At 38.0% G+C, this 72,089-nt stretch overlaps 3 protein-coding genes across 3 annotated transcripts in view; 1 reads left to right on the top strand and 2 right to left on the bottom strand.

Annotated features, from left to right (window-relative positions):
* LOC148426598 (uncharacterized) overlaps positions 1 to 4,283 on the bottom strand; it is a 44,534-nt gene extending 40,251 nt beyond the window's left edge. Inside the window, exon 1 of the mRNA XM_088409346.1 lies at positions 3,787 to 4,283. Within this exon, the coding sequence (XP_088265472.1) occupies positions 3,787 to 3,909 (123 nt within the window). The 5' untranslated portion in view covers positions 3,910 to 4,283. The remainder of the gene's footprint in view (positions 1 to 3,786) is intronic.
* A 35,714-nt stretch (positions 4,284 to 39,997) lies between these two features.
* LOC148426597 (metalloreductase STEAP4-like) lies at positions 39,998 to 53,960 on the top strand. The gene is made up of 9 exons (XM_088411133.1): positions 39,998 to 40,225; positions 40,315 to 40,422; positions 40,706 to 40,776; positions 42,402 to 42,486; positions 46,600 to 46,878; positions 49,201 to 49,295; positions 49,380 to 49,533; positions 49,621 to 49,791; positions 53,669 to 53,960. The coding sequence occupies exons 1-9, from the start codon at positions 39,998 to 40,000 to the stop codon at positions 53,927 to 53,929; spliced, it is 1,452 nt and encodes a 483-aa protein (XP_088267259.1). The 3' UTR covers positions 53,930 to 53,960.
* Positions 53,961 to 57,776: 3,816 nt separating this feature from the next.
* Positions 57,777 to 71,001, bottom strand: LOC148426596 (metalloreductase STEAP4-like). Its single transcript, XM_088411730.1, has 10 exons — positions 70,620 to 71,001; positions 69,170 to 69,277; positions 68,136 to 68,206; positions 67,977 to 68,064; positions 64,518 to 64,796; positions 64,336 to 64,430; positions 64,113 to 64,223; positions 62,826 to 62,868; positions 62,574 to 62,738; positions 57,777 to 59,229 (listed from the first exon to the last, which is right to left on the bottom strand). The coding sequence occupies exons 1-10, from the start codon at positions 70,824 to 70,826 to the stop codon at positions 58,978 to 58,980; spliced, it is 1,419 nt and encodes a 472-aa protein (XP_088267856.1). The 5' UTR covers positions 70,827 to 71,001; the 3' UTR covers positions 57,777 to 58,977.
* Between the last annotated feature and the right edge of the window lie 1,088 nt (positions 71,002 to 72,089).

The raw sequence follows: 72,089 nt of genomic DNA, 5'->3' as shown, positions 1-72,089 counted from the left end.
CAGACTAAATAGGTGCTTGATGCCTCATTACTCCGTGATAATCATCCATCCTGTTTGCGCTTCCTGTTAAATTAAGTAAAGCATCCTCATGCCAGGAAATTATTACAGGGCGTTCTTCAATTACAAATCAGAGGTGGCACAATCCACATTACATACATAAATAATCTCATCCGCTCCTGTTTACGTTAAAATTAATCCGAAACGGCCTCAATGCGGCAGTATCATTAAAGCCCAAACTGACTAAACAAACTTTTAAGGGTATTTTAATGCCTGCAATTTGCTGGAAGTGAAACTTAACAGAGAACATCAAATGCTTGTGTCAAAAAGTCAACTAATGGATCTCAACTTTTTGTGTTTACAGCCAAAACTTTTACGGTCGACAGTTAACATTTAGTCAGCAATCTTTCTTGCAGAGAGCCGGAGGCGAGCGTGTTGTGATAATGACAGTCTTTTATGCATTCAATCAATGCACATTTTACACAAGAGCAAAACAAAAATGATTTTTAATTGCAGCACATAGTCACATTACAGCTTTGACCTTTACCTAAAAAAAGTTAAAACAGGAAAAAAAATGACACACCCCAGGGCACTATTTAGTGATTGCAATTTTCTGTAAAATGTCATATCTTGGGACATTGTCTATTTCTGTTCTCTTATGTAATTTTCTTATTTGTATATCAGATGTGATTTTTGCCATTCCTTTCGTGGATTTCAATTCCATAATGGAAGATCATTTGTTTACTTTTTTTTCTGGGCTGAAACTAATGAGTGAGAATTGATTAATCCGTGGATTATTATTTCCATCTCTTTGACAAAAATAACATTATTTTTTTTCAATGACTTAATTGTTGGTTTGCACCATAATATGTCAGGAAAAAATGTTGATCATTATTTTCCAAAATTAAAGGAGACGTTCATTATGTCGTGTTCCTATGTAACACAATGCTGATAAATCTGCTTTCAAAGAGGAATAAATACATCTGAGAATATTTCCAGATGAGAAGCTAAAATCCTGAACATTTGGAATGTTTGGTCTTGAAACAAACCAATCAATCGTCAAAAATCATTATAGGCTAATTTGATTATCATTTAGCTATTGATCATTCATTGTACATCTGCTCCAAATGATTAATCAAGCATTTAAATAGTTGATTAATTTGATAATCGATTAGTTGCTGATTCATCGATTAATATTTATAGTTCTGTCTTTAACTCTACAACAACAACAAAAACTACCTGGAAAGAGTTTATGAATGTTTTTCTTTTAAAGATTCAAAAAATGTTGTTGAATGTCCTCTAAAAGACAATTTTAGGTCTCAAAAGAACTATCAAAAATATTAGCCATCAATTAGTCCATTAATCATTGCATTCCCAAAATATACTTCCCTAAAAGCACCAGGGCTATATTTTATATATATATATATATATATATATATATATATATATATATATATATATATATATATATATATATATATATATATATATATTAGAAACTAAATGCTAGTTTGTGTTTGTTGAGTTTAAATGTAATCGCTAATGCGCTACCGCTAATGGAGATTACTATATGGCTAGCATAGGTACATTTTGTTGGTGTCTAAAAATTAATACACATAGGAGATAAAAAATAAATAGCAGTTACATCCATTCTTTTCAACTCACGTTCAGCCTTAGTAGATTATTAAAAAAATCAACTCGTGTTCAAAGTTAGTAGATTCTAAAAAAGTAATGCAGGTAGGGGGTTGCTTGATTATTCAATGGATTTTTGCAGTATTTTGTCAAATTCTTTGCGCTTCACACCGAAGGCATTTCGCATCAGAGGGAAAGCGTTGAAAGAAGACACTAGGGAAGCTGAAATTTCACCCAGGTAGTACTAAGATGTCAAACATGGTGTGATCACTAAATTATCGCACGACCAGGAGTGAGCCATTCCTTGTCTAAAATACTGGTAATGGAGAAGAAAATGAACCCAAAATGGTCGAAATACTGCACAAGGGTAAAAAGAATTTGATAGTAACAGTCCTAATCATTAGTAGTTAAATGACTAGTCTGTGTCAAGCACTTTGAGTACCCTGAGCGCAATACTGTATTATAAGTGAAAGACCATTTACCACTTGTTATGTTTTATGGTGTGACGTAATGATGAAAATTTGATTGGCTGTCGTGTGATTGTTTGCATGTGCCGAACAGAAAGGCACAGAGAAAGAGATAAGGGAGCACAGCAGCAGACGGATGAGACATCAAAAGAGCGACTGGAGAGGTGAAGGCAGACAGATGAAATGCAGAGTTAATACGTGTCACGCTTCAATATTTGAGGCGTGACATTTCGACACATGTAAGTTTGTCAAGAAAGATGTTGCATAAGTTGGCGGATTAACAGTGCGTCAAGTCCTTTTTTTCCAAGCGTAATAAACGTCACAGGAAATAATCGCTGGCTGCTTTTAAGGCCAAATTAGTCGAAATGACAGCTAAGTGTATTTATTGTAACAAATCCAGTTTAAAAAAAAATACCACCCAAATATGGACATTATAAAATCCATCTTACAGTCTTCTGTAGCCATAAAAAACAGGATTGGAAAATAGTTTTCTTTTATTATCAATATTTTATTTATCCTGTTAAGGCCCAGCCTATTCATTTGTTTCTTTTGACTCATGTGAACTACTCTACTAAATCCTAGCGTGCTCACTAGAGGACATTCTTGTCTTTTCATTGATGTCTCACGTTTGAGTGAGATGGAAATCAAAATGTATGGACTGGGTCTCGGGTACAATATTTTTTGTATTCAAGTTAAAGAAAATGGTGGCCATATAAAGTGATGCCCTTTGCACTCTCAATTGATCATGCTTCATAGATGATAGTCATAGTTTGACACAGTAACAGATTAAATCAATCATCATTTTCTGTTCCGAAATGACAGCAGGAGGTCAATCAATGTCTCGAACGGATTCTTTTTGAGTTACTTTCTGTTTTACCCACGTCACAGCTTCGGCATTTGTTTGCGCATGTTTGAATTTTTTTTGAATAGTCAAGAGTCTGTGAAGAAGTTTCCAGTTCAGTACAACTTTTTGCAGCATCTCTGCCAGGCTCCTTAAGTTTTTTTGTTTGTTGCGCACCTAGTGAGAGCGGGCCAAACGTGACGGAATGGTAATGACTCCAGTGAGAAAACGCTCACAAGAATGTATACCAGCTGCTGTTTTCTGCCTTACGCAGCAAACTTTTCATAAATTCCACCAATTTGTCTTGTCTTCTCATGAAGACCTTGCGGAAAAATCTATGACTATAGGGGAACGGCGCACACACACTCACAGTGTGTTTGACGCTAAATACCATTGTGGTGGCTGAAAAGAACCAGTGGCACTAGGAAAAGGTCACAGAGTTATTCAAGTAGGCTGCACCCACACACTCAGTGCTACACACATCCTATTAGTAACACACCTAAGGTAATTAGTGCTATTTACAATGGGGCTGCTCATCTCTTCGCCAGAGCATTCTAATGCAATTCCATTTGTTTAATTCCCATTGCCTTGGGGGGGAAAATTAGCATGCGGGGACAATGACTTTGTGCTTGAATACCCAATTGTGGCATTCGCATTCCTATTCGCCCGCACAATAATAATAAAAAACAATAATAAAAGCAGTACAGCTCAGTCGTCAACTATGTCATTAAACGGGTTTGCCCGTGGCTGCGAGACTTTTCTACGACTTTAGTGTGAGAAACCATTTCCGAAAAGCTGGAGGCACAAGGCGCATAAACATAAAAAGGAAGGAAGCGAGAGAGCACCTACCGGTGAGTCACAGGCTGCCGTGGTGCACAGCGGCCCCCTGAAGACCCCCTTGACGCGCCGAAAGTGTCCGTTGCTGAGATGCGTGGAGCTGATCACCAGGTAGTAACAGGCGCCGCACGCCATCCCGGGGGGCTCGCGAGGCCGCCTCCCAGCGGCGTCCCCCGAGTGCGTGAAAGTCGGCGCAGGTGAGGACCGGCTCGCCCCCCTTCCCCTCCGCTACTCACTCGCAAGTGTGCACATGGGGACTCTCCGAGAGTGCGGATGACAACTAGCCTATATGCTCACATGTGCGGAAGAATGAAAGGAGGAGCTGGGTCGCTGGCGTGCGCCGCGCTTGGCATGCTGTCCTCGGTCAGGCTGAGATGAATGAATGCAAGCCTTTTTTGGAGGGGGCTCCGCTTTGTATCTCACCCCCACCTCTTGTGCCCCCTCATCCCTTCTTCCTCTCGGCTTGCTGCACTTTTGCAGCTCCTGCTGCACGGAAAGATGTTAGAAGAGGAGGAGGTGTGACAGCCCCCCCACCCCTCCTTCCCCCCTCCCCTCGACTCTTCTCTGCTTCTTGATGGTCTCTATTGATTGTCACCAGATTTAAGATGTCCCCGTGATATGAATTAAATCCAGAGGTGTGCGAGGTGGCGGAGGTGTAAATCCATCCACAGGAGTTATGGTCCAGGCTCCAGCCGATCAAGGCAGGCTGATGTGGATCAAATTCTTCCCGTGGAAGAAATATACACACACACTCTCTCACTCCTCTCTTCGACTATCTCTCTCGCTCACTCTCTCCCCCTAATCCATTCCGTGCCAGCACGTGCGCACGGATGAAATTCCACTCAGTCTGGATGTATTGCTTTCCACTCAAGTGTGTTTGGGCACTCGTGTGTATAGTCGCGGTTCTGTTTAGGATTTGGTTTATTAATCTGACATGAATTCAATAAGGCTGACTTTTAAGTTGAGGGGCTGACAAGTAGCTGTAACAGCGAATTCCGGGAATTGTTCAGTCCAGTGCTCTAAGTGGGCCGGTACACAGCCGTACGGCATACCAGCACTTGTCAAACTGGACTATTTAGGACGTGTTGCATTTCTTTTTTGCTTATTGTGATACTCATGCGACTTCTTCAAAACCCCAAATTATAATCTGACAATAAAACCGAAGTTTTAAATACAATTGAATTACTAAAGTTAATTACACCATCATTGAAAAACACCACAAAACTCTTAGGTGTTGGAGGGAGTGTTGACGTCTTGTATGCCGCACAGGAGGGCAGGTGCAGTACATTCAAAGGCTTGTGGACATTTCAAACCCATCCAGATTTTATTTATTTATTACCTACGAGTATCTACTGTAGATGTATTTATTAAACAATTCTTAATGGGTTACTTCATCCAAAGCCATATTTCCACTAACTGTATCGACTCAAGCCCCGTCTACACCGGCGGTTTGTATCTTGGACTACTCTGCCCTGCGCTACTCTACTCTGCTCTATACCAAAGGACATTGCATCTACATTGCCACCGCCAGACCCCGGGAGCCTCTCCTCACCTCGCCAGTGACATCATGTTACCAGCGGCAGTAGCGAGTGCACGTTGCATGCAATAGCAAAAAACTATGGAGCGTGTGGAAAGATTATTGTACTTGGTGCTTGGATTACTGTAATTCTGCATCAGCCCGAAAACTATTAACTTGAAGTCCATCAAAGGAAGCTTGTGGAAGCGAAAGCTTTTTCATTCTTTTTCCCCATCTTCGCCATTCGTCGCTAATGGTGACTGTTTTCCCCATCTAGTTTTCAGTGCCGCATTATCGAATGTGTCTCTGACCAACCAATGGCCCTTAAAGTATTTACGTCATGTTTGCTACTATTTTTGGAAGCACAACGGGCACCATAGATTTCATGTTGGAAACTGATTTTGTCAAGTAGAGCTGAGTAAAGTAGATAACGGTGGAGAAGGGGCTGCCACTCTACTCTGCAACAAAAAGCATTGCGTCTGCACCACCTATGACCTCCAGAAGATCCTTACCTGCACACACTTACAAAAACAATAGTGTGTAACAATTGTTGTATCTGCTGCTTGGTTTGTGGCGTATTGCATCAACTGGAAGAAGATATTCATTTCAAGTCCATCGAAGGGAGGTTCTGGAAGCAAAAGCATTTCCATTCTTTTTCCTTCCTTCATCGTTCATCGTTATTCAGTGGCAGTCCACTGATGCGGCTTGATTTGTTTATTTTATTAGAAGTGCTATGAGACATACAGGCCAATGCACTGTCGCATAGTAAAAGCCAAACATTGTGAGAAAGCCAGCCGATCCTTCAAAAAGGCGGTCCAAAGGCAGGCAATACATGGAACACCCTTGCACTAATGGATAGACAAACTAGCCTGCCTAGCTGCCAAATCATAGATTGGGAGACGAGGTGGTTGTTTGGTAGATTAAGACCATTATGTAAATGAGGGGTAAGCATGCTCAGCCCTTTAAAGTACACTAACACATTTTATCCATCCATCCATCAGCTACTGCTTTATCCAGAGTCGAGTTGCGGGGGCAACAGCTTCAGTAGGGAATCCCGCACTTCCTTCTTCCCAGCCAATTCGTCCAGCTCCTCCGGCCAGGCTGTATGAAATCTGCCCGAGGCCTTCAGAATCAACAGTGCGGGTGTCTGTGCACTGTAAGTGAACTGGCACATTAATGTAGTTAATAGATAGTTGCGATAGCCAATCAGATCACAAGCGGGCGACAGTAAGGCCAGCTAGAAGGCCTCACGTCAAACGTGACATGTACATGAGCCTGTGATTGGATGGAGTGGATGGGAGGCACTGGTATGAAGCGCATTAACAGTGTAGACAACACCAGAGCCGAATGGCTTTCAAAAAAAAATTAAAAATATCTACTCGCTTTTTTAACCAAATATGGCTGAAGGAGAGGAAAACATCAAACAATCGAGTCATTGAACTTTTCTTGATGAAAGAAAGAAGAATGGATTTTGTGTTGAAATAAGTGTTTTGGGGGACCGCCGTTTTAGTGAGTGCAAGCAATTTATTCATTTTTAATATGCTTTTTGTAATTTTGTTTCGTTATTCGCAATTAATTGATATCACGTATCACCTGTAGTGATAGGTTGTAACTGGTGATGCGGGTTTAGTGATGTATAAATATTCCAGAAATAGCCTGATTAAGGTGATACAATGCACAGTAATGCAAACGTGTAATTTCGTAATTTCTCCAGCTGTGGTGTCGGACGAGGTAGGACATCACAAGGCTTAAGAGTGAAATGCATGGACCACCACAGATTGATTGATATACAGTATATATATAACTGAGCAGCATATTATTTTAGTATTGAATGCATGTTTGGATAAAGTTCATATTCTGAATATCATTAGATTGTGTGGGTGTATCGTAAGTGACGATGGGGCCAGAGTGCATATTTAACTTGCAAGCGGAAGGCCTCTGGCACTTTTTTATACAGACATAATATTTAACAGCTTTATAAACAGAGGAAGCCAGTCTAATAGAACTGCATAAATTGAAAATCAGATTTTTTATTTTTTTTTTTGCTTATTTTTATGCATTTGATTGACAGCAGGCAACAACTTTTTGCTCAAAAGGTTTTGTAGTTAGATAATTGTCCTTTATGTGAATTTCCTCTCAAGATGAATGGTTGAATAATGTTCCGAGTTTTTTGTAACTGCTAATCTTTCAGTGACTTGAGATGCCCACTAAATTTCAGATAATGCAGAGGCAAATTGCTAAACCAGAGACACCAGTATTCTAAGGAAAGCAAAATGACACATTACACTGTAGAAATACATAGTTGCTTGCTATCAAATTGCGCTTGTCTGCCTCTGATTTTCTGAGTTCTATAATCACAAAACATCTGCACGTCGGTCCAGATACCCGCTCATTAGATTAAAAATAATGTCAAGCCAATCCCAACAACCATTTTTAATGCGCTGCGTGACGATTAAACACACCGGAAAATCTTCTTGGAGACTTTTTTTTGCCACATTTGGACCCAACTCCCAATTCAAACATCACAAAATTGTCTAAAATCCATTGAACATTCAATGTTTCTTGTGAGGGAAAATATGTTGTTGTGCATTTTTTAGCTCTGTGATGTTTTCTTGCAAGCAAAGGTTTTCTTGATGTTTGATGGAGTCTACTAACCAGATACTGTAGGTTTGTTTAAATTCAGTGATCTGTGCCCTTTTGCTTTGAAGCAAAATTGGTCTTGGGTTTGGAGTTCTATATGAATGTGCTGATGCTATAATTGAGGAAGTTGAGAAGTCAGATAGCTGATTCTAATCAATGTTTTGTTTGGTTGTTTTCTTTGGTCCATCACAACACCTATTTATGCCCAGCTAACCTTTTCCATACTGTCAGGAAGGAATCATTTATCTTCAAAGCAGTTCATGTATTTCACTGAATAACATCATGCGGGGAGATAATGACATATCTTCACAGTCCAAACAACATTATTTAAAGTGAAGTTATTTCATCTAAATCAATGCAACAGTAAAAATATATATTTTCTAACCTTGTAAATGATGTTTTGCCATTTAGAGCTCAGGTCTTCATATGGTCACCATTATGGAGCCGCGTCAGCTTGACGACGTTTCGTGATGTGGGGGTCCCTTTTTTTCCCGACTTCGCTATTCAGATCTCCCAATTCAAAGGGGATGTTGGAAAAATCCACGTCCCACCTTCCTCAAATGCAGCATAACGCTGCTGCTTCGTCACGGTTGAGAGAAGTGAAGTCACTGGTGGCCATCTTACATTGCCACTCATTAAACGCACCTAATTTGAATATGTTTATTTCTCCAAGACGTTCTCACGTTTTATTCTGTTTCTACGGCGCAAACTGATTGCACTGAGTAGCCTTCGTAGTCCTTGTAGCTCTCCGCCAAGTCTCTATCATGTGCTCAAGGTCAGGGCAAGTCACGTCCAAGTCGCCAGCTTTCCAGAGTCTCATCGCTTTGAAGCTGTCATTAGAGCTTGAGCAAGTTCCCTCGCAGCCACATGCAAGATGAGATTCAAAGCAAGTCTGCAAGCCAGCGAGTGTGTGATGGCTCTCAATTTTGTCTTTGTACTCATCTGGGATTCCTTCACCTTTTCAAGTTCCACACAAGGAAAGATGAAGAATAAAAAAAAAAAAAAAATGCACAAACATGGAGTGAGGGTTATTGAGGGGTGTGTGCAGTACTGTGATGTGAGACCATATGTCACACTAAAAAATGAGCATCATCTGCCCCTCTGGAATCTGATTTTTTTTTTTAATTCTTTTTTTTCTGAACGTTAAACTTTTTTCTTCACTGTGATTGGTCAGTCCAGGTTGCGCTTGCCTTTCACACACCCGCGTGACCCTCATGAGGATTAGCCCTGCAGAAAAAAAAAGACTCATCTGTTTAGTTTCCTTTTTCTTTGGTAAAACATTCAAATTTTTACTTTCTTCATAACTCGGTTATCAGTGAAAGCCATTACGTCAAACCAGTATCTCTTTGAGACAAATGTTAATAATAAATGTTTAATGTACAAAAAAAATTCAAATGTCTTTGAGTTTAAACCTTTGTTGAATTTCTTTCCTTTTTTTTCTTGAGTGTGGGGGTCAATAAGTTATTATTCTTGATTACGACTGGTTTAAAGAGAGAAAAAAGACCGAAAGCTGTAATTCTGTACAAAATAATGGCTCATTCATGTGCTGTTATTATTAAGGACACTGAGTTCAGTGTCTGTTTGATAGTTTTGTTCTGCGGACCATCTATGGTATTTAAAGGGTTTGTATTAGTAATTCAAGGTTGAATTTTATTTTGTTTTTTGTTTTTTTCAGTAAAAGCCTGTGAGCCTTGAAGCAAGCTAATCCGAGCAAACGGTTCCACGACGGTGAGGCAAATTTAAACAATAGCCTCACAATTGACAGCCACACTATATAGAAATGGTGTTATGTAAAAGTCAAAAGCAAAATGTTTCAAAGGCGCCCTAGGATTTAATTTAATTAGTGGAACGATGACATAATATGCCTCATTTAAAGTTAGTGTAAGGACATCTCCTTTATTCGTCTAGAAATTGTTCATATTAAGGCGTCAGAAAATGAGGTTAAAATAAGCCAAGGAATCAAAAGTTGTATTCTTTTTATACACCTATAATGGAAACAACTGACTGTGGGTGTTGTGTACATTGATCTCTTGAGAGCTCTGCCTCCCTGCTGTTGCCATCTGAACTCAAACATCAACGCAATCAACATTCCAGCTCCCCACAATGACACCAGAGGAAGCAGTGGCGTACGCATATTTCCAAAGTAATGCGCACGAGAAAATGAAATAAAGACCGGCGTTATCTTCAAGACATCACTCGCTTTGTTTGATATGCGCTCTCACTGGATGCAACATTTGCCGCATTTTCATAATCCACAAACTGTAGTTCAGAAATAATACAAATAATTTTCCTTTCAGTTGACAGAGCGAGACAATATGTGCTTTAAAGTTATTCATCGTACATGGAGAATAATGCAGATATCAAATTAATTATAGACAAAATCTAAATTTTTACTGCTGAAAAGGCTAAATAACTTAAGTATCCCTTTAAGGCAGTGGTTCTCAAAGGGGGGTATGCGCACCCTAGGGGTACATCAGACTGCTTTAGGGCGTAAGTAAGATTTTGTCAGGATTTTCTGCAGGTATCAGCAAATCTAATTTAATGATTTTTAATGCCATGACAGGAACAATACATTTTCAAACTAGATGAAGCAATTTCTACAGAAATTGTGTGTGAACGCTAAATGAAAAGTTATGGAAGCGTATGGAGTGATGTGAATAGCATGTAATTCAATAGAATGATTTTGAGTTATATAGAATGATATTGAACGATGTGGAGGACCATTGAACCATATGGAATTTTGAAAATGTTTTGATTTATTATGTATTGCTCTCATTTTGAAATTTGGGGAAACAATTGTCGTAGGGATGAGCTGAACAATGTAATGTTTTATCAAGTGTTGAAAGAAGAAAGGAAAAAACACACATTTAAAAAAAAATTGAAATTTTGAAAAAAAAAGAATATCAGATTGAAATAAAAGTTCTTTTTTTTAATAGTACTTAAATGAACTGTTCCAACGTTTTAACAGTTTTAATCAATGGGTATGAATAGGAACTCAGAAGGAACAAAACCAACATGATTAGAATTTTAACTGGAAATTTTGAAACTATTTTGTTCTAGGGATGAGCTGAAGTGTTAAATTGGATTTTGTGGGTATAAAATATAAAATAGTTGGAAAAGTATGAATTTTTGGAAGAAGAAATTATATAACCTGGAATGCATGAATTGTTGGAATGTTTTTATGTTGGAAAGAAGAAGGAATAATTTAGAATTCAAATGATATTGCAAAAAAAAATTGCAAATGATTGGCAACAATTATGTATTTTTTTGCGATAGAGGAAATGAAAATAAAATCAATTCCTGTAAGAACAATTTTAATACCCCACTGACAATGAAAGGAGACTTTTTTTTTTAAAAAAATATTACATTTTGGAAAAATAGTACAAGTTAGTAAAGAGACAAATAATTGTCCAGGAAGCATGACATGACTTTGGAACATTTTGAAGCTGGAATTTTCTAAAGAAAATAAATGGATGGATGGATGGATGGATGGATGGATGGATGGATGGATGGATGGATGATTTGAATTGGTCAAGAAAGGTTGAAGAAATTAAATGGCAAAGTATGGTGGACTAAAACAATACAATAATGATAAAGGTAAAGGTAGAACACAACTATGAGCAAATTAAATGGAACATGAAGCAACTTATTGCGAAATTGTGTTATGGCGACTCCTCTGCAAAGCATTGTGTGCATTTATTTTGTTTAGCTTTATATGAACTTAGGTATTGCAAACGACATTAGCAAAAACTAATTTGGGCATTGAAATGATGAGGACGAAAAACGATTAGGTATCTGATTAGGTATCTTTGAATACACTTGAGCACAAGTTGAAGGTGGGTCTGAGTATTTGCACTGGAGGAAATCTTTGGTTATATTTTAAACATTCTAATTCCCTTGAGTCACGCCTCTCTTCATTGCTCTCTGCCTGGCCCCGCTACACTCATTACCACTGGAAATGATGCAGTACAGTATAGTCAGAAAAAGAAGAGAGGCAGGGTGTGGGGGTCTGACTCGGTGGGGGGGAGACAGCGGAAAAAAAGAAAAGAGGCAGAAACTCATGGTGGTATCTGTTTTCCCCAGTTGCAGCCTCTGGCGCTCTTCCCTTCTTGTCTCTGCTTATAAGCCGCAGAAATATTGCAGTCGGGCTGCATATTGCTTTCGTAGGCACTGTGCTTAAGAGCCGCATTCACTATTAGGATCCACAAGCTGGGAAGAGTGTGTGAGTGATAATACGTGTGTGTCCCTGATCCCCTCCAAAGAGGTCCCTGTCGAAACTTGGCGTTCACGCTTGCAGGCGACCACTTGACATCTTTTGGCTTTAAATCATGCGTTCCAATACATCATTGTTCAATTGTAGTAAAAGTTATCATTTGAATTATATTTATCGCTGACCTTTGGGTGGAAGATTGACTAAAAAGTGGACTGCTCGCTTGAGCCCAAGCTCGTACGAGAAAGCCCTTTTCACACTGAACTTAGCAGCACACAACATGATGTCAGCAAGGCCGTTAACGGGGTGCCTCAGCATCCGGACATTTTGTTACACTCAAGAGTTGACATTGAGTGGTTTTTTTTAACTGAAAATGAAATCTTGCCACGTTTACAAGCAAACACTCATCGCGTGAGCCTATGTGGAGCATATGTGGTGTCTTTTTCAGTCGATAGCAAATGGCAAAATGTGTTTTTAAAGACATTGATTTTGCATAAAAGAAAAAAAAAACAATTGTCTTCTGAATAAGCGTACTATACCTTTAAGAAGATGCAACTTGGTCTTGGTGGAACTAGAGCTCACAAACAAGATTACAACTTCAAATTCCCAGTAAGCCATTTGTAAAGAATGTAAGAATGTTTTTTTTTTGTTTGTTTGTTTTGTTTTGTTTTTTGGGAGGGGGATCTTCCTTTTCCTTCAATTTGTTGAAGTGAAGTCCACATCTCCTTGTCTAAATGAGCAGTTTCTTTTCCTTCCTGGTAAACTGCTATGTCAACACTTCCAAATATGGGCATATTGGCAACTTTCACTTTCACACTAATTGATTATTATTATTTTTTATACATCACTAAGGTCACATTTTACCACTCAGTTTGGAAGAGGAGGATGTCCCAGGCACGAAATTTCAGCATGGTTCAATTGACAAACATCACGTGGAACAGCTTAAATGTCTTCAGCAAGCAAAAGCAATATGAGTAGAAATGTAATATCTTTTGTACTAAAGCTTTCACTATGTTGCAGCTCACCTGGCAAATTTCATTTTTTCACAAAACACACCGTAAACAGTCTACTCTTTGGTTGTTTGTTTGTGTCCAGAATGTTTTTTTTCTTAAACTGGACCATATCTGGCATTGAGTGGTTGGCAATGCGCTAGCTTGTTATAAATGCCTGCCCTACAACTATAGAATACAGTTTCAGTAACATTTGTCTACGTTTGTCTAAATTGTATCTGTCACATACACTACAAGTAAAACAAAGTATGGTTTTTGAATTTACGAAAAAAAAAAAGTCTTTAATTAGGGAATTTAAAAACCCGACAGACAGTCCGTCAGTGCTGACAAAGTGCCCGCCTCTGTTCAACACAGCACCCATGATTTGTAGTGGCTAGCACGTTTTCTGCTGAGAAAGCAAATGATAAACATACTGTCCCTGCACAGTCAATGCAATAGCTGATCTGGATTTTCAGCTGTTGGTCCATTTCCCCCAAGGAAATTTAGGGAAGGGCGGCACATGGGTGGACTAGTTAGCATGTCCGCCTTACATGCGGAGGTTGTGGTTTCCAAATTGCCCCTTAGATGTGTTTGTGAGCATGGATTGTTGTTTGTCTTTGTGTGCCCTGCAATTGGCTCGCAACTGGTTCATCAGACACCAAAAAAGTCTTTCATTAAATCCAGATTATGTTAACCCTTTAAGCACCAAAGTAGTACTATTTTACCAAGCAACATTTACATAGCCTGCCTTTATCTCCAACCATTATCAATCTACAACCCTTTGAAAGAGTAACCATATAAAACCCGACCACAACGTGAACAATTCCGTTATGGTTCATATTTCATGCTACCTGCTTTATGTCAGATTTGAATGGTTCTTTTCTATGTATTATTTTGTTTTTTACAGTTTAAAAGCAGTTCCCAATTTAGAGCTGCTTTTAGTGTAGGTACCAAGTCGAAACATTTCATAACGCAGGGTAGCTCGTGCTGGATATACAGTAGATTTAAGCGTTATTATATGTTATACTTTTGCTGTTGCTGTTGTTTTGCTAGCAAGACCAAAATACAACAAAACCATGCTGTTTTATGTCTTTTTTTTTTTTTTTCCGGGGTTATTAACTTGTCAATGTTCAGTCTGGGCCTCTGGGCTGTTACACAGTATAGAAAAAGAGAGATGACTGTCCTTTGCATGTCTTTTTTGTTCGTGTTTCTTCGGGTCCATAATCAGCAGTTTATTTGCATCTCAAAAAGAAGGGAGATTCTTTTCAGGGCAGACAAATGTCCAAATTCCAGATAAGCAGGGTCACTCATTTGAAAGCGGTGTGAAGCAAGCCATATGTGTCAAAAGGGAGAACACATGCATCCTAAGTTAATTTCATGACTCTCAATTGTCCATATGTGTCCAATCTGAAGGCCTGTGATTGGCGGTTATGCCATTATGGTGGACATGTTCGCCTTCGGGCTGGGTGGACGTCTGAATGGCTGACATCAAAGAATATTAAAATGTTGGTTAAAACAATAGCAAATGGTTCAATGATTCATTTTCCATATTTCCTGTGGGTATCATTTTAATCAGGACCACAACATATTGAATCTTTGATATTATAGATGCTCAGATAACATTAGCTGGGAGGGGAGCCTCTTGTGCACTCGTACAGAATGCGGGCAGAGAAATTAGGATTTACCACTCTCATATGTGTTTCGTCCATGTGTGAACATTGAGATTTATTGCTCTGCATGTGTGTGTGTGTGCATGTGTGTGTGTGTGCATGTGTGTGTGTGTTCACACTATGTTCACTCTGCCAACACGCATTGGTTGCAATATAAAAACATCACATACAGTTGTATGCGTCTGCATACTGTATGGCCACAGCCATGTGCAAAATTGGTTTCATACCGCCAGTTGAAAGAAGTGAAATATTTGGTAATCTAAATGTAAATGGAAGTTAAATTTACCAGTGGGTTCTATGTAATTGCTGGTGCCACAATTTAGCAAAGGTATATTTGTGTAAGGAAAAGAAAATATGAGCCAGAGAGAAATACAGAGAACATACGGCATGACCATACAAGAAGAAGATTTATGTTTCATTTTGGTTGTGTGTCGAGGTAGTGTGAGTGTGGAAAAAGAATATAGGGGATCTATATACAGTATAAAGTGTCAGCTTGTGAAAAACATCAAAAGGTAAAAGAGAGTATCACAGAGTTCCACGGACCGCATGGTGTTCGGTGTGCGCTCGACCTCTTGATGCTGGAGCAGTGACGGCACCATAGGGGGAATGCCAGGGCTAAAACCCCATTGGTTGATCCACCTCCAATGGCCCCTGCGGCGTTACATTTTCATGCCAAATTTTATATTGAGGCGATAAAGAGTCGTAAGGAATATGTGAATTTATGTTGTACGTTCTTTCAGAGTTTTCTTTTTTTTTGGTACTTTCAAGTGAAAAATTAATATTCCAATTTATATTCCAACATCCCTGGCACGTACTTTACTCACTTGCATATAGCAGTTGACTCAAGGTGCGTTCAGTGGCCAATCACATTGTAGTACATCTCTGATATCCACATCAATATTCATTCAATGCAAAAAGCAGTAATTAGAACTCAAGGACATTACAGGGTACATAGAAACATTTTGTTATTTTTTGATGAAAAGTTGCACTGGGATTAAAGACCGTTTTATAATGGTGAAAAAAGTGACTAATTAAGTGCTTTTGAGCTGTCAACCAAAATAACATTTTGCATTAGCCACAACATAAACACTAGTCATCTGAATGACTAGGAATAAATTTATTATACATACCGGTAGCTCCTGGTGAGAAATGATTGGATATTTAGTTTTCAGTAAAATTGTCGTGTCTAGGATTTTCATATTGAAAATTAGGCCAAACTAGTCTAGTGTGACTTTATGTGCTTTCCCAAAGTGTGGAACATTAAGGAATCATTTTAATGCCCTTTGACAGCAATTCATTTAATCTTTCATCTTCACTCCACCTCCGTGATTCATACGCTACCTGAAATGTAATCATCATATATTCCGCTGCAGAGGGAAGTAATAGAGCTTCACGTTGTTGCCAATACAAATGCAAGTTAAGCTCTTTTTTCAGATTTTGGCTACTTTATCATGTTTACTACAAGTCAGGTACCACAAATGTACTAATGATTGGATTTTAGCCCTCTGTAAAATTCGTGTGTGGGTGTGTAGGTTGTTTGTGTGTACCATGCATGTGTTCTACCTCCGTCACACACAAACTTGTTTGCCTTTGTAAAGCCTCATTAAAAATGTGACGCCTGCGATCAAAAGGTACCACCGCAACCGTGTGGCAGAAATCACATGAATATGTTTATCTTGTTTGTGACAACAGGCAGGTGGCTTGATACGGCCACTTTGACTATTTAGCGAAATACCGGCGGAGCTGAGTAAATAATAGATGAGACCTGTTTGCGATGCCTTTGGTCCGTCCCATTGGACGCGAGGCAACATTCTTTGTTCAGCTAATTTGAGTCAAATGAGAGAACGCTCAAGTGTACGCTCAACTTTAGTTATTGCACTTCAAAGCAGTGATGCCTGATATCAAATGTGGTTTTAAAGAGCAGAGCCCCCACCCTACCTCATACACAACAAGCATGCAGCGGGCAGGCAGATGAAAGCACGGGGAGCTATCAAAGTCGTCATAGCTCATTTTGGGGAAGCCCTTATCTGGCCTAGCCGTGCGCCCTTCGGCGCTTAGCGAAGATTCACGCTAAGTGATGCTTGCGGGGTCATGAACACAGTTAAAATTGCGCATCACCGAAGGCCGCGTATGTCACATGGGAGGGCAAAATGGCCTTGAGGCATATGTACACAGTCCGGGGCGTGAGGACCTACCTTTTTGAATATTCTTTGATTTATTTAATGTTCTCCCATTCATTTCGTCTTTAATGAAAGCAAAGTATCTTCATGTTAACTCAAAATGAAACACAAACGTCTCTTTTTTCTTTGGAAAAAAAAGATCAATGTTTTGGTCTTTTTTTTTTTTTTAAGAGATTATGAACCAAACCAGGAAACAAATCAGAACCAATTTTTCTTAGTGCATTTTCTGCCTTTGAAAATTTGGTTACAGTTATATGCAGTTTAAATGCAGTTAATAAAACAATCGTTAGATGCATCTCTAGTAAAATTCATCCATCCATTTTCTGTAGCCGCTTATTTACAAGGGCCGCAGGCTTGCTGGTGCCTATCCCAGCTGATTTCGGGCAGTAGGCGGGGGACAATTGGACTGGTTACCAGCCAATTACAGAACACACAGGGACAAACAAACATTCATGCCCCCAAATATACCTAAGGACAATTTAGTATGTCCGATATACGGCTGCTATGCATGTTTTTTTGAGAGATGGAGGAAGCCGGAGTGCCCGGAGAGAACCCAGACAGGCTCGGGGAGAACATGCAAACTCTACACAGGAAAGCCGGAACCATTGCCCCACCAAGTCACTCTTTTGCGAATTTTGGGTTTAAAAAATCTTATGAGAGACGAAACCCGACAAAACCATGCACAATCGTACCTCGAGGAACGAGTAGTGAATTATCAATCTACTCGAATGCTCCATTCCCATTGTCTACATTTACTTACGGTTACAAACTTTTTTTCAAAGTAGAATGGGAGGCCAAGCCTTAAGCTATCAGGCTCCGCTCCTCTGGAACCATTTTCTTGATATAGTTCAGAAGAGTAACCTTAAAACTTTTTTTCAATGGAGTTTATAGGATGGGATTATAAAACGGCTCTTCGCTTAGTTTAAATTGCCAGGGATCTTCGTTATTGCACCCGGCTTCAATCCATTTTTCACCTTATCATCATACATGTACAGTAGTATGTTTTTACCCAATTTTCCCCATTGAATGGTGCACTGTGCTTCTGGAGGTGTGACTTCACATGTATTTGCTCGTTATCGGGTGGAGACGTTGGTGTTAGGAATGGACAAGTATGGTTGTTGCTGCTGTCATCCTGGGACTGTTAAGTCTGGCACATACCCGCAGAGCAGATAATCATTAGAGACCATTTTCTCACCTCTCTGTGTGCCCGTCATTTTCAGTGAGTTTTTTTGCCTCGACTTAACAATTTTAATATTCTTTTCCCTTGTAGAATTTCAGAAATTCAGAATGACGGCCCCCAGCAAAGTCCTTAATTATATGCAACCCAACAAGTTATTTGCTGAACCAATGGTCTTGGCTCTATTTGCTCAGAAGACACTATGCAGCAAGTTATACCGTTTTTGATATTGTTTTTATGCTAAGTGTTTTCTTGTCCACCCATCAACTTGTCCGCTACCCTTTCTTCTCTCACTATCTACCCAATGTCCCTACATTTTCTCTCTGTGATGGACAGTTGCCTCACAAAGCTTAGCTCCTTCCTTGGAGGGACTTTTTCCTTAGCTCTTTTTTCCAAGCGCTTGCTTGTGGGGTTCAGTTAGATTTCTTTGCTACATAATGTATGAAGAATGTGGTTCTTGACCTGCTCAACATGTAAATTGCCTTAAGATAAATTCAGTAGTGAATTAGCATTAAATAAATAAAATTGACATGACAGGTGGGGTGAATGTAACACTGGAAAACAGGTGAACTTAGCAGAATTGTGACAGGGGTGTGAGTAAGCTGGAGTTTGGGCAAGGGGTTGGGAACAACAGCGGTCCCCAACCACCGGTACTGGACGGTTGATCAACTGGTACCGGGCCGCATGGGCTGCACCTGAAATAATGTTTTGAAAATTATTTAGTTGATCACTTCATACATTTGTGCTTGATCTTTGTTTTTTTTTTTGGTGCTGCTTCTGGCCGCTGTTGATATTACATACATAGTGAGAAGGATGATGTGAGGGGGCACATTGTTTTGTTTTAAGCACATTTTAATCAATTACCAATCAAAATCTCATTTTCGGTCATTTCAAACTGAATTTATTCCAGTTTTTTCATTTTGACAATTTTTCAAAATGGGTCGCAATTAACAGCCAGCACTGTAAATATTAGGAATCAGGTGAGAAACTCAACGCCATTTCACACTGGTAAATAATATATTAGGACGAGAAAAGCAGAAGTCATGTAAACATTTTTGTCATGCAAACATGTGGGAAACATTGCCCCCTGGTGGTAGGATAACAAAGTGCTTGATTTGACATGTAAAGTAGTTGGCTTATTAAATGTTAACATCACAGAGGATTAGTTTAATTAATCTTGGCAGCCAATATCCTGATTGCGATTAAAATCCAATTAATTGTGCAGCCCTAATTTGTAGTGGTATCTATAGACACATTTTATTCAGCAACACCAGAAGATAGAGCATGTAACATCGCGTTTTATTTCTGGCTGTCATGCTGGATAATTTCATCACTATTGACAATGCTCATCATTTAGCAATAAAATGATTCATGTTCCAATTTGTTTGCTCTTAATTTGAAACAACTGTATTATTCCTGTTTCTTTGTTAAAAAGCATTATGTTAGATCACTATATATATATATATATATATATATATATATATATATATATATATATATATATATATATATATATATATATATATATATATATATATATATATATATATATAAAACAAACTACCTCAGCACCGCATGGGAGATATAACAAGAACATCTCTTTGCATCATCACAGTCATCATATGACTGAGATTTGACGTCTTGTTCTTCGTATGCCATGCAGATAAGCAGCAGCTGCTGTTCTTCTCATGCTGGCTTCCACTTGACTGCACAAACAAATTTGTTTTCATGTCAACCAAGAGTCATATTGGCTGATAATTAACCACAGGCCAGTCTCCAATGGTGCCTGCCTTCTTCATGGCGGCAGACTGCGGAGCCGGAAGACCCTCAAAATGACCACTTCCAGCCTACACTTTTATTGAATCAGTCTCGATGGTTTCCTAACAGCTGCTTTCTGGACAATCTGCCGGCCTCTTGCTTTCATTCAACATTAACTTTTCTTCGTACTGTTTGGATAAGTAAGCTGTTTGGATGCACGTGGCGTCTTGGGTCTGGTTTGATTCATGCGCAAGCGTGTGCTGCTGTGTGTTTTAAACGTGCATGGCTGGGACTATCAAACAGGCCTTTAATTTAATCTGGTCGTCATGGTGACCTTAAATGATTTAGGGCTGACCTCAGCTCTGGAACTCAATGTTCTATAGACTCAGATAGGTCCGGAAGTGTGACTGGTGTATGTGTGTGTGTGTATGTATGCGTGTACAGTATATAAATATGTGTCAAAGAGCAAGCATGCTCATATGCCAATACAAACCTGTAATGCATATATATAGACGATAAGTGTGATAGTGTGACATGGTACCACCTTGACTTTGCCTTTCGGAGATGCGCACACACAAACACACACCTGTTCCTGCCTTTCCGTGTCCTTTCCCTTTATAACCTTCGGTTTGAATTTATTAAAGTAACCTTCAATCCCGTAAACAGCACACCAGTCCACTTCTCTCTTTTTCATTCACACGTACGCATGCACACACCAAGACATACTAGTTATTGGATTCATAACTAGGAAATTTCTATCCCTCTTCTCTGCGTGCAGGATGAGAGGTGATGGAATGAAATTCTCCCACAGAAAAGCTTTGCACTTACCTGGGATTTAGAAAAGCTCTTGTAGTTCTCTCTCTCTCTCTCTCCGCTCATGCACACACACACACACACACGCGCACTCACAGACCCCGCAGACAGAAGCCGCTGTACACTGACAGAGAGGAGAATTCAGAATAAGTGAAGTGAGCACAAGGGAGTCAAAAAGGGATTAAAAAAACGGTTCCGTTGGGAGTAGTGTCACAGGGCCAGGAAGAGGAAGGTGAGATTGAGTTTGAGAAGAATTTGATCCATTTGTTGCTCCGAAGTTAAAAAAGTACTTCCCTTGATAAAGTTGACTGTTCGGCACTTTCACCTCAACAAATTTATGTGCCGGGCTAAACCTAAGATGCGTCTGTGGTTACAAGCTCCTTCTCACTAACAATGCATGCAACTTTACTTTTATCCTGTCATTTTTAAAGCTAAATTAACCATTCATCGGATTGACAAATCTCACACGCTCTTCCATTTTCAGGTCTTTTTTTGCGCTCCCAACCACAACAAGAGTTATGCCAACACAATGACAGCCAATCAGTGTCCAAATCTGGGTGTGACTGACCATTATTTTTCGCCCCCCAACAACTCAAGCCCAACAAGCCCGATACATAAAAACGAATCTAATCAGTATACAGAAAGTATGAAGTTTAAGATGAAATTTGAGAGTAACTCACTTGGAAAACATAACGCTTTAACTAAGACTGCAACAATCTGAACACAATGTATCTGTCACATATTTTGACACCCCTGCTTTTAATGAGTCTTGGCATAAACTACGCATCCAGAAATAGACAAAAACAAAGAATTTGACCATAAATGTGTGGCTGGAGACCAGTCCGGGGTGTAGCCCACCTCTCGCTAAAATTCAGCTGGGACAGTTTCCAGCTCATGCACCATAACCAGGGTACGCTGCAGAAAATTATTAAATGCTAGAACAATCGATGTTTTCCTTTTCCATTATTGCATTCTCATTCATTGTCTTTTCATTGTATCCTAATCCTTTTAATTCTATCAATCCTGCTGGGTTTGGAAATGCACATTTGATCCAACCAACTGACAAAACATAAAAGCACATTACTGTATATGGGAGGTGGAGGTGAAGGCCATCATAGCTTTTCTCAACACTTTCTTGTTCCCTCCATGAAAATAATGTGTTCATTTGAAAAAAATGACATCTTAAACTAAGTACGGCATGGCCAGGTTTCAAGCTTTAGACAAATCACAGGCCGTTTCAGTCAGTGGTGCCATTAAGTGAATTTAATGTCGCCTTTTTGTCATTGCCCCGTGATGCTCTGAATACTGCGCGGCCACGCTTGTGTGGCATCAGGAGATTGCTCCCATATGCACTGATTTGCTCTGATGTATTTACCGCTGGTGTAGTCCTCAATTTGTGTCCTTCAACAGCATCTCTCAGCACACTCTCACAACTTGTAGGAGAATTGCAATTTCCAGTTGTGCCCAACCCCAAACAATCAATGTCCGAAAAATTGAGCGAGAGAACACAAAACACACACACGCACACACACACACACACACACACGAGATGAAACATTTTTGCTGTTCCAAGCAAGACAATACATAGGCAAAGGCACAACTGCCTCATGAATGTTGCTTAAAGCCTCTGCAATAACAATGCATTGAAGCTTTTGTAATTAAACTCGTTAGACGACCCACCACTCCTATATAAAATGTAGCAGGATCGTATGGAAAGGACACGGGAGAAATTCAATTTTCACTAATCAATTGGCAGAAGAGAGTGACAATGATTCAATCAGTCCTTCTGAAGTGCCACTTCAAAGTGTCAACTGTCTTTTTTTTTGCTAATGTATAGTGTATAAAAAGAGAATGTGTGAAGGATTAGAAGAAAAGCCTAACACTGTACTTGCTGTGCATCAAACAGAAAGAATGTGAGATTTATTGCAGATCCATTAAAAACTTACAATGGTTTTGACCCCCTGAGCCACCACCGCTCATACCTGAGAGTCCCAAAATCTTGTTTCTCATATTTTCATTATGCACACTGCTTTTCACAAGGCTTTGACATGCTTCACCTTAAAAAAAGAAAAAAAGAAAGAACAGCTATAATAGTGCTTCCTCGGTAAAGACAATGCATTCTTATTCCAATGTAGCAAAATGTAATGATTCACCTATTTTCATAATACGACACGTAACTTCTAAATGAGTGACAGGGTCGGGACAGCTGACAGGGTAGACTAAATAAGACTAATTTTTGCTACACTAATGTAACACATGACGAATGCGGCTTGACATTGCCTTTTGTGAAATAAGACGTCAAAGGTGGTGGGATATGTTAATTTACCAGTGATGCGGTTCAAGGACTTTTTGTACTTCACAACATGATGACAAGAGACTTTTTCGTAATTTCCTCAAAGTGTTGTGGAAATTGTGTGTTGTTCTGGGTAGGTGTTTCTGCGTGTGTGCATGTGTGCATATTTACTGTGAGCTCTAATCTATAATTAATCATTGTCAGTGACCCAGAATTGCAGCGTTTTGTCTTTCAAATGTGAGCCTACTCAACCATCTTTCCCTCGCTTCCCCTTTCTCCCCCCCTTTGGGAATTGTCTATTTTCGGATCCTCATGTTCTATGACAGCTTTCACACAATCCTCCATAGCTCTGACACACACGCACACACACCTAAACACACATACAATCACGACAACACACCTATTAAACGGAATATTTAAGATGTCTCATATTAACAATTACTGGCAGTCCTTAGGACATGACAACCGTGTTTTCACGTATAGAAACATAACACAATAGGACAATAAGTGGATGCTCTATTCATGTTTTTCATCTGATCGCATTTAATATCTTCTAATAAAATCTATTGTAGCATGTTGGCAAACATTAAAACTTCTAAAGCTGGCATTCAAGGCACATCAAGCGATTCCAGTGAATGTGACTGAACTGATATATATATATATATATATATATATATATAGATATCATATCATCATATCATATCATATATATATATATATATATATATATATATATATATATATATATATATATATATATATATATATATATATATATATATATATATATATATCAGTATATATATATATATATATATATATATATATATATATATATATATATATATATATATACATATATATATATATATATATATATATATATATATATATATATATATATATATATATGTATATATATATATATATATATATATATATATATATGTATATATATATGTATATATATATATATATATATATATATATATATATATGTATATATATATATATATATATATATATATATATATATATATATATATATATATATATGTATATATATATATATATATATGTATGTGTGTGTGTGTGTGTGTGTAACAAAAATGCGATTTGATTCAAAAGGACAGAAAAAAACTCATTGCTTTATACCCGTTTGAAGTGAGCCACACCGCATTGAGTAAAAATCAGAATTCTACTGAATCAAACAGATTCACCTCATTGCATTTTAAAATGACTTGCCCTTGAATCATATCGCACCCCATCAGAGATGGGAAAGCCAGGTAGTGAAAACCCTGCCACAGTTTGGCTTTAGCCACAGGTGCTTCTAATTAACTTGCAGTCAAATGTGGTTGGAGCACTTCATCATCTGCTTTTAGGTTGCACATGCAGTCTTGGTATGTGTGTGAGGATCAATCGCTATGTGTGCAGATATGATATGATTTGCAAAGTCTAATTTGTTGACAATCGTAGGGGTCATTCACATTCTAATGCATAGAATTGCACTGCATTGTGAACCTAAGCTCTCTCTCTCTCTCTCTCTCTCTCTCTCTCTCTCTCTCTCTCTCACACACACACCCACACACACACACGCACACTTGTGCAAAAACACACATTAGCTACAGTTAAATATCAATCCATTGAAGAGTCAGTCGTAGACTAATTACACTCTTTGACATTCTTCCAGCTCTTTATTGGAATCTCTAAGGCGACCTGGCAGGATACGTGACCAGGACAATGCCAGAGGGATTTGTGTTCACAGGACAAAGAGCACCCACTCACACACGGCCACACGAAAGTCATCTGCGCTTCACTGCCCACATTAAGCTACTCACCTGCTAACACTTACATCACACATTGGCCATAGATTTTTTTGGCTCCGGCTCAACAGATGATCCAAATGGGGAGTCTATCAAGCACGCTTTGTTCAACCTTAGTCACCACAATCGAATCACTTGAAGTTCCAATAGGAGAAACAATTATGTTCCTAAGGTCCATCATGTTCTGATTTTTGCGGTAATATTCTCAAATGTTCTACTTGCCTGCATCTGTCACTGAGGATCCTTCACTCAGCTAAAGTTGAAGGGCATCAGCTCGGGCATGCAAAGTAATTATGCATTTTCCTCTTCTGCAAGGCCATGCTTGACCCTCCACAGGTCAGAGGTCACTGGTCTTAGTTTGGTCATACAGCAATTAACCTTCATACACTGGAAAAAATATACACACGCACACGCTCATTCAAATATCTTATCTGCACGCACAGAGTAATATAGTGCTATTGATGCACATTTGAACTGGTTCTTTCGCTGTCCTTGTCACAAGGTCAGTTGGATTGAATACAGTACAATACAATACATTACAATAAAGTACAATGCATCTAAATTTATTTAGTATTTACTACAGCTACAGCTGTAACAAAGGACTTCACAAAACCTTTCACAGTGAACAATTAAAAATTATATGGATAATCGTTGTAATGATAATATGGACTATTCTTCTTGCTCATTGAAACAAACATCTATAGACTGTATCAATACTTATGAAATGTGATGTTGCCAAAGAGGAATAAATGTTTTTGACAGGTGAACTTGTTCGAATGTACCTGCAAGTAAGTTCAAATGTATTTGCAAGTATGTTTGAATTGATTTTATTCATTCAAACATGCTTGCAAATACGTCTAAATGAACTTGTAGAATAAATGGTGTAAGTGTAGCATTATTTCCCAGAAAAAAAACCCTATGATTTAGTATGTTGTTTTTAGCATTTAGCTGACAAGTACAAACATATTTCCAAGTGCATTCAAATGTACGAATGTGTTGAATGCGCACTTTCACATACCGTAAATTCAAACATAGTTGCAAATACCGTACGTCCGAATGTACTTGTAGGCTAAAGGCTGAAAGCATAGCATTTTCTCCCATAATGCCTTGGAGTTTTTCTGAGCATACCTCAAAGTGTATGCTAAAAAAATATCTGTCATCAGCAATATGTTTATTAGACATACTCACATGAGTATTCCACAGCAATGTATTCATCATCATTCATTTATTGTGTGATTTTTATAATCTATAGTGCAGATTTTGTGAGTGTACAAGGAGTAGTTTCTACAAAGGATAGTGTGTCAGGTTGCACACACACGCTTGCATACATGCCAATGTTGTGTAGGTGTGCCGATGTTTTAGTGTGTGACAGCAGCTGCTATTTGCACTCACACACATACACATTTGGAAATGAAAGCAATGCAATTCATAATAGAATCCCACCGAATAGCAAACAGCAGAATGTATGTTTTTTTTTTTTTTAAACAGACATGAGAGATTAGCGTAGGAGACAATGAATAATTCTCTTTCCTATTACAAACCTACAGTAGCACATCTTATCAGCGCTGACAGGATGTATCCTTGTGTTCTCTACAGAGGAACACAAGACAAATAAATGTAGAATAGGTCCAAGTTGATGAATTTTATACTTATGGAGAAATAATAGCACTTTCAGGGCATTTAACTTCTCTGGTAAAGATACTGTATATTAGCAAATTGACAAGCCAAAAGCCAATCACAGTCGAGATTTTGACGGGTGGGTAGAGGAACCACAAATTGTACTCAAGTAAGAATACTGTTACTTTGGGCAAGGCAAGTCAGCTTTATTAGAATAGCACATTTCGTACCCCCGTCAATTCAATGTACATCACCTAAAAGCATTTTATAAACACAACAGTTAACATTATTTGAAAGCAGAGTAACAAACATGCAACAATAACACCAAGGCCCAAAATATATGGACACAAATGCTATGGTGAGCTTTTATTTTAAAGTTGTTGCAGGCACTGTGTTGCGGATTATTACTCTTTTGTTGAGGTTGCTTCTAACTGGCAATACAGACAACACACCATTGTTCTGAAATCAGCCGCCAATTTAGGGCGCTAACAAACGACTGAATTAGGCTGAAAGTGACATACAGCAACCGCTGTTAGTGTTCATCTGAAGCTCAGGCTCCTTTATAGCTGTGTCTAGCATTTATTAGCTGCCAGCTCGCAGTGCTCGAGTGCTCCATATAGGCTGGTGCGATAGATGTAAAAGTCTTTGCACACTTTGATCCTGCCGCCTGACACAGTTGCCATTCCCACTGATCACATTTAACAAATCTGTTATTTAGTCTTAATAATTGTTGTTTTTACCGAGTAGTTTTCCTTTTTTTTAAATTTTATACAAATAATATTCAAATTTTCTATAGGGTATCCAAATACCAAAAATATTTTAATCATATAAAGTGTCAGGTTAATTTGTCAGACATTTGTAAGAAATTGTACACAAAAAAGGAGACAAGGCAATCTTCCCAACTCATGCATGAGGGGAGCGAAGAGGAACCGGCCAAGGACAATTCTACTGCGCTCTGCCAATCTCTCCGACTCCCCTTACTTTTATTTGTTACAGAGATCCCTAACTACATGAAGGTCCCGGCCCTCAAGGGGCAGGGAAAAACGCAAGTCTATGGCCGGGACCTTGTGTACTTGTCCTTCTATGTGTGAGCATGTGGGTGAGAAACTAATGCATGTATGAAAAAATACGTAGCGAAACATTCTGATAATGCATAGAAATAACATCGATAAGAGTCACAGGTGTGGGAACGCTCCGACTGGCAGGCTTGAGCGGCCTTCCTTCTGCTTGAAAGAAAACAATGACGAGACAGTTCTTTTCCCACAAACAGTGCACTCATTCTCCCAGCGTACCATCAACATACCTAGCAGTACATCAGCAGTTTATTCATTCATTATTATCATTCAGTATGTGTTTATTCATTCACGCAGCAAAGCATTTCTTCATTGCGAGCATTAATATTTTGTAGCAAATGTATAATCACTATATCTATAACTATTCTAACAATAATTATTCTAACATAAAGGTAAAGTACAACATATTTTAAACATATAAAGGTAATGTACATGAATGAAAATAGGTGTCTAAAATTACTAAAGGACCGTGTTTTGAAATTGAGAAAAGAATAAATATTGCATGAAACGTAATTCTACTTTCATCAGCATGCACACACACAGCCATCGAAGATAACATGGTAAGAAAGAAGTTATTCATCTTTTAAGGCAGACTGCAGAAGTACAACAAAACATTAGCATCTATTGAGCAAACTATTGAAAACTACATCAATACGACACCCCCACTTAGTTTCTCAACACCATTATTTTTGTTAAATAATATTGCAGAGCCATGAACTCGAAAATAATGTCAAAGAACAATTAACATTTCTTTCACATTGTTTTTGCCTGCTGTGTTTATCCTGAACTCTTTTTCCACGATATTTTTAAATTTGCATTGCTCAGGCAGCGTTCGGCGTACACCTGCCGAATACAAATCACCATTCCACTTAATATTGAAAAGTCCAGTCTCTCCCCCGAGGTATTCAAACCTCTGTCTAGGCAATGGTTTGGGAAAGAGATCCGCTTTACTGTTGGATTTGTCTATTCTCCACACATTTTGGATGTAGTGGTTGCGAATGTCTCTGTTTTGGGTCCCGGAGTGGTTAACAGGATTCTTTACGATTGCGATGGCTCCTTGGTTGTCTTCCAGGATCACTGTGGACATAGCGTCCACTCTGAGATCATTCAGCAATGCTTCGTTTGGCGTGACTGACTCTGTCAATGACTCATATTGGCACGATGATCAAAAGTCACTATATCGGCAAACTCATCATATCCAAATCTTCTTGGAGCCTTTCTGATTTTGACGCTTGTTCTGATATGTCATCTGTGACCTCATCATGTCATGTTTCACTCATCTGTTTTTGCGGTTATTTTGTTCTCTGAGCAGAGTGCTTTCACTTCCTGCTTCCAGTCCAAGTTTGAGTCGTTGAAGAAGACATACAGTGTATGAGAATGCTCCTTTTCTCTACATCATACAGGTGATATCCCTTGGCATTTTTTGCGTACCAAACGAAAGGGAAGACTCACTGCTTTTTTTGTCCAATTTCCTTATTTTTCCATCTGGAATATGAGCATAAGCAATAAAGCTAAATACCTTCATGTGGCTCATGTCAGGTTTCTTTCAACGCCTTCTCTCCTAGGGTGTCTCTTCATAGGGTGTCTCTTCCTTAAGAACAGCTGTGGGCAGCCTGTTCTGTAAGTAAGTCGCTGTGACTACAGCCTCTGCCCAGAACAATTTTTGTAATTTTGCGTGACAGCATGTTTCTGGCTGCTATAACTAATGTCATGTTTTTTCTTTCTGCAATACCAAACTTGACTAGCATCTGTTTTCTTTGACACAAAAATACATTGGATAATTAGCATTTCTGATGAGAGTGATGTATTTCAAATAGGTTTTTTTTGGAACTATTTAACCTGATTAACCCCTACACTGATTAAAACTTTTTGCCACTCATACAAGATAAAAGAAATGTTAATAATGTTTTATGTGGTCGTTTTTTTTGACATTTTGTCAGTAGTGGTAGCATTCTCTTGTGGCCTCACAAAAAGAAACTTTCTGGAATACCCTTTTGCTGTTATGTGTGACGTACAGTCATTTCATAGTGGACCTTGAGGCTCAAATATTCTTGAAACTCCTTTGATGTATACACACCACCATTATCTGTCCTCCGTTGTGATGCTCAGACCAAACTTGTTTGAGAATGTTCTCTCAAGCTTCTAGAATTTGCTTTGCACCTCATTCTTCTGTTTCGTGAAATATATCTTGCAGCATTTTGTGTAGTCATCAACGAAAGTCAAAAAATATTTTCATTCACTTACAGATTCGGTCTGCATGGTACCACAGACACCACTTTGAATCAGCTGCATCTTGCGTTTGGAACAAATTACTCCAATCGACTTGAATGGCTTTTCAGCCAACTAACCCGCCACACGTTCTTCACAGAAGGAAATCTCTGTTTCCGCAGAGAAATTCACTCCATAGTCCTTTAGCCCAGTGGTTCTTAACCTTTTTTCAGTGATGCACCCCCCTGTGAAATATCTTTTCGGACAAGTACCCCTCAACCACTGCAAAGCATTTTTGGGTGAAAACAAAGATTTAAAACATGCCATCGGTGTCTGATTTATTAAACTTTAGACCCTTTCAAACTTGATTTGTATTGGTCTACAAAAAATAATCAACCTAAAATGTTCCTCTGAATCATCAAAGAAATCTGTTGTCAAAAAGAAATAGCTTAATTATGAATAAATATATTTCCACAAAAATAATCAATATAAACTGTCAGACCTGTTCTGAAAAAAAACAACAAACATTGTAAATAAATATTTGCTCTGAAAAACATTAAAACCAAAGCATCCTGTTTTAAGGTTACATTAGAGATCTCTTCACAAAAACATATCATTAACTCAATTATTAATAAGTATTTGTCCCTCAAAAAATAATCAACATAAAGTGTCATACCTGTTCTCAAAAAGAAATAATTATTTAAAAAAAAATTGGGGGTAAACTTCCTTTCGACGTCAGCATGTGATCAGAATAAAATCCTTTTGTACTCAACATGGACAAAGTTTTCATTTCCATCACCAATTTGCTTTGCCTGAAGACGGTTTGGAGCATCGTTTGAACCGAAAAATACAAATAAATACATAAAATAAATAATAAATAAATAAATACAAACAAATACTACACTACAATATACCAGTGTAAAAGTTCAAGTTCTTGTTTCAAGTAACACGACAAAAATAAAATCAATTTCAGGTGGGGAAACAGTTGCTATGGTGATGTCTTTGTCACCTTTGTCGTGTTTATGTATTTATCATGTTTGTCATATACGGTCCTGCCTTATAGGTTGAAGTTTGAGTGTATTTAAGCTCTAGGTTCTCTAGGTCCATGTCTTGTTTTCTTAGATTTTCTTGCCATTCATTTGTGTCCACTATAGCAGACATCTGATTTATTTTGACTGAGTGTGAGTCCTAGTGTGACTCGTGTATGTTTGGGACTTACTGTTTACTGTCTTAATGAGACAAAATGGACTCATGAGTGGATAAAAATTAAATAACTGCGTCTCGGGCGGATATTAAGACGTTTACGTCGCTTCTTCTGTGTTTTGTCTACTTCGGGGTCCAAATTCCACACATCAAGTGACATGTCTCTCAAGACGTTTAAAGATCTTTGAAAAGCTGCAATTATGACCATTGCAAAATGTGACCAGAAATGCAGGACAGTCAATGCCTTAGTTCAATGTTGTTACCATGCCGCTGATCTAACAGGCCTGCCGGCACGTCATTATCTTTCACCGATTTGTGGTCCACGTCTAGACGTTGTATCCCACAGGGCCCTTTTAATGAGATCAAATGCCATCCTCTCATTAGCAGATTTACCCCTGCGCCTTGTTAACTTTATGATAAAAGAAAAATGTGTATCAACGTTAACGTTTTCCTGACGTACGTCGATCGGGGCACCTATACTCTCTGTTTTCCCTCCTCCAGCTGAAAGAAACGGTACCTGTGATGAGTCCGAGGTTCTCGTTGCTGTCGCCCTGCACTTCTGCGTCAGCGCTTTCTCCCAGCGTCAGCTTTTTCGCTCCAGCGAAGGTACGGCTGAGGAGATGGAGTGAAAAATCCTGTAGGCCCATTCAGCCTCGTAATGGGCTGACGATTACCCTGCAGTCACGGGGGGAGATGAGCGGACGCTTGCCATTTGCCCAGCACAGCTGTTTGTCAAGGATGCGATTATACGCCATGACATGAATACATATGAGGTTTTAATCTCTAATCTGTCAGGGCGGTAGCCAAAATGTTTTTGTCCGTTTGCATTCATTCGGAGGTAAAAAGAATGTCATGAGCAAAAGGAAGTGAGAGGAGGCGTGCAGACAAGCAAGGCTGTCTTCCTGAGGAACCGCCAAAGTCAAACACAATACTGGTCAGCCTCCAGTATTTTTTGAAACAACTGTTTCCGCAAGAAAAACAGCAAAAAAAATCTAAAAGTCTACCTGTGGCCATCATCATCATTTTTTTTTTTTTTTTTAAACTATACAACCAATGTTCTGGTCTATTTTCACATGAATTTGCTCCAATCAGATTTGAGCCTGTGTGTTGCCATGGAATGAAATTTGTCTTCAAATCACTAGTATGGTCCAATGCAATTAAAACTATATCGCCAACGGGACTGTTAAAATGAATATATAATCTTGTTTTGTCAATAAGGTCTTCACCAGGCCATCTAGTTGACATCCAGTTGACCTTTGATGACACTGGCATTTTTCAGACCAAATCATGAAACAGACAAACTTGACTGGCAAAACACATCTGTTGTCTCTGACACAAAGATACATTGGATAATTGGCATTTCTGATGAGAATTATGTATTTCAACTAGTTATTTCGGAACTATTTAACCCCTACACCAATGATAAAATTTTTAACACTGTTACAAGATAGAAAAAAAATGTTTTTGTGCACATTTTTTGACGTTTTGTCGGTAGTGGTAGCATTCGCTTATGGCCTCAGAAAAAAGCTGTAAAAATAAATGAATAAAATCACAAATTTGGAGTGGAGATGTTGATTTCAAATGACATTTTTTGTGACTTTGTCTCTATCAGCTTTCACACCATGCCACCTCAAGTGTTTTCAACTTTGTCAGTTTTACCATCACAATCTGCATTGGACTCATACTGAGATAATAATATATATATATATATATATATATATATATATATATATATATATATATATATATATATATATATATATATATATATATATATATATATATATATATATATCCGATTCACTTCTAGCAGGTAACATTCACAGCTCCAAACATTGCCAGCTTTTATCCTGTTGATGTGGAGAATGAGGCTGTGTTAACGCAAAGATGCTGTGATACTCAGCATGTGTACCAATAAAGAAATATATGCACACACTTATTTCAAATCCACCCACATTCCGTTGCACTAGATAAGCCTATTCTCTTCAAACACTACTTTGCATCTATAATGACAAAAGACAACTCACCGTCAACATCTATACAAGTATTATTTTCTTTGTTTTTCAATCACTGTTGCTATTCAAAACTATATATATATATATATATATATATATATATATATATATATATATATATATATATATATATATATTGTTCACTACATTTCATTCAAAACACATTATTTCTTCTAAAGTCCAACATTATTACCTCAGTAAATCTAACGTTAGCATTGGCTTTTGCTTCCTTATATGGTGCGCATTCCCTTTGATTTACATGAATACAAAAATGCATTTCCTTCTTAATCTTCATTTTCTTCTCTCCTTTTTCCTCAGCCACAAAATGCATATGTGATTAATAGACATTGTTTAATAATGCAAGAAGTCATTTTTCCCCCTCACACAATTTCCATTTAATAAAGTGACACACAATGAAACGTTGCAATACATGCAGACGTCATACACGTCCCTGTTCATGTTTTATTCACCCAATCAGCCGTTGAGGTGACTCACACAGAAATAAACACCTTTGTCTAAACTTTTCACTTTTTGTATGTTTCATAATGGACATCCCATATGTGTCTGTCTAAAAATCCGCAAATGGCATTTTCATACAATGTTGTCAGAATTCCTTGTTAAACGCTCACGGGTAAAGGTCACAATAGAGAATTTGTGTCTCTTTAGCTGAGCTTAGGTGTCTTCTTCCATTACTGCAGGATGATTCGACATAGAAGAGAAGGAACTTTTCACAGGTGCAAAATCATTTTGACATTTCCAAAATGGGAGCACGAGCATGTGTTAGACGCAATCCCCCACCCACCACAGCACATCCCTTTTAAATGTCGCAAGATGTCTGCAGGTAAGCGCAAAATACTCAGTTGGTTTAAAAAACTCTCTCTGGATTTCTTGTGAAAATCCTCAGAGGATTCGTGTCTTGTGTGTGTGTCTGTGGGTGTGTGAGTGAGAGTGAGAGAGAAAATACAAAAGAGTCTATGCAGCCGTATTCTACACAAAGTTATTGATATTTCTCTGCTGTATATTGTTTATCAATTTTCTCAGTATAGAGGCCTATTAAACCACACTTAATAGCATGGAGCTCAATCTTATTACCATAACAAGCAGGCATGAAAAACCTGTAAAAGGTAGTTCTCTATCTCAATGTGGTACTTCATGATTTTTATTGTTTCATAAATTTGACTACCTGCAAAAGTCTTGAAAACACCACTGATGCAGTGCAGGAGATAAGCTTGTTTTCTAAATATTTGCTTTCTAATTAATACAGAATTCTTGTTTGTTGGGCCGCACAATTAATCGAATTTTAATCGAGATCACAATATTGGCTACCACGATTAATGAAGCTGATCCTCTGTGATATTAACATTTAAAAAGCCGGCTACCGTATGTGTCGAATCCAGCACTTTGTCATCTTCCACCAGGGGGCAAGCACAAGGTTAAAACTTGATTAGCTTGAGAAATTGCAAGCCAGCAAATCCTGCAGCAGCGGCAAGAAGGGTGGCAGCATCAGCAGCAGCTTGGCTTCACGGCACGTTCCCGAGATTTCAGCTTTCAGTTCCACCTTTTGAGCCTTTAGATGGCAATGTTTCCCACATGTTTGCATGACAAAAACCTTTGCTTTTCTCACTGTAATATATTATTTACCAGTGTGAAATTGCATTGAGTTTCCCACCTGATTCCTAATCTATACCGTGCTAGCTGTCAATTGAGACCCATTTTGAAAAATTCGAACGGCAAACATTAGAATAAATTCAGGACAATTTATAATACAATTTTTAATAAAACATTTTTTAATAAAACAATTTATAATAAAACAATTTATAATACACCTACCTACTTCTTTCCTAATATATACCATGCTAGCTGTCAATGGAGACACATTTTGAAAAATTTGAATGGTAAACATTGGAATAAATGTAATTTGAAATGTGTAAAAGTCAGGCACTGAAAGAGCTGCTCAGGAATTCTACAGTGTAATACAAGGGGTGGGATGTGTTATCCATGATGGATGTCGGCTTCTGTCCGCCACCTCCTTGATAGTCCACTTGGCAGCCAGGAACAGAGCTAGCTTTCGTAACCAATCATTTAAGTGTCTTCCTATCTGTCTTTCAGACCGGGTCGGCACTTTTTCTCCCCACAATATTTTTCACCTAAAAACACATAGTCCAAATGTCTAAATGAAAACACACACACACACACAAGTTTAATTCTGTAGCTTGATGACACGGAACGTTTTTTGTCAGCAACAATCAGAACCGTGCAAACACACACACCACCTCACAGCGTTCCATCAAACTCTGCACTCCAGTCTTCCCCAGAGTGCTTGCTCCTACTTAGACTCGTGTTTGCAGAGTTCTCTTCCCATAGGAGAGACAACGTCCTGTGAGATGTATAGAGCAAGACAAATTCAACTTGTGACATACACGACTTTCTCCACGGGGGATTCTTTCCAGAAGGTTGTCACACACTCATGATAGCAATCTGAACCTGTTGGGGAATGTAAATATTTCAACATTCCTCCATCCTCCACTTTCTTCTGCTTAGCCATTTCATATGCACGGGTGAGCCAGAGCGTATCCCAAATGACTTCAGGGGAGAGATGGGTACCCCTGAATGGGTTGTCAGTCAATCACAGGGCACATCGGCACAAACAGAACCTAAGTATTGGCAATTTAGAGTCTACAATTAACCAAATGTGCATGTTTTTAAAAATAAAATAACTATCAAGCCCTAGAATAACATGCAACCATTGGAACCCTCATCCAGTGAACATTCATTTCTTTCATTTTTATTACAATGAGGACAGTTTCAAAAATAAAAAAACAGGTACACAAAACGGTTTCTGACAATAAAATATGAAATTCATTCTCACTATATTATTTGTAACTAATTTATTTTGTGGTTAATATGGTCACTAGTTGTGTTATACTTTAACTAATGCTAAATGAGATCTTGGATGAAAGTTCAACAGTGCTAAGCAGGTCATTGCATTGATCATTTGTGTCATGGCAATGTCACACAATTTCCATCCCCTGCCCCTGCAACGTAACTTGGCATTCAGCTGTTCTGATTTTAGTTTGTCAAATAATAAAAGAAAAAAAAAATCCATTTCAGTGTGTGCCATTTGTGTTTTAATGAATTAGTTTTACTAATGACTTTTGAAACGTCCTACGACGTGGATGGTCATTGAACGGATCTCAAGTCAAATTTACAGTGCTCGCTTTCTTTTGCTTCTCTGCTCAACTATTAATCTTTGAATGCAAGCACTTTTTGTGCCAAATCTTTTTCATAAAACTAAAAATCATTTGACAAAACATACCTCACTGTTCTACACTGGGAAAACGCCACAGGAAAGCCCAAATTGCTATGGTTTGACTTCATTTCCGATGTTGCATGGACCTTCAGCATTTCTGGTCTGATGTGAACAGGAAAATAAACTCTTTAAATGGCTTATCATAAAAATCGCTATGACAGCTGTGCGACTGACCTAAACAATTGGCTTGCTGGTGTCTATCCCAGCTGTCTATGCACAGTAGGCAGGGGACATCCTGAAACTGTTGCCAGCAAATTGTAGGACACAGAGGGACGAACAGCCATTCAAGCACACTTAAGGACAATTTATAATACAATTTACAATACACCTACCATGCATGTTTTTGGAGTATGAGAGGAAGCTGGAGCGCCTTGAGACAACCTACGTAGGCATAGGGAGAACCTGCAAACTCTGCACAGGGAGGCGGGAGTGAGCTGGAATTTAACTTGAGACTCTGAATCATGAGGGGGATTTACTAACTGTTCTCCCACCTCGCCCACATTAGGAGGAATACAACCATGGGACTGTCAAAATCTGTAGGGACACAAGGCTCAAAATCGATGCTGGACATCTGGTCACCCTAAATAAAGAGCCTAATACAGAGGAAGTCTCTCTCTCCAGCTAGCTAATAGCTACTACTTGTTAACTAGCTAGGTGATATGGCTAGAGAGCGCTAACTACTAGCTGGCACATTACATAGCCAGTAGGTAGGAAGAGCGAGTTTGCTAGCTGCGTTTTCCTCTAGCCGTATATCATCGTCGGCTACTTTAGCGCCGTTGTCACAATTATCTGGTCGCTACACTGTCGGGCACAATTTTCAGAATTGCCTATGACCCTCGAGACAAGAAGAGAATTGCTTGTAAGCTTTGTGTTTCAACTTCAGTCGAATTTTCTCAGTGGATTGAAACTCTTTTCATTTATAGGAAGGGTGGCCTGAAAAAGTAAAATAACACAAGCGATGAGATTTTTAGGAGAGTAAGCGATGAATAGGAAGATGGCCTTAAGGAAGAGTTGTAAATGAGTCAAGTGGCTCTCCTATCAGTCCTAGTAGAAAAGAGCGACAAGTGAACGAATCGCTGAAGGAATAACAGTAAATGATTTCCCATTTTGCTACGATCCCCCCTCAGGTAGACACGAATGCTTTGGTTATGGACTTCAGTGTAAAAACTCTTGAGGTAATGCGTGCTGCATGCGTGCCATAAATACAGCATGGTATGCATATGCACTGAATGAAAGGAGCAAATTGTCAGGAAAGGTGATGGAATGCAATGCTACATGGCGCCGATCTTTTCCCCACTTTAGGGCACACATACATGGAAAAACACACAGTCACACGAGCAGTTGCATATGTGCCACGCTTCATTTCTGCACCGTTGCATCTGTGTCGTGTCACAACTTTGCAAATGCGCTCGCCGTGGGGACACAAGTACTAAATTTGCACAGATTCTTTTTCCCATCCGCTTGGCTGGAAGAGTGGCTTTTGAAATGATAATGAATCTGCAGGCCCAGATCTCCAGCATGTCACAGTGTCGAAAGTGGAAGCCAGAGGGAATATAAGAAAGCGGTCCTGGAAAGCAGAAGAATTCCTTTTTTGCCAAATGGGAAAATTGATTTCAGTCTGAGCTATATTCGCACAAAGCACAAGTGACACTATAAAAAAAGAGAAGCAAAATAGACTCACGGCCACAACATTATGCATACCTTCACCTTTCATCTAATGAAGTCAAGATTTGTATCAAACAAGATTTTTTTTCTGTTGTTTTTTTTTTTTTTATGAATAGGTTTTAAAGCCATTCAGCTACATGACAAAGTTGGTGAGAAAAAATACAGTCACTATGAAACACTATGAAGTTTTATGATTACCAAACTACTACCTCATTAAAAATGACACCAATTAAATGTATAGTTGTGACAGAATTAATTAACCGCAAAGGGAGTTCATTCTTAAATGTGAAAGGCACTGTCGATAGTTTGTCACTTTTATGATGACTGCATTTTACTGAGGAAGTTTCATAGGATCCTGAAATTGTCATGGTCATAAAACCGTTTGCTATTTAAAATAGATATGCATGATTACAAATGTAATACTTGTACATACTGTTGATTGTTATACTGTTATGAAAAATAGCATACTGCACTATTATTTTATTTGAAAAAAACAAAAAGTGATCTTTTTACTTTAGAATGAGCTACAAAAAACACTCCTGGTTTAACTTTTACTCAAAAGGGAAGAGAATTAAATATACATGGCACAAATAAAATACTTCAGTGGCACAGGTGATCAATAGCTATCAAGGCACTAGAATTCAATCAAGGTCCCCATATTAATAAAGCCTGAAGATCTCGTCATCTAGCGACACACTTGGAAGCTCTTTACCCCTCCTCTAATCCACCTTTAAATAATGTACTTTTTTTTATGCCAAGGTTTTTTTTTTTTTTTGGTAAGTTTCAACCCCCATATTCGGGTAGACGTAATCACATAACTCGAAATCCAGACCAATTTTCTCCAGACATCTATAAAATAACTTGTATGGGCGGCAAATACAGCTCAGGACCAATTAATAGCTTCTATTGGGATGTGTCATTCACAGCAATAGATTGGTCCATTTGCAGTGAGACAGAGTCTACAGAGTACTTAAAGTAATCATCGCTTGTCCTTTCAAGGAGGGAAGAATAAAATGACCCAGGCAGGATGGACACATTTACCGAGCATTAACTATGGAATGTAATATGTTTTTTTTTGTTTGTTTTTAGTTTATTGAGCCAGAAGAGCGAAGAGACATACGGGCAAATGCGCTGCATGTCAAGCGATTCTAATATCATAAAACAGCCAAACCTTGTGAAAAAGCCAGCCGAATTTCCAAGATAAACGATTAATTACTAGTAATTTACGACACAAACAGCCTTGGAATTATTATAAAAATATTTTTGAAAGCATGGTCATGACCATCATCAATGGTCTCTTTGATTATGCTGAAATAGCTTTCAGTATTAATAATACTTTTTTTTTTGGACTGACATTCTTTTTTTGGCAGAATTTTATTTATATGTAACTATTAAAGTCAGGGGTTGACTTACTCTTGAGTTTTTGTAAAAGTCACCCAAATTTCTGTAAAATCAGGGGTGTCGACTTATCCTCGAGAGTAAAAGTACGTTAACTCCCATTTGACATAATGGATATCTTTATATTTGAGGTAATCTGACATTGTTGTCGGATGTGCTGAGAGATTCACATGGAATTTTAAGATGACAAATAGCGAACGTAACCTTGGCTGAGTTCTCCTGCTATCTTTCCAACGAGAAAATAATTGATACAACTCATGTTCTGACTCTCATTAGATAGTAAAGATGCACAGAGGAGTGTATAAATCTGATGTTTCCATCGCATCTGATTACTGTTCAAAGTCTATCAAAATAAAACACTCCCTGTCTTGTTGCCCAAGTGTCAATTAAAATGAGTTTATCCACATGGATTGTAGGGCGGAGCGTTGCGTCAAACCAAATGAGATAATTCACGGTCCAGGTCACGTGCCGGGAGATGTTGATTAGCGCTGTCATAAACAACCTCACCTGGCTCAACTTTTATCACACAGCCATAATACACAACTTGGTTGTCACGTGCTGCTGTACACCTTAAGACGGCAAGGGTGGGGCAATTCTACGTGTTGCAGAGCTACAGTACATAACAACGCAGGCGGGAAAACGGAGCCTCCAAAGCGTGCTTCAACATGACAATGTCTTCGGGAGAAGAAATCAAACAAGAAAGCGTATCCCTGCATCCTCTCGGTAGAAGAGCATCAGATATGTCCACGCCTCAGGAGCAGGAGCCGCTGTGCATTTTTGGGACGGGAGATTTGGGACGCTCCCTGGGCCTGCGCCTGCTGCAGACGGGCTGCAGGGTAGTGTACGGCAGCCGCAGGCCTCACAGCTGCGGCCCGTTGCCTCAAGGAGCTCAGGTGAAACGACGCAATGTTGTTAGCTAGCAGGAATGGATGACGGTGCGAGAAAATCGTGATCCGACACGGAGAACGTTTTTGCCTCGCAGGTGATGAGCCATGAGGCGGCAGCCAAGGTGGCTCGACTCATCTTCATTTGTGTTCACAGAGAACATTACGCATTCATGGAGACGCTGGCACCTTATTTGGAAGGAAAGGTGAATTGATGGCCGGTGTGTTATGTAATGATGACACACAACTAATATTGACTCAAGAGCTGTACAACACGTTTACTGTATATAAACAATAAGATCTACTCCTCTGTGTGTGTCACGTTTATTTATGAGTTCTTAGTTTTGCTCTCTCGTCAAAACCGAGCCCGCAGCTACCACGCTCATATCCTGTAAGGATGCTAATTGAATAATATAAATAAACATGTTTTCTGTTTTAGAATAGTAACATACGTCACATGTAAGTGGGAAATTTTGTTCTCTTGCGCAGGTGTTGGTGGATCTCAGTAATAATTTGAAAAAAGACATGTATGCTGAAGCCAATGCTGCCTACTTGCAGAGGTAAGAGTCCCACCTGAATATTTAAAAAAATATAATACAGTATTTTATAGTTTCTGTCTGACCGTTTGACAGTTCAACTCTATAGCTTTCTTACTGCTTTTGGGTTGTGAGCGTGCAGAAGCATAGTCCTCTATAAAGTATTGATTGAAGTAATTGGAAGGACTTTTAAAAGAAGGACTCTTAAAAAAAAGTAGGTTAAAATCATGGCTTTTTGACACGGCCCAAATATGTAATCTCTCCTTTTTTATAGGAATTCTGAACAATTATGATTTTTATCTAAGAAACAAAACTATCAAACGTTTATTGAGAGGATTGATGTCATTAAAATGTTTAGAAAACAATAACGTAAACTGAATTTAAATCAGTTTTAATGAAAACTAAGAAAACGAGTCTGAGTCAGGTGTTAAAGCATATATTATATTTTATCTTTTTAAAGGGAAGCTCAAACCTTTAATTTTTTTTAACAATAATAACAATAATAATAATAATTTTTTAACAATAATATCTTTTATACATCCATACAAATTTAACAATGGCATTCTGATTACTATAGCATCAAATACAAAATATGCATCGACATTTTTACCATTTTGTCGACTGAAAATCACATCACAGTTGCTCAGGGGTCAGGTAACGGCCGATCACGTACCTGTTTTCTGAGTTTGGTCATGTGGCATTGGCAAGCTGATCCATGGTTGGCCGTTAACCCTGACCAACTTCGATGTCGTCTTCAGGTGACAGCAGGAGGCAAAATGGCTGCCTATTGATATGAAAAGAAATGAGTGGATTTTGCTACTTCATTCATAATCTACAAACGCAATATTAATCAAAGAATGCTATCCAAACAAATGAAGCGATATTGTAAAAAAAAAAAACGAACAAACATTTTTTGTTCATTTGCCCTTAAAAAAGCCATTGAAAGAGGTGTTTTTATCAACCCTCTATCCATACCACCTGTTATGGATTTAAAATCTAGCAGCTGTTGCCTGTATTTAATTAAATTCAGGTGACGAGAAATTCAGAACTGTCAAGGTTAAACCTTGACTTGGAGCAGTTCCGTACCTGTGGTATATGTGTCTACAAAATATAACAAAAGAGACCTTGATGCTGAATGTACTGTTGTACATTTATCAAAACTCTTCTGGTTGATGATCCAACCACCAAAAGGTGATTGCTGTGCATGTACTTCATAAATATTTGTAAAATCACACAGGGGTGTTGACGTTGATTTTGACGTTTTGTGTTCAAAAATGCAACTTTTCCCCTCAAATCACTTTTTTTGCCAGTGTTGTGCCCATGCTCATGTCATCACTAACTAGATGTAATCATTTTTCTAAGAGTTGAATATTTCGATCCAAAGCGGTTTCATATAGAAGAAGAATATAGAAGAAGAATATAGAAGAAGCCCATTTAGAATACAAGACGTCAAAAGGCACCCGCTGCATCCCGAAGAAACGAAACCATCTCCTTTGGCAGCCCACAGCCCACTGAGTTTCGATTTAGTCAAAGTGGAGACATTGATTTGTGACATTCAGGCCCCTCTAGTTCTGTATTTCTCCCCCCTCTCTCTTTTTGTGAGGGGTGTTGAAAAATGTCAGCTTAAGTCTTTGCTGTGCGTTCTCCAGAATGGTCCCTGGAGCAAATGTGGTGAAAGGCCTTAACACGCTGTCTGCCTGGGCTCTGCAGAACGGTCTTCTGACAGGAAAACAGGTGAGGTGGGGGGGGGGGGGGGGGGGGGAGGGGGAGGTGTGAGCGGAATGTAGGAAAATCAGAGGTACAGCCGGAATTGTAAAGGGGAGGGAGCGCAAGGCCAATTCTATTCCCTTTGTTAGCAGCAAGCCCTTGAAGCATATTAGAGCATAATAATAAATGGTTGGTGTGTCCCACTCCAATCTGTTTTCATGAAACCCCAAATTCTTGTATAGTGCTAGCCAATAAGCAGAAAAAGGCGTCTGACTGCAATGCCTTATTGATCCTGTAGTTGCCAGTGCAGGTTATTGATTTTTCCGTGTTTCCATATCAATGCTGGCAAAAACGAGGGCAGTGCTTGTAAAGACACACAAGCTAACACATTTTAAGATGTTACAAAGTTGAAAGACTAGTGTTTATTGTAGCTTCCGTTACACAGCTACAAAGGGAAACACAAACATGTAGGAACCTCTGGAGACCAAACCTGAATCTGCCTCAAATCCTCTTCAACAAAAACAAGCAGCATGCACACACGTAAACACACAGACATCCACAAATATCTCTTCATGCTGATACCACTGCAGTGCTCCATTTTCCTTCTGAAAAGGTGAACAGTGTTTTTCCTCCACCAGTCATGTAACTAAAGTTAGAGGTGGAGGAATCAATCCCGGAATAAGTGTGGTACTATTTACAACTAAGTTTCATTGAAGTTTTCATTGAAGTACTCAACATGTACTTAACATTTTAACACTCTTAACTATCGCGTGTTGTGTCAGTCGTGAGTGATTGATTCAAAAGAAAGATATTTTGAATACTGATGGGACTTGTGGCTCTTTAAGGGGGAACTGTTTATTCACAAAGCATTCACTAAAAAGAGCTATTTAAAATACTTGCTCTTTTATTTATTTATTCATCTTTTTTTTTGTTTATTTGAAGCACTAGAAAATGACGAATCACAATTGATATCATACCCTAAATTGGTAAACAGCTACCCATGCGCTCTGTGTAAAAACTGTGTCCATCCTCGACTTGGTGGAACGTGTTTAGAGCAGGGTTGCGCAAGTCTAAGCATACCGCACATATGGTTGCCACGCTGCTAATTACCGCGACAATAATTTGGTTACCAAAAGTACTGCTAGTTCAGTGTGGTTGTAAATTTGGATGTATCGCCGAACGTGGCCGAACTCGCCCTTCGACACACCTGCTAATTCGGTTCTCAAAAATAGGCTATATTTTAGACTACCATAAAGGTTGTCTATTATGTTGCAGGTAGAGTAAATGCAATATTGGTGGATTAGAAATAGATGCAGGTGGACAGGTTCCATGCTCCGTGAAGAATGTACATGGATGGCATCATATTATCATGATCCTTTAAAAAATATTTTAATAGCACTCTTACACAGCAGAGTAGAGGGTGGAGAGGTGTGAGTGCTTATGTAAGGGGGGGGGGGGGGGGGGGGGTGTGTCCATGCCTCGTTGGCGGTGAACAGGTGGTAACATGGTAACCCCCATTGTTGTATAAATCAGTTTAATAAATGAATTATTGTCATTACCATTCGAAATTTTTTTGATTGGAGAGTAAATGATGCTCTGAATTATTCTAAAAGTAAATTAATTAAATGAATGATAATAATGGATGATAAAAGCTATCACAGCTATCAAGTCTAGGTGAAAAAGACTCCTAAATGCTCGGCTCGCTTTAAGTGCCAAAAGTCCCATTACAACAAAACATACTAATAAAGTGTAAATGCATGTAAATCCAGGTTACAAACAATGCTCTTTTTCTACGATTAGTTGTTTAGAAAGAAGTTTCATAAAGAAGGTTTTAAAATCATGTTTTCAAACGTGTTCTTGCACTATACTGTGTAACTGCTTTCAAAAGTATTGTACTGTAGTAATGTACTGAGCAGCCAGAAAAGAAGTCTAAAAGTCACAGTCTATTCAATTTCCGGTTCTCATGGAATTATCACACTTTTTCATCACGAGAAAGCACAAAACAATCAAGAAGCAAGCAAAAACACTCGATGCTCAAGGATGGAGATATGCTGAAGCCCCATGCTGCATTGTCACCGCACTTGTCAGGTCAGGTTTGATTTTTCAGGATATTTTTCCCAAGACTTTCATCAACATCCAAATTATACTACTTAAGATGGCTTTCGTGTGGGAATTTCCGTCATAAATTTTATGAATGCCTGAAAAAACTACATCTATATACAGTATATTTGTAAATGATTAAAAATAATTTTGGTTCTGATGAACATACTGTAGGTGCATTTTGACTCATTCCTTTTGTCCAGTGCATAGTACCAATCACACAGCAAACGCACATTGTTCCAATCCACACTCAAGCAGAGGACCGCTTTCGTCGCAGCCAGGGAGAAGCTCTGTGTTTCAGCGTCTTGCTCAAGGACGCAATAAATCCGTGTTAGAGGTGCATACGGCAATTCCAATCACTCGGGTTTAGCTGATAATAAGAATTTTTATTTGACTTGATATTATAGCAGTAAGAACACTTGTCTTATTGTCTGTCACTGGTCGGAAAAGATGGCAATTAGACTATGTTTCTGTGATGGCCTCTTGAGTGAAATTTGGGCCTGTTTAGCTAAACACAAATCCAATATGTTCTTGTGAGGATTCATCATCAAGTATTTCACTGTACACAGTAAATGGTAGCAAAAAATACACCAAAACCTTTTAGGGTCTACTTCAAGATCATCTCTCTGCCACTTCAAGTCACTAGTATAAATAGATGAACAAACATACAATAATGATAGCAAATTAAAAATAAGAATATTATGTCTGCTGGTAGCAACCCAGTCACGCACACTATTTTGTCTCAATGGCTTTTAAGGACGATGAATCAATCTATCAATCAATAGAAAGATCAATTAACCAATTATTATAAACATTTATACTATTACTACAAAGGGTATATTTGATGCATAAATGCTGTCAGGATGACATAATAGCAAGTTGATTGGACAATTTCCCCTCTTTGTGTGTTTTTGTGATCGTGTCACATTTACATTCAGATGGAGATTTAGTCTGTCGGCTGTCCCCTGCTGTTACAGTGCAGTAATGTAAGGAGACATGGCTGGCTGCCCGGTCCACTTACACACACCTGGGGGAAAACTGCTCAGTTGACTTGCCTGTCAAATTTTCCTCTCTGTCTCCTCCTACACCGGCTTTAACCCCTGACAACGCACGCACCCACGCACACAAACAAATACCGTACACATTTAATCACCTTATCTTGGAAAAGTATGTTTGATCATAAATGCCAGCATGACAAGATATAGAAATGGGATGGGATTAGGGAAAGAGTGCACACACACATATACAGTATATATATATATATATATATATATATATATATATATATATATATATATATATATATATATATATATATATATATATATATATATATATATATATATATATATATATATATATATATTTTTTTTTTTTTTTAAACGCAAGTCAGAGTGCATCGCCGTGTCATGTGCAAACAGTGCGTGACTCATCTAAGATCTTTTAATTATGAGCAACCGTGCAGAACAACCGGCAGGTAGGCAGCAACATGAAAATACTTCTATTTCTACTGACTTGTTTTAAGGGAAGCTCACAGATACATTTTGATCTTTTTGAATTCATCAGCCCGAATGAACTGTCATTGTACCCCGCCAAGATACGAGACAGTAAGACGTGATAAAGATATTCATGAAAAGTAGTCGCCGTTGTGATTGGTCTATAAAGTAAAAGTAAAAGCATCCACCATCATAGACAGCAAGAATATATGCTTACAGGCCAAATGTTAGGCTACACCTTCTCATTCAGTTTTTTTTTAAGGTAATGATAGACACTTGTTTTTGTTAAGTTAACTAGATAGTTTTTGTTTCGTTAACTAGATAATTTTCTTTTGTAAATGTATTTAAAAACAAGCAAATACAATAACTATTGAGATCTAGTAGACAACATCAAAAGCACTTTGAGTCAGTTACAATACATTTTAAACCTACAAAATAATAGCTAAAATAATGAAACACACGAAGCGGACTAAAACATGTTTTCGTTGCAACATTGAAGCTATTGTTGACTCTTTCTTTAATATGAAAGAAAATCTTTCCCCAGGTCTACGTGTGCGGCAACAGTGCTGAGGCAAAGCAGGCTGTAGCGGATGTTGCCACCAAGATGGGCCTAACCGTTTTGGACAGGGGGTCTCTGTCAGCCGCCCGGGAGCTGGAGGACTTCCCCCTGAGGCTGTTCCCCGAGTGGAGGCTGCCTCTTCAAATTGCTGTTGGCCTCGCCGCCTTCTTCTTTTTCTATCTGCTCATCAGAGACGTCATCTACGCCTACGTGGAGCAGGGGAAGGACATCTCCTATCGAATCATGGTGTCCTTAGCCAACAAGGTGACGAGTCGCTGAGCCGTTTCTTGCGAAACTGTCTTGAGAGACTTGAGATATGTGTCGTCCCTTTTTGGTTTTAGGGTCATGACGAATCAGGCTTTTGAATTTAACTGATCAGGTTGCCTTTGAAAACAAGTAGACTCCATATGTTCATGCGGATAGGTCCGATAGCTACGGGGGCCTAAAGCTAGAGATGTTCTATTTTCTTGCTGGCAGAACCATTTGCTGATAGGCCAACCGTCTCAATTTTCCGTGCCCTCATTACTATTGTTTTTCTCTTGTCTAAAGCCCTTTGAGGTACATACTGGCGCCTCTTTACTCTTCCCCTCTGTTTTCTAACCCTTAAGGGCTCTGTTTTCATAGACGGAGAACACCTGCGCCGGAGTACAAATGCAGACATATCCTGATTTTTGTTTCAGCGCAAAGCTCGCTGCTCGCGTTTGCATCTTTGGGAGACCACCCTGAGCATTCTGAGTGTTGAGTTCTTGACCATGCGCCTTGAAATTCGACAGTTTGGAGGCAGAATGTCGGTCGGAGCTTAGGCCTGCTAAGTCGGCGTCTATGGTGGATGTCAGATGCATTTTTTTCATTGCAGAAGACAATTAGGGCCAGTGAAGAAAAATAAAGATGTGCAGGATTCTCACATTTATCTCAGAATTCTGACTCTAAAGATTGCTGAATTTTTACCTTACATTGACATTCAAGTCACAATTTTCCCTTTGACAATTCTCAGAATTCTGAGTTTGATGTTAAAGTCAGATTTATCACTTTGAAGTCTGTATTCTGACTTTATTTTCAGAGTTATGATATTAATCTATAAAAATCAGTCAGAAGTGAGAATTCTGCGCGTAAAGTTAGGATTCTAATTTCAACTCATTCAATGCCAGGGACGTTTTTTAAGAGTTGGATATTAAATCCCAGACACCTAAGACTTAAATCAATACTTACAGTAAGTTCACTAAGACCATTCATTTCCAGATACTTAAGTATTAAATCGATATTTAGATAGTTGAGTATCAATTTAATCCTTAAGTATCTTGAAGTAATATGATACTGATTTGCCCAAAGTATTAAATCAATCCTTAAGTATCTAAGTATTAAAGTATTAAATCAATACTTAAATACTTAAGTATTGATTTAATACTTAAGTATCTAGGATTGAATGTCTGGACTCTTAAAAAACGTGAAAATATGTCCCTGTTATTGAATGAGTTAAAGAGTCTCAGATTTCTGACCACTTGAAGTTTAAAGTCTGAATGATGGAGCTTTGAAGTATTATGGTCAAGTGGTCAAATTACCGAAGGGGATGAGGGACAGTGAAGAAAAATTAGGTGGACAGGTTTTTTGTCTTTTCTCTTTTCCCTCAGAATTGCGACCTAAAGTCAAACTTAAATTCAGACTTGAAGTTAGAATTTTGGAGCTTTGAATCACCATCAGAAGAGACTTTAAAGATTCTCAAAATTCTCGCTTTAAAGTCCAGAATATATGAAAATTCTCACATTTCTGACTTTAAAGTCCGATTTCTCACTTTTCAGAAGTCATTCAGAAGTCTCACAAGTCAGGACTCTGAGAAGAAAGTCTGAAGTCTGACTTTAAAGTGAGAATTCTTTCTTTAAAGTTAGATTAAATGAACAATTATGAGAATAAACTCAGAACCCTGATATAATAATGAGAATCCTCTCCATCTTTTTTCCACTGGCTTTATTCCGCTTTGACCATTTGACCATGACCTTACAAAGCTCCTCCACACGGCCTCTACATCACATGCAAAGTATTACCATTGTATTTGCTTTCTTTTTGGGTAGAAATCCCAAGTTCTGAAAAAATGGAAGCGTGGGCGCCACTGTCAGTTCAGGAGGATTTTATCTGGCCAGACAACGAATGAGTTCATACACCATTCAGTTGTAACAATGGTTAGGAATGCACCTGAAGGCCAAAAGCGGCTGCGGCAGTTCATTTATTCGAGGCCAAATTATTGAATTTCTTTGGAATGGATGAAAGGACAGCTTTGTTTGTAGGAGGCAAGCGGAGCAGCAGGCCACTTGCAATTGATTCGGTGTCCCGAGAATACAATGACTTCTTCACTTGAAGGTCACTCTGAACTAACATTTTGTAACATCGGAACAAAGTCGGCGTTTTGCCTGTGCACGTTGATGAAAAAATAGAGCATTTTCTTTTCAATCTCAGCGGCTCGTTCTTTGTGTCGTGAATGGGATATTTCGGTTAATTTGCCCGAGTCAATAATGCTACCGCGGTTAACTCGCTTGGCTTCAGCGGTCGAGAGTTGACTGCGATGCGCTTCTTAATTTCGCCGCCATCTTTCAGGTGTTTCCCATCGTGTCGCTGGTCATGTTGTCGTTGTGTTACCTGCCCGGTGTTATAGCCGCCTTCTTTCAGCTCTACAGAGGAACCAAGTACAAGTAAAGTATCTCGTCATTTGAAGGAAGCTCCAAAATGTCCTCTGCACATTCCTCAAAGCTTCATCCATCTCTCGTGTGGCGTAGGCGCTTCCCTAACTGGCTGGACCGCTGGATGCTGTGTCGGAAGCAAATGGGCCTGGTCGCTTTGGGCTTTGCTTTTCTCCACGCCATCTATACATTCATTATTCCTATCCGCTACTCGGTCAGACATAAACTCATCTCCCGTGTGGTGGACGAGGTACGGTACAGTGGTTTTAGATGATCTCCACGTTTACTGTACAAGAAATCGTTAAGGCTTTTCTCCTCCTTCGTTCACTCCCCTCAGATGAAGAACAACAAAACCACCCCCTTTGACTTTAATTATACAGAAGCATGGGGAACAGACTCGTTCTACGTCTTGGGCATCCTGGGCTTCTTTCTTTATGTCCTACTCGGCCTGACGTCGCTGCCCTCTGTGGGAGGCTCGCTCAGCTGGAGGGAGTTCAACTTCGTTCAGGTCAGAGCACACTTACACATCTTTTATGGTGTCTGGCAAATGTAGAGCCAAAAATCAAGAGATGTGTACATGCTTTTTATTTGACAGGGACAGCAAGAGAGTTTAATAGTGGCCGCCATCGCCTATTCATAATAAAAGTGTAATCAAGAGCATATTAAACACAAGGCATAATAAAAGAAACAGTGGGAGTTTTTTAGTTTGGTTTCCATGTGATGAAGTAGTTTTGAAGACCTCACGGACTTACTCATTGCTTGTTTGGTCTTTATATAAAAATACAGCATGTGCCCAAGGCATGTGATTCACCCAAGTATAATCAAATAGACAGATCTCATCATGACAAAAATAGCTGGGTCAACATGAAGTTGAAGTTGTTTTGAACACATAACAGATTGAAATATGATACAGCATGGGTACAAAAATCAATCTGATGATTCACATAAGTATTCTGCTAATATTTTCAGTGCGCCTTCTATTGAATGCTCATCGCATTCTAGATTTTTACATTTGCTCTACGTTTGTTTGTCAGCATGGCAAGTTTTGGTGGCATAATTAGGGATGGGAAATGATTAGATTTTTACCCCTACCATTCCATTAGCTATTCTGTTTAACTATTGGAATCTTATTTTATGAAAAGAGGAGAATAAACAGTTAGATTAGCATCCACTGGATGTTCTGTCCTTACAATAGGAAATTAGCTGCTATGCTAATGAAATATTTTTTACTTAAACTGGAAAAAATATACGTAAGTGTATTAAGCCAGCTGTGGTAGGCACCAGCAAGCCTGCAACCCTTGTGAGGATAAGCGGCTCTAGAAAATGGATGGATGAATGGATAGTTTTAGAAGTAGCATCATTTAACTTACGAGTGCGTTTAAAATCACCTAAACATCGAATTCCAAAGGTCCCGACTCACAAACACCAAATTGCACAGGTCACCGGGACAACATTTTTGAAGCACCATGACAAAAGGTTTTAAGCGTAATTATTCGCAATCAGGGGCGTGCTGGCCAATCTGTGCACACCCTCACTTCACCTAATCTTAGACCTAAGACACGCATCAGCAAGACTCAAAGATGGCAAAGATTATCATCATTTTTTTTCAGTAGACGAGACAATGCAGGGTGTACTGCAAATAAAGTTTTTGAGAGCTCCCAAGTACCATTGTTCTCATCCTCTTTTTCCTATCAGTAAAATCTCTTTCTAGGGCCCGCTAGATAAAGCGTAATTATTTCCAAGTTTTTATCTGAGTTATTAAAGTGCTGTAAAAGCAATGCGTCACGGGCACTTTCTTCCCAAGTGACTAGTTAGGTAGCTCCCTAACACAGGCGTGCACAACGGATGACTGGTTGCTTTTAGCTCAGCATTTTAAATGTTAAGTTATTCATTAAACTGAATTATGATAGCAGGTATAATCCCACGTGAACAGATTTGCTAATACAGGTCACGGCTACGTGTGTGCACAGATGGACTGATGGGAAAAGATATTCGGCAACGGAGGTCAAGATAATTGATCCTTTGAGTAGGGGAGAAAAAGACGACGCAACTGAGATCAATTTGCATAGATTATCGCCGCGATCACGCTTGTCAACAAGGGAATGCGTCCAATTTTAATATTCATGACGCCAAAGGTTTTGCAGCTCTGTTGTGATTAAAAATAAAATCTTTCATTGTTATCATTCGATGAGGCAACTGTAAAACAATCAAGTGTTCTTCTGTGCTCGAGACATTCTCTACTAAGTGATTAACAATAACCAAACAACAGGAGTGCGCTCGGGTCCCGAAAACAATTATTCTGTAACAGCTGTGGAAGGAAACCTTAAGAGAATCTTTTCTCTATAAAACTTAATGTGACAATTTCTATTCATGAAGTCAGCAGGGGAGTAGTTTTATCCATCGACAAAAACACATCTGATGAGCCGCATTTGCACCGTGTAATACAGGATGTTATTTGTTCAAATATATGCCCTGTTTTCCCCATGTTGACTGAGAATGGTTCGCTTCTGAATTTTTTGGCCAAATTCTAATTACCTGGGCGGGCCTTGAATGTTGACATCCAGTTTCTTCCGGGCTCTTGGAAATCGTGGAAATGATCAAGGTGGAAGCGTCATAAAAAATGTTTGGTAACTGTACTGCTGATGTTTTCCAGAACATTATTAACCCATTCACTTCCAAAGATATAATTTTATGTTTTTTTTTTTTTTTTTTTGCAAGAGTCCAGATATTCTATTCCATGTACGTGTTTATCCATCTATCCATCCATTTTTTATAGCCGCTTATCCTCACAAGGGTCGCAAGACTGGCTGGTGCCTATCCCAGCTGACTTTCAGGCAATAAGTTACTTGTTTATAGCTTGTTTAATTTTTTCAAGTGTTTGCCCTAAAAAAAGGTCTAAAATGGATGATACTAAATGAAGTAAATATTGAAGTAATGAATTTGGCTAAGTAATTGTTTGTGATCATCATGATTGATTTTGTACTTTTAGTACCTAAAGTAATCAATTATTTTATTTTTTTAGCACCAAAATAATTTGTTTCAAACGTAATTGCCTGAAGTAATCATGTATTTCAGTACTAAAGTACCTAAATTAATGATTACAATAGTAATTCAGTCCCTAATGGGATTTTTAACTGTTGTACTAGAGTTCTTAAAGTAATTCATTACTTAAGCATGAGTACCTTTAGTTCTTTTAGTGCATAAAGTAATCAATTTTAAAATAATCAATCCAATATGTCAGTACTTTATCTTTTAATTACGTAATTCTTAATTCACAAGCCATTTTAGATCCTTCTAATGCCAAATATTTCAAGAAAAAAAGATATGAAAAAAAAAGTTTGTTTTGTTTTCTAAATTAAAAGCAAATGTCCGTTAATGTTTTATTTTAATTCAAGACTAAGATCACTCTGCTTAGATGGAGGACAAAACACAGATTATATTTACTGTTGAGAGGCTGAAATTGCAATTATTATTATAATTCTATCAGTAGTATGAATGGTAGTAATAGTTGCTCAATCATTTCAGCTCTAATGGTATTTTATCGACTGTACAATTGAATGCAGAATGCTTTCGGCACTTTCAGTGACCCATACAGCAGAGAGAATTAATGGCCATATTTTTTTTCATTCAAATTTGGCAAGGTTGGTTTCAACATTCCTCCGTGTGTTGTGTCGGATTTACTTTCACTTAATAGTTTCAGTTTTCAGGGACTTTGCAAGCAATGCAATATTCATATGCCGAAACAATAAAACAACCTTGAAACGCTCTTAATTTTAATGATGAATGAGGAAATTGCAATGAAGGTTGCACTGCAGATGCTCCTCATGGGTAATTAAATCAGGTATAAAGTGGAGAACGACTCCATCCATCCATCCATCCATCCATCCATCCATCCATCCATCCATCCATCCATCCATCCATCCATCCATCTATCTATCTATCTATCTATCTATCTATCTATCTATCTATCTATCTATCTATCTATCTATCTATCTATCTATCTATCTATCTATCTATCTATCTATCTATCTATCTATCTATATCTTTCTCTCTCTCTCTCTCTCTCTTTCATCTCTCTCTCTCTCTTTCATCTCTCAAATCCGCCTCACAGGTCAGGGACCTGAGTTCAAATCCATTTCACCCCAGCCTGTGCGGTATATGCATGTTATCCCCTAGCCCGTGACGGTTACATCTGTAACATTGTAACAATCAACACAAATTCTAGAAAAGAAAACATTCCAAAATATCCCACTTGATTTGTTTTAGCCCCTTAAACAAAAAACAACAACAAAAAACAAACAGAGAAATGGAAATGTTTTTTCTGTGTAGCTGTATTCTTTGGGGGAGAGTTAAATGTCTTTTTTGTCTTTTTTTTCCCCTTACAGTCCAAACTCGGCCACCTTACCCTGCTCATATGCACGGCACACGGTTACATATACGGCTGGAATAAATTCCTCCGCCCGTCAACGTACAAGTGGTACACCCCTCCAGGCTACATGCTCTGTCTGATTGTACCCTCCGTGGTGCTGGTGCTCAAAATGTTGATCTTGCTGCCATGCGTGGATCGAACTCTCACCCGCATTCGACAGGGTTGGGAGAGGGCCCCGAGCGTGGAAACGGGCGAGATGAAGGCTACAAACCTGTGACCATCTGACCTCTGGTTTCATCCGAGGTGGACTCAGCATGATCGAAGTTGGAGAACTCTTTCATCAACGTTCTTCATCAGTAATGTTGATTTTTTTTTTCTTTGTTTTTCCTTCATTCTCGTAATATTTGAGGGTTTCCACGGGGTAAAGAACATCACCAAACCTTTTAGACCTTTCGGAGTACAACTGCGGCATTTCAGTCAGCCAAGTTCAGCCAAACAGGCAGTCTGTCGAGGATCCGAATGTTTCTTTTTCTGAGCTTTGTGAAATTTTATGTGCTTGATGTTCCTCTCTCACCCAATGCGTCAAAAAATAGACTTATATCCCTGGATGACACACATTGTTTTGATAAACAGAAGCAATCATTTCCATTCCTCTCCCTCCAAGTGGAGCATCCCCGAAGCTGCTTGATTCTCATTGCCCAAATCTTTCCTCCCTCTCAAGGGCACTGCACACACAAAATTAGAATAAAGTGGTCGCCCCAGTGTGACAACTCTCCCTCAGCTGGTTTGATTAAACGCACCTCAGCCAGTCTAATTTGGTGCTACAAGGAGAGACAGCTTAGCAAACAGAGTGTAAAAACATTGCAGTGTGTTGTCATACAAATCAGTGCGTGTTAAGTGTTTGAGATGCGCTGTCCCTATCCTCTACTTGACATCATAAATCTGCCTGTGAAACGTGTTCAATGTGATTGAACTTAACTGTCCGTTTGTCTATTTTCCACAAAAAAAAAAAAAAAAAAAAAAACAGTCTGGGGCCTTAAAAACTTGGGTTATCCCCATTTGGCGTGATTTGATTTACTTTTGACTCCTTTGTTTTTAGAGTGTAGAAATGAAGGTTAAACTGAAAAATACACTTGAAAAAAGTTGGGCTAAAAATAATCCAAATTGGAACCAAAAGAAATGAAAACCTTAAAAAATAAGTTGTTGTTTTTTTTTTTTCCCTTTAGGCTATTTTTAAACCAATACTTTTTGGAGTGTAAAAATGTTGGTTGAAAATGGATTTGATAAAATTATTAACTAAAAAATTGGGTTTGTTCCCTTTTGATGGAATTAAGGTTGTTTATGATCCAATTCTTTCTGAGTGTAAACCATTGGTTAAAAAATACACTATAACACACATTGGTCCCCTTTATTGACTCAACTGTTTTTGTGTAAAAAAAATGCACATCAATGGACACATCAACTTTAGTTGTCTAATGACGTAACTCCTCTTTCAAGGAACTTTTATGTGAGTCTGGGTAATAAAAAAATGGCTGATAAGAGTAGTCGAGAGGGCAAAGCAGGCCGTTGGATCGAGCATCCGCTGAGTGTGGCTTACTCAGCAGTGACAGCTGGTGGGCAGGTGAGAAATTACAGGAAATGGAAGTTAATCAGATAATGCAGAAGCTGAGCTTGCAAGTGAGGAGAAAGGAGCAGCTGTCATGATCAGATTCTCGTTTACCCTCGAGTAGAACATTTATGCAAAAAAAAAAAAACTTTGTTAACCCGCATCTAATAACATTATCTGCTCACACAATCTGTAATCTCTCCTCCAGCCTCTCCCACTCTTGTATCATCCTCCTTCTACCAAAGAACTGATGTTGATTTTAGGCGCTTTTAGATTCCATCTTTGTGTGTGCGTGCTAAGATTCAAACGAGATTCAAATATTGCCTTGGGAAGCCATGAATCTAATAATGCACAGAAAAACTGTGAAACAAGCTGGCTTACATATTGTAATTTCCACTGGTATTGAAATTTCACACACCTAGACAACTCCGATACGTGTAACATGATTATCTGTGGCCTGCTAGGAAAAGTAAATAAACTGCTGCATTATGGGTAAAGATACACATCATTTGCGAATGAAGCATTTACCTAGGACTCATCTGTGAAATGTACATGAAGTTTCATAAATAAAAGAGAAACCACAACAATCTTGATTCGATTTTTTTTTTTAATACTCAAACAGAATTAACAAAAACTATAACCAAAGCTAAACTTTATCATCAACTTTACAATCATGTCATGTTTTTCTGGTTCAATAGAAAGCTATACAGTAGAATGTATTACAAGTGAAACCTCAAAACTTGTAGATGGCTGCATTTAGTTTTTTGTAGCACGTGACGTACGTTATTGCTTTCTGTAAGCTAAAGAATTGCTGTCGGACATCTCAAACATGAATGGAACTACTAATTCAATGTACCAAACAGCATTGACTCGTCCAGTGGTTCTCAAATGAGTGTATGTGTATTCCTGAAGGTACTTGAAGGAACTCCAGGGGGTACTCGAGATGATAAATAAAGCAAACATGCAAAAATCCTTTAAAAATAAACGTTTCAGGAAAATATAAGTTAACAAAATGTTATGTTCAGTAGGTTATTGAATTAATTGATTTTAAAAGCCAAATTCTCCCCCACACTAGAATGGTTGAACCCATCTTGTCACGTGCCACCTCTCGTTACCTGTCAAGTTCATGATTTATTTTTTTGAACATATCTCTACTATGATCCCAAAAATGGACATTTTAAGTTGAATATTTTTCTGTGGATGAATATTTATTTATAATCATTTCTTTTTGAGAACGGGTCTAACACTTTTTGTTGATTATTTTTCATGGGCAAATTTTTATTAATGATTAAGTTAATGATTTGTTTTAGTGAACAGATCGCTCTTGTAATCCAAAAAAAAGGACGCTTCATATTTAATATTTATCTGTGAACATTTTTTTACTTATAATTATTTCTTTCTCAGAACGAGTCTAGCACTTTATGTTGATTTTTTTTTTTGTGGACAAAAATGTATTAATAGCTAAGTTTTTTTTTTCTTTTTGATAACATCTCTTCTATAATCCAAAAGAGGACACTTTATGTTGATTATCTTTTGTGGACAAATGAAGTGTGAAACGGTCTAAAGTTTAATGAATCAGACACTGATGTCAGGTTTTAAGAGTTTTTTTTTTCTTTTTTGAAACCCCAAAATGCTTTGCACTGGTGAAGGCGTACTCGGATGAAAACATATTTCACACAGAAAAATGGATTCGAACCACTGGACTAGTCCATGCACACATTGCTGGGGGCACCTCGAAACATTTAATTATTTATTTGGTCACTTGGTCACTAATAGCAATTGATAGCTTGCTAATGATGTTACCATGAAAGCAAAAACATCAGTAAAGAAAGAATGATTTAAATGTTAATAAGCAATAGTAATAATAACGTTGAACGTTCCTCCACAGAGCCAAACAAAAATAATCTGAATTTCAAATTCCTCCAACAGAACAACGCATAACAACACATTTAAATATTTTATATTTGCCGAGGTCATCAATATTTCCATTCTTTGCTGTAGTTGGATAGCTTGCTGGTTGATATTTTCCACTGCTCAGTTTTCTTTCCCCCAGGTGGAATGTATGTATTTGTGTGTGTGTGTGTGTGTGTAACTTATGATATTAATGCATTCATGCTCATACTGTAAGCGCTAAATGCATATGCCTGCTGTGCATATATATTGAAGTTTGATCTCAAACTCTACTAACATCTCCTCCGCTTTGGTTTCTGTGCTTTCCAAGAACCTACTCTCTCTATGCTCTTACAAGTAATATAAAATTTCCTGGGGTCCTCCTCTGATGGAGCACTTGACACGCCGCTCCTCTCGACACGCTCCTCTCGCCGTGATAGGATGAGATGCTGTAAAACTCTAAAAGTGTGTGGGGAGAAGAAGCCGGCAACTGAGCAAATGTTTCCCAGTGAAAGACTTCAGATGAACCCCTGAGATGGATCAGACGCACCCGCGACTCTTCGGGGAGTTTTTCCCGAGTTCACGGACGGGATACAGCGGAGTCACGGTAATAAGAAAGAAACGTCAGTGCAATTTTATCATGATTGTGTATTTTAATTGGAAGTGCATTTCACTTGGTCGGCGGTTCAGTTCATATGGGAACACCAGGAGGAAAAAGAGAAGCATAAATACATGGACCTGAATATAAACAGGTACTGTATATCAACATGACTGAAAGATACTGTGTATGAAAACAAAAGCATACATAAAACTACAAGTACTGTCGATATTCATGACTGAAAGATACTGTATATGAGCATACATAAAAATGTATTATATATTATCAGTCCTGAGGCAGCTAAAATACTAAATATGAATGCTTGGTTAGTCAACAAAAGAGTGCAGGTCTATTTTTTTTGTTTTTGTTTTTTTACAATGCAAGGCCGTCTTCATCGAAAAAAAAAAGACAAAAAACCTCACTATACAGGTTGCTGATACTCCTTTATTTTATTTATTTATTTTATTTATTTTTTTTGCATTTTGTTTTTGGAGTTATAAAAAACTTTTTTTTTTTTTTAGAAAAATGCCTTAATTTATGTGTATGTGTGTGTGTGTGTGTGTGCGTGTGTGTGTGTGTGTGTGTATATGTTTTTTTTTAAATAAATAACATGATCTATAGGCTACCTGATCTTTTCATTGTTGTTAAGGGCGGTAGGGGTAGATTCTCTTTTTTTTAAAATTGTCTTTACTTTTTTTACGCCTTGTATAAATGTTTCCCTAAAATTGTTTCTAAGTATAGTTTTAAACTGGATTCAGGGTTTCTGAGTCAGCTTTTAAATTACGGATTGAATTTCAATGTAAAAACGCAAGCATGAATTGTAGGATGTTAAAAAAAAAAGACATAATACAATTTTTGTTTTATAAATTTCTGTCACAAAAAATAAAGTATTGCTAAAATCTGATATTTGTTTCAAACCAGATCATAAATGTATACGTAAAGCCTAGCTAGTCAAAGTGGCTTCAAACGAGCATAAAAATTCCACGACATGTGGACACAGGCACACGGTGACATCATGACTATAAAAAGTGTAATATTTACAAAACCATAGCATTTCTAACAGTCTTTTTGCAGTACAAACAAACTTGAATGTAGCAGAAATGAGTGATATCAATTTGGGCCCATTTCGAGACGTAAAATAAGTGAATCCACTGATTTCACTATTGCATCTTTGCTTTCTAAGAAAAAGCCACAAGTCACCCCCAATCTTAAGTTTACCGGCACATTTTTCCTAAGTAAGAAGTGTTTTCTCCTCATCAGGTTCAGTCCTCTCCCAGCCCCGTCGAATTCGAGCGACGCTCCGGTCCACGCAAGGAAGGAGGAGCAGCAGCTTTAGCCCCAGCACCACGGAGGGCACCAGCAGACTCAGCATGTAGCCTGGGGGCGTGTACCACTTGTACGTGGCGGCCCGCATAAACCTGTCCCAGCCGTACAGGTACGTGTGAAGGGTGCACAGGAACAAAGTCACGTGGCCCAGCTTTGACTGCAAAACAACAAAGTGAGTGGTCACACACAAACAGATTCTCGGCCTCAGCGGGATGCAGTGTCAAGCAGCAGCCTTTTAACCTTTGGTTTTGTGCAGGGACATTTACATAGGCGCGCATGCAATGTTCTCGTAGATCCACCAAGCCAGTGACCAAGGACAAGGTATTGCCTCTAAATTACATTTGATGAATAACATTAACATTTAAAGTACAGCTCTAATTTGTGCTGGAGTAAAGAGAAGGGGTGTGGAATGTGAAGATGAGCTTCACATGACCCAGTTACATTTATGAATGATTAGTCCGTCAGGCGGATTATATTTTACATTGATCAAAGAAGGGAAAGGCCAAACAGCTCCGAGGAAAAAGAGAAGAATGAAGGACTATCAAGTTGTTTTGGGATGCTCATCACATTCGGAGACTTTTAAAACTGACTTTCCAGTTTAGAATTTTGTGAGATTAGATTAAATATGAGATATGTAGTTCAGATTAAATTATCTCGGGTAAAAAAAAAAAAGGCAGAATGTTTAGCTAACTGACACCATATAAAAACCTGATGGTTGAAATCACGGTTGAATTTGATTCTTATACACGATTCTACAATTTGATTAGGAATCAATTCCCAATTCAAAACTATTTTTGATGCAAGGGGATTTGATCAACAATGATTTCTGCTTCATGTTCAAATAATCGTCACAATCTAATCTGTTCTGCTTTGCAAAACAGTATGACAAATTGAGACATTAAAGTGTATTTTTCCCCCCACAGAAACAGCATATGGACAGCAACAGCTACTTCATCGTTATTTTGATTTATTGACATACCAAGACTAGAATGGAAGATGGAAGCCTTGTTGTGCGATTAGGTTTCGTAAACCTAAGTTGCTAGATGGGCCAACTAATTTTCCCCTCATCATTCTTTTTGAATGATGCAAGCTTTTATAGAATGATAGAAAGTCCGCATTGTTTAGATATTTGAAGTTATTAACTTTGAATGTAGGGATGGACATTTTTTTCTGTGTGAGTTTGAAATATCCGACTGCATTTTAATCCACCGTGTAATTAGAGCCTAGCGCTAATGCTGGAGACTTGTTCCATAAACAATGAAAGCACAAATGACTATTGGTTTCTTATCCTTAATCATTGCATATGATTTTTTTTTAATGGGAGTGTGTTGATGTTATAAGGAGTACAACTAGCTACTAACAAAATCCTAAATCATTCAAATTCTGAATCATAGTAAAAGAGAATCTTGATTATTGTTTGAATTATTTATGGCACATCACCAGTGAATAAAATTATATGTCCAATAAGTCATCACATTTCATGCAACTAGTAGTTTCTCAATTGTTTTTACACCAAGTGAACTTCAGTCAAGATGTATGTGTCAGTCTTGAACAGAGGTTCACAATCGGGGGTCTGTGAAGGCGCTTTAGGGGTACATGAGATTTTAACACTGTTTCTGCAAGTGTTAGCAAATCTAATGCTTTGTTATGTTGTTACAGGAACAGTACAAAACAGCTTCCTTTTCAAATTAAGAGTAAATTAATTGGAAAATGAAGAAACCTAAATTGTGTTATGTCTCCTTCAAAAACTATTGTATGCAAATCCAAAAACCACATGCTCGTGTTCAGGGGTACTTGGTTTAAAAAAAATAATTTCACATAGTGTACATCAATAAATGATTACTGAGAACGACTGTCTTTTTTATTTTAAATCAAAATTGCATCTTTTTAATATTTTTTAGCATACTTGCACCATGTGACTCATCAGGCTAGTTGTAGCTTACATGTTTTTCGAATCCAAGCTTGCTCATGTAGCATCATCCGAATTTGTCTGAAATACCCAACAATGAACTAGTACTGTACCTTATATTTCATTCTCAGTTACTGCCAAACCTATTGGCGTTTTGCCTGCTTCACTTTTTTTTAACAGTGCACATTTAAGTGGAGCGCTGCCTTTGTGGCCCTCTATGGTTTCATAAGGTAAGTGGTAGCCTGAAATGCCAGTCTGTCAAACAACCAATCAGACTTTCCACTATATGAGGCTTTTCAGATTGAAATTGTGGCACAAAGTGCTTCACACAATAATACAATAAATAGCAAACACCCACACATATTTTCCGATGACAGCTGGAAGAAAAGGAAAAGGATGTCAGAAAATCATCATTGAGGCAGCCTGAGTGACTGCGTTAAAGCACAAACACACGCACACACACGAATATTATAGCATTTTCTGCATTGTCCACTTGAAAAAATCCCTGTTTTTGAAAGAACGGATGGAAATCAATGCATTATTTCTAAACTGATTAATTAAAAAAAATCGATGTGTAATCAGTTATTAAAATAGCTGTTAATTGCAGCCATAGATGCATTTGTTTAAGAAAAAATAAATGCAAAAGGGGAATGAAATGGATTAAAAAAAACTGAAAAGATTGCTAATAAGATAGATAGATAGATAGATAGATAGATAGATAGATAGATAGATAGATAGATAGATAGATAGATAGATAGATAGATAGATAGATAGATAGATAGATAGATAGATAGATAGATAGATAGATAGATAGATAGATAGATAGATAGATAGATGGATGGATGGATGCATGGATGGACAGATAGATAGATAGATAGATAGATAGATAGATAGATAGATAGATAGATAGATAGATAGATAGATAGATAGATAGATAGATAGATAGATAGATAGATAGATAGATAGATAGATAGATAGGCGGACGGACGGACGGACGGACAGACAGACAGATAGACTGGCGGACTACTACTACTACTACTACTACGACTACTATTCGTGCTGCAGGCCTATCCCAGAGATGAAAAACCATCCACGCAACCAATCACACCTAAGGACAGCTCAGCATGTCCCCTAATCATAATAATAAAATAATAATAATAATAAAAAATACAAAGCCGTTAAATTAATAATGCTAAATTAGATTTACAGATAAATACAATAAATAATCAAATGTCTTACTGATAAAAATTAAATGAATACATCACAAAAACATGAATTTGAAAAGTTTGATTCATTTGTGAGTCAATGTTTATCAAAAAAAGTGATGAGGAAAGCTCTCACTCACACAAACACACAACACATATGCAGGCAGAGACAGTTGCATAATGAGAAGTCTGTTGGGGAGCTGCTGAGCTCGGTAACAGCTTGAGCTCGGGTGGGAAAAATCCACAGACGTATTCCTCCAGTTATGACCGCCAATGTTTGAGGTAAACAGGACGCAGGGATTTAGCCAGTCCACACGGCACACTGGACCTTTGTATCCAGAGTCAGCGCACATTCAAACGCAGCATCCACACGCGCTAAATGGCTACCTGTACGTAGCTGAATTCTCTCCAGCTGAGAGCGTTGCTCACTGAAGGCAGCGATGTTATTCCCAGCAGGACGTACAGGCCAAATCCCAGAATGCCCACCGAGAAGTAGGAGTCTGTTCGCCAGGCCACCGTTTTGTCAAACTTTGTCGTTTTGTTTTCCTTGATCTGCACAGGGAAAAAAAAAAAAAAAAAAAAAGCTTTGGAGACTGATGCTTCTGACAAATGCAAGCAGGGTTCAAGAACATATTTTACCTGTGTGATGACGTAATCCCAACCTTTGAATCTCACATAGTATCTGTAAGTTTGAAAGAAAATACGTTATTCATATTTGCCACTAATAAGAGATATTATGCAGTAATCATTTTACTGGCTTGGCTCAAAATCCTCATGTCTGGGTAAAGGTTATGTATTTCAAATCGTGTGTTTCGTAAAACATACAGCATATATTTAAACTGAAATTGTCAGTACATTTTAAAGGACATGAAAAAACAAACATGATGATCGCACACATTTTTCAAAACATTTTAAAATAATAATTTAACGGGGGGCAGTATTCTCATCTTTTTTTCAGCTCAGATTTCTGACTTTCTTCTCAGAAATCTTAAATTTTAAAGTCAAATTCTGACCTCATTCAATAATCATCATCATCGCCATCATCATATCTCAAGGCAAAGCTGAAAATAATTTTACCCAGCCATTTTAATCAGAAATGCTTTAAAGTCAGAATTCTGACATGCCTTTACTCCCTCAAATAATAATGATAATAATAACAACAACAATAATAATAGTAATAATAACAACAGATATAAAGCTGTAAAATCGATTTACCAGCCAGTTAAATTAGAATTACTTTAAAGTCAGAATGTATAAATCAAAGTGAGAATTCTGAGAAATCAGACTTAAAAGTCAGAAAGCACAATGAAATGATTGTGATAAACTCAAAGATAAATTGGTAGATTCGATATTTTTTTTGTATCTTTTCTAGTAGATCTTTTTCCATATTCATTCTGGCTGTTTCATCATGCTCTGTATAATTTAATGAAACCGAGTAAAGTCACAAAATGATTGCACAGCACGACAATTAGACCGAGAATGAGAAACTGACTATGCATGGCTAGTGCCTTAAGCACTTATACAAGTAGAAGAAAAAAAACACAATGATTTTCTTACTTTCTGTTATGCAAATTATCCACTGTAGCCTATACTACTGAGCAGAAAACCGCATTAACAAATGTATTGATATTTGCAAATCAATTCTCGAGTGTAAAAAATGTTGTCAAAGGTAAAACTAAATTGATTAATATTTCATCTTTCACCATTTTGTAGAGCGTTATTTTCAAATTACAAAGGAGCACATACTCATTTTTTATTCAATTCCCATTATGTACCTTTGTACATAATGTTGTTGTCACATTGTCATACATTGTTATCACACCACTTCATAAAAATGACTTCACATGAATTTGAAAACACCTGCCTCCATGGAAATCATAAAAAAGCACCTATAATAGATCATTAAACCATATTTATCTGAAGCACCTTATTGGGATGACTAGCGTGTAGAGGACGTGTAGAAAGGCAAAAGCGAGCGCCAGCAATCCTAGCTGCTTCCTGCATAGCATCCATCGGTCCAGCCAATCAGGGAATCGTCTGAAAGAGCCAAATAAAAATAAATGCACTCGTTTGCTCCAATCTTAAAATGACATAGGGTTTTATATATATATATATATATATATATATATATATATATCCTATAGTTTACCTGTATTTGGTACCCCTGTGGAGCTGGAGGAAGGCCGCAATAACACCAGGCAGGTAACACAAGGATAACATGATGAGGGACACGATTGGAAACACCTAAAAGACACACGGTGCACACAATCACACATGAGTTATGATGTTTTATTTGACTATTATACCTAAAAAAAAAAGAAAAATGTGGACCTTATTGGCCAGGGACACCATGATTCTGAAGGAGATGTCTTTGCCCTGATCCACATAGGCATAGATGACGTCTCTGATGAGCAGGTAGAAGAAGAAGAAAGCGGTGAGGCTGGCGGCAATTTGGAGGGGCAGCCTCCACTCGGGGAAGAGCTTCAGGGGGAAGTCCTCCAGCTCCTGGGCTGCCGACAGAGAGCCCTTGTCCAAAACTGCCAAGCCCATCTTGGTGGCCACCTCCGCTACAGCCTGCTTTGCATCGCAACTGTTACCGCACAGGTGAACCTGCAATATCAAGGAAGTAGCGAAGATACTTTTTATCAGGCAAGAAATCACAACGTAATTGTAAGACAATGATAATCACTGCGTCATACAACGGAGTATTAGGCTCGTACTAAAAAGAATTAATAAAAGATGGGAGGAAATTGCAATCAAAATCCATTATTTGTTCAAAAAGGAGCTGTGCATATCAACACTTGTGCTGTATTTTGTCCTATCCTTTGAATTGACATCAAAGACATTTTACATCAAGGGGAAAGCATTAAAAGAAGACTAGGGAGCTGAAATTTTACCCAGAAAGTGACAACTTAGTTAACACACTCCCAGAAGTGTGTAATCCCTTGGATAAATGATGATGTGGAAGAAACTGACCCAAAAAGATCAAAATATTGCACAAGGGCTCCAGAACATTTTTAATGTAAATTTGACAGATTATAGCGAGTATTCGTGTATATCGCTTGGCAGGCCGATGCAACATTTCCAGTATATATTAGGTTAAGAAGAATAAAGACATTCAAAATACAAATACACATACAGCTCAGTGGTAGACAACAATCTACGGTAGCATGCTGGAGCAAAATGATCTTATTTTAAAGTGCTGGTGCCATGATACAATGAAATAAAATTGATTCATTTAATCCCATAGGGTGACATCTTTTACATCTTTTTTAGTTGTAAAAGCACTACTTTATTACGTCAGTTCCGGTTTATCTTTTTTTTTTTTTTTTTTAATCAAGGAAAGTACTATGCAATAATGAATATTTGGGGGTGGGCTCTACGGTAAGGTATCCCATGATCTTAAGCGATCTAATGTAGAGAGAGTTTGAAGCAGTAGTCATCTTGGACACTAAGCGTACAGCTAAAGGTAAAAATCCGGGACGTTACAATCCCGGAATTTGTTTGCGCTTGAGTTTATGGGAATTAATCGATTAATCGGCAACTGAGTATCAAATTAATCAACAAGTACATTCATAATCGAGTAATCGTTTACAGCCATTAATTAACTTAAAATTGTCCGAATCCTCAAATTTGAGACTCTCAAAAGATTTATTTTGAGTGATGTGGTCCTTCATGAGGTTAGGCTGATTATCTTTAGTTTTTTATTCATCATAGGATATGTGAAAGAATAGGCTTTATAGGTAAATCATTCTTTAAAACATTTGAAACATTGAAACTTTTTAACTGGCAGTGTTTACATCTGCTGTTTCAGTGTTGTGTTTAGTTTACTGTAAAACACACGTTTATTATTATCGTAATTAGCGTATTATTTTATTCTTACTTATTATTATTTATCTAATACACAGTGTCCCAGAAGTGACATTTTAACAGCTCATATGTACTGAATTATAAATGGTAATAAGATAAAACCTGTGCTATTTTAAAGCTAAATTAATTCTTATTTTTTTGTATTCATGTTTATTCCAGTCATGTCATTCACTCAATCAGAAAGGTGTTTGGTGTCCTTGAATTAGCAAAATCTGAGTAATGGACGCTTGTTCATGTGGCATGTGAGCAAGGGGTGATCACATCGAAAATTCCGTGTAAAAATTGAGATTAAATGCTTTCTGAACATGTCAGGTGTGTTTCTATAGCTTTAATATTTTTTGAAAAAGTCAATGTCAAAATTTAACCCGTAAATTATAGTAAATTAATAGGAATATATACAGGAACATTCAGTTTTTTTTTGTTTTTTTTTGCCAGTAAACTTTATTGTAAAAACAAACGTTTTTTTTTTTTTTTTTGTCATACAGATCCTTAAAAAAAAAAAAAAAAGTCACGACTGAATACTTCAGGCTCCGTAGTAGAATACTGTGGAATATGGGTAGAATACTCTCTACATTCAGTTAATTTTTTTATTCAGATTGTGTAGTTGTCATTTGCACATTAAAACATAACCACTATTGAGCAATGCAATTCATGAATCGTATTAAATCTAATGTGATCTAATACATGAGCAATTATTCAGCCTTGACCAAGAAAATAATTAAATTCAATTTCAACAGCAAATGAGTTCTTACATTAGCGATTCTCTATGTTTTATATTCGTAGTACTTTGTGGTACGGATGAACTTTATTCTATTAATTAAAATTAAAATATATCCCAAAAATATATTTACACTTTCTTTTCTTCTCACACACACAACACACACACACATACACACACAGGTCCCCATAAAAAAAAAAAAAAAAATATATATATATATATATATATATATATATATATATATATATATATATATATATATATATATATATATATATATATATATATATATATATATATATATATAATAATAATATATATATATATATATATATATATATATATATATATATATATATATATATATATATATATATATATATATATATATATATATATCTCACTGGCTGTCAACAATTTTTTTTTAAATTAAAAAAAAAAATTAAAGGACAATTAAAAAAAAAAAATTCTATTTATTTGGCACATGCCATGGGCTGTTAAATGTCGTAAATGTAGATGACGGTCCACAAATGGACCCCAGGCCATAGTGTGGACACCACTGATATCGAGTTTTATTATTGCACAATATTTTCTGACACCTTCAAGGGTAAAATCACACTTTTTTTTTGAAGAAACATAGTAAATGGATGCCCATCGATGCCCTAAATACCCAAACAAACATACACATGTCCGCACGCACACACACACGCGTGCACACACGCACATGTGCTTCACAGTCCTCCGGGAGTGCTCAAGTGGATGGAAATGAAACAAAAAAATACCCACATATGCTGCAGTTTTGCAGTACAGAGCGCAAAAGCGAAACGTGTGATGGGCCACTCAGATCCAAGAATGACTTTGAGTTAATTGATTCAAGGATACATCAGAGGTGGCTCTCGCTGAAAAGACACAAGGCCGACTCAAATTTGGCTGCGGTCGCTCGCAAATGGTCTGATCCGAACTTCAAAATGAGTTAATAATATAATTTGGACTGAGCTTCCCTCCATTATTTTTAACTTGTTGGTCAGCACCCCCACTGTGGGAACACATCAGACACTTGCCAAAGGCTTGTAGCTTTGCAACGCCAGTGTGGAATGACTTAAGAAATCAATACGCTTGACATTTTCAAATGGCACATCTCAGAGACGTGGAGAAAAATCGATTTGTTCCAAAAATATGACTTCAACCGGAGCCGCTTTTACCTGTCTACAGGAGTCGGCGGGCCCGTTCTGAAGCGCCCAGGCAGACAAGGTGTTAAAGGCTTTCACCACATGAGATCCAGGAAGTAGTCTGCACGGCAAACATTGTTCATTCAAAAACATGAAGCATATTAAAGTTGCATGCTTCAGTGGCTCCTTCACCTCTGCAGATAAGCAGCGTTGGCCTCCGGGTACAGATTCAGCTCGGGGTTGTTGCTGACATCCACCAGCACCTCAGGACCAAAAGCGGGGTGGGAGATAAGCAAATAGATGTCAGACTCACTTGAAGAAAGACTACGATGACGTAGCACATCGCAAGAAAATAGCACTGGATGCTTAGAGATTGCCTGGAGTCTTCTCATTACCGCTTATCGCAAAATTTGTTGTTCGCAAAAATTGTTTTTATAGCGCATTGATTTTAGGGAACAAGCGTACAAAACGCTAGACTGATGAAAAATGCTTTTTGTGAGTGTGTTTGGTTTGTTTGGCTTGGGCAGAGGTACGTTTATCATTGCAGCCTGGTCATTTGTGTCCACATTTGTGTCCTTGGTGTCTCAGGAAGACAGCAAAGTTAACTGCATGCCACCCAAACACGTGTGATATCATCGGAAAGGTCAGGATGTCCTCTACTAGGCACGCTAGAATTTAGTCATCAAAAGATAAACACACACATTTGCTCAATCTTAACATTTTTGTGTGTTGCTACAGTACTTGGGTTTATATATTTTGTTAAAATAATTAAATGAATAACCAAATAAATAATAATATTTCTCCCAAACTTCACCAAATAAAGTGAGAATGAAATGGAGAAGATGCAACAAAAAATAGCCTACCTTCAAATTATGCAGGTAAAGCCTCTTGAATTTGCATTTTAATTCTGATAAGATACACGAGACCTCAGGTATCACATTTTGTGTAAAATAGGTTTTGGGTATGGGTATTTTTTTTATATATATTGTGGGGAGTTTTCATGCTAACATGATGAAGAAAATATTAGCTTTTTATTAAGTAGCTCTACGCACTAAAATGCTTTTAATCCTTTTAGTAAAGGGTGATGATGAGAGTATTTGCTTGCAGTTCCAAGAAGACGGATTCAATGTAAGTTTTCAACAAAACAAAAATCTCCCATTAGAGCTCGGTGTTATTCTTTCTTTTTTCTTTTCAAGCAGACCGCGTCCACAAGCAAAGATAAATACCTTGCCCTTCAGTTGTGAGGTGAGATTCTCCATGAAGCCATAATGTTCTCTGTGTATGCACACGAAGACCACATGAGCCAGCTGTGCTGCGTCTGCATGGCTCATCACCTACGAGGCAAACAAAATAAACACTGACACAAACACATGGGAACACACCCACTCGTTTGGTGTTGAATAACTCACGCTCAGGTTCAAAGGATCGTATGATTTCCCGCAAAATTCCATTCTATCTATCTATCTATCTATCTATCTATCTATCTATCTATCTATCTATCTATCTATCTATCTATCTATCTATCTATCTATCTATCTATCTATCTATCTATCTATCTATCTATCTATCTATCTATCTATCTATCTATCTATCTATCTATCTATCTATCTATCTATCTATCTATACTTTAGTTGTCTCCCTGTATTTTCACACTCTTACCCTAAAAAGGTGCTTCTCAATTTTTTTTTTTTTTTTGCAAAGCAACCCCACGAAAGAAAACATTTCACCCCCCCCCCCCCCCCCCCCCACTTGCTGTGGTGACTGTAAATAAGGTCATTATCTTAAAAAATTGAGATTCCCCCGCTATTTGAAAAGGACTGCCCAAATACAATACAAGCTCTGAAAAACTTGAAATATTGTACAAGTGGCATGTCCTACAGGAAGTTGCATCAAATTCACTTGTTTGGTTTTGTCTCTTTACTTTGTTATATTACATCAAGGCTGAAACTAGCGATTATTTTTGGGGATTCAGATATCCTACGGAAAAATAAAAAGAACAAAGCCGATGAGGTTGAAATGTTTATTTCCCTAGTAAAAGAAAATGTATTTTTTTTTAATTCAACTTAAATCTAATAATTCCGCTCAAATGGTGGACTATAGAAATAGGGAACATATTCACAAGTGAGAGGCTGAAAGTCAGAGGATTTGAACAATTTTAAAATGAAGATCAAAAATACTATCGGTTCCAGTTGCAGCTCTTTTTACATCAAATTCAAAATGTTCATTCAAATGACTCTTTTATTTCATTGGTATTTTTTAAATGCTGTTTTTTTGGATCACATTATGAAATTCATGCTATGACCATAAATGCCATGTTGCTGTTTCGTGTAGCCTGTCTGCTAAATCTAAGCTAAAACTCGGTCATGCTGCATTCAGTCCTGTTACTCACATGAGCTGTTTCATTATGATCAAACCCCCAAAATGGAGTCATATTTTAAATAGTCCATTACACACTTTCACCAACATTAAAAAGAAAAAAAAAGCTTGAAGCGGCAGGCAAATATTGATTTTCATCAGCGACCTTCAACTCAGCTGATAAGGTTCCTTTTTTTGAAGCTGTGTTTGATTTTTTTCTTACTCAAGAAGACAGGGTATAATTTCAAAGCATATTAGGTCTTACATGTCCAGATGAATATTTTTGAACCAGAAGCAACTTGCCGCTCGCCACGGCGTTACCTGAGCTCCTAGAGGCAAGGGCCGGCAGCTGAGCGGTCTGCGGCTGCCGTACGTGACCTTGTAGCCCGACTGCAGCAGGCGCTGACCCAGGGAGCGTCCCATGTCTCCCGTCCCAAAAACGCACAAGGGCTCTTGCTCCCGGGTGACCTCTGCTCCTCCTCCCAGAGGATGCAGAGGCACGCACGCTGGCTTCCCCTCGTTTGACATTGGCCTAGTATGATAAACTCCGAGGTGATCTGCTGAGGTTCGAGACTCAAAATAAATACAATTTTCCTGAAAAAAAAATTCCTCTTCTGAGTGGAAGAAAAGATAAATCCGATTTATCGGGCATCTGCGTGTGCCTTCTTCTACCACATCACTGTGTTGACTTACAGATTTTGAAAGTGGAGTATTTGTATTTGCCTTTCCCCCCTCCCATTTGACGACTAGCTTTGGGTGAAGTCTGAATGGCAAAAGGTGGGAGGTACTTGCATTTCCTCAAACCATAACTCCAGCAGTCTAATTTTTTGGGGAGGAGGAGGTTTCAACTGCTGGGAAACCAACAAGTCGTTTGGGAAAAATGTCATAAGTTTTCCACATTTGGGTATTTTTTCTATTGTGAAATCTTTCAAAATAAAAACATTTCCTTCACGATCATACCGTGGATTTCAATATTGCATCATATCGGCAACTGCTTGAGAAAGGGACATCTTGAACCCGAGCAAACATTGGCCATGAACTGGAATGCTCCCCACCCCCTCTCCTCTTCCAACGAGTCCCCCTAAACCAAACTGCTTTAGCACATGTGGATAGAGGAAAGCACACCGGTCTTAAGTAAGCCCTCACAAGTGGCCACTGACAAATCAATACTTTGCAAGCGAGCCCACCAATTTGTAGGTTAATCTGCACTTTTATGTTTGCTCGCTAATAAATGATGTTCACTCCAAACTAAAGATGGCCTTTTATTTCCCAAAAGGCCCTAAATGCTCCAGTGTTGTACAGTTAAGGTGAAAAGCTGACCTTGTGACCTGTCCTATGCTGTAATTACTCCCTCTGCTCTGCTGCTTTGGTCCACTTGATGTGTGAGTGTGTATATGTGTGTGTGACTCAAATAAGGCGGTGGGGTGGAAGGGATTAAAATTATTGCTGATGTGCTTTCCTGCGCTGTAATTAGCCGGAGACCTTAACAGCAATTAACTGGCTATTAGGCAGGGCAGTTGTATTTATAAATCACATTTCCTGCACAAAGGCAAGTGTGAATTGCATAAATAAATGAAACAGCCAAAGGAAAAAGAACGAGACTGCATGTAAAATAATTGATTCAAAATACAGAAGTATTAAAAAGAGGAATGATGACCGTACAAAAGGGAACAACAATATATGGGTTAAAAATTACATCATCAAATTGTAAGTGCACTGAACAAGAATCTCTCGACATCTCTACATTGTGATACAAACACAATTTGTCTTTGGTTTCACTCTGCGGCATTA

Source organism: Hippichthys cyanospilos, chromosome 3, assembly GCF_059441005.1.
Source record: "Hippichthys cyanospilos isolate Australia breed blue-spotted pipefish chromosome 3, RoL_Hcya_1.0, whole genome shotgun sequence".
Lineage (NCBI taxonomy): Eukaryota > Metazoa > Chordata > Actinopteri > Syngnathiformes > Syngnathidae > Hippichthys > Hippichthys cyanospilos.
This window is presented reverse-complemented; position numbering and strand designations above follow the sequence as displayed.

What these genes read in the sequence shown, in the direction of transcription:
- LOC148426597 (XM_088411133.1), top strand. Translation starts at nt 39,998, where the DNA reads ATGACAATGTCTTCGGGAGAAGAAATCAAACAAGAAAGCGTATCCCTG. An exon ending in CACCTTATTTGGAAGGAAAG is followed by an intron (nt 40,423 to 40,705) that starts GTGAATTGATGG and finishes TCTCTTGCGCAG; the next exon opens with GTGTTGGTGGATCTCAGTAA. An exon ending in TGGTGTCCTTAGCCAACAAG is followed by an intron (nt 46,879 to 49,200) that starts GTGACGAGTCGC and finishes GCCATCTTTCAG; the next exon opens with GTGTTTCCCATCGTGTCGCT.
- LOC148426596 (XM_088411730.1), bottom strand. Translation starts at nt 70,826, where the DNA reads ATGTCAAACGAGGGGAAGCCAGCGTGCGTGCCTCTGCATCCTCTGGGA. An exon ending in CACAGGGGTACCAAATACAG is followed by an intron (nt 64,224 to 64,335) that starts GTAAACTATAGG and finishes TGGCTCTTTCAG; the next exon opens with ACGATTCCCTGATTGGCTGG. An exon ending in ACGCTAGTCATCCCAATAAG is followed by an intron (nt 62,869 to 64,112) that starts GTGCTTCAGATA and finishes TCAAACTTACAG; the next exon opens with ATACTATGTGAGATTCAAAG.